The 60,948-nt window shown below is 29.5% G+C and overlaps 5 protein-coding genes and 2 non-coding genes across 8 annotated transcripts; 4 read left to right on the top strand and 3 right to left on the bottom strand.

Moving 5' to 3' along the window:
- Nucleotides 1–1,719: 1,719 nt before the first annotated feature.
- LOC126660467 (putative ABC1 protein At2g40090) lies at nt 1,720–7,376 on the bottom strand. Its single transcript, XM_050353996.2, has 12 exons — nt 7,149–7,376; nt 6,761–6,915; nt 5,736–5,861; nt 5,526–5,621; nt 5,327–5,427; nt 4,921–4,957; nt 4,491–4,709; nt 3,932–4,043; nt 3,255–3,346; nt 2,967–3,146; nt 2,716–2,829; nt 1,720–2,218 (listed from the first exon to the last, which is right to left on the bottom strand). The coding sequence occupies exons 1-12, from the start codon at nt 7,321–7,323 to the stop codon at nt 2,012–2,014; spliced, it is 1,614 nt and encodes a 537-aa protein (XP_050209953.1). The 5' UTR covers nt 7,324–7,376; the 3' UTR covers nt 1,720–2,011.
- A 199-nt stretch (nt 7,377–7,575) lies between these two features.
- Nucleotides 7,576–11,733, bottom strand: LOC126660468 (elongator complex protein 4). 2 transcript variants are annotated; one of them, XM_050353997.2, is made up of 9 exons: nt 11,568–11,733; nt 11,120–11,302; nt 10,370–10,596; nt 10,215–10,290; nt 9,931–10,087; nt 9,246–9,324; nt 8,930–9,089; nt 8,746–8,837; nt 7,576–8,200 (listed from the first exon to the last, which is right to left on the bottom strand). In XM_050353997.2, the coding sequence occupies exons 2-9, from the start codon at nt 11,247–11,249 to the stop codon at nt 8,033–8,035; spliced, it is 1,089 nt and encodes a 362-aa protein (XP_050209954.1). In that variant the 5' UTR covers nt 11,250–11,302; nt 11,568–11,733; the 3' UTR covers nt 7,576–8,032. The 2 variants fall into 2 exon arrangements, with proteins under 2 accessions (XP_050209954.1, XP_050209955.1); XM_050353998.2 differs by having other exon boundaries at nt 11,120–11,281.
- A 13,319-nt stretch (nt 11,734–25,052) lies between these two features.
- Nucleotides 25,053–29,143, top strand: LOC126659477 (uncharacterized). The gene is made up of 4 exons (XM_050352768.2): nt 25,053–25,418; nt 25,875–26,143; nt 28,213–28,367; nt 28,902–29,143. Exons 1-3 carry the CDS (start codon nt 25,133–25,135, stop codon nt 28,276–28,278), a joined length of 621 nt encoding a protein of 206 aa, XP_050208725.1. The 5' UTR covers nt 25,053–25,132; the 3' UTR covers nt 28,279–28,367; nt 28,902–29,143.
- A 1,199-nt stretch (nt 29,144–30,342) lies between these two features.
- On the top strand, nt 30,343–30,516 carry LOC126662396 (small nucleolar RNA U3). Its single transcript, XR_007635773.1, has one exon. It is a non-coding gene; the product is annotated as a small nucleolar RNA U3 (small nucleolar RNA).
- A 4,087-nt stretch (nt 30,517–34,603) lies between these two features.
- Nucleotides 34,604–34,813, top strand: LOC126662395 (small nucleolar RNA U3). The gene has a single exon (XR_007635772.1). It is a non-coding gene; the product is annotated as a small nucleolar RNA U3 (small nucleolar RNA).
- A 721-nt stretch (nt 34,814–35,534) lies between these two features.
- On the top strand, nt 35,535–41,385 carry LOC126660213 (nuclear pore complex protein NUP88). The gene is made up of 9 exons (XM_050353576.2): nt 35,535–35,902; nt 36,013–36,167; nt 36,550–36,672; nt 37,168–37,312; nt 37,734–37,795; nt 37,982–38,198; nt 39,042–39,959; nt 40,150–40,399; nt 40,616–41,385. The coding sequence occupies exons 1-9, from the start codon at nt 35,621–35,623 to the stop codon at nt 40,873–40,875; spliced, it is 2,412 nt and encodes an 803-aa protein (XP_050209533.1). The 5' UTR covers nt 35,535–35,620; the 3' UTR covers nt 40,876–41,385.
- Nucleotides 41,386–42,100: 715 nt separating this feature from the next.
- LOC126660214 (3beta,22alpha-dihydroxysteroid 3-dehydrogenase) lies at nt 42,101–49,198 on the bottom strand. Its single transcript, XM_050353577.2, has 8 exons — nt 48,414–49,198; nt 47,654–47,803; nt 46,725–46,970; nt 43,783–43,869; nt 43,297–43,375; nt 43,067–43,173; nt 42,652–42,782; nt 42,101–42,361 (listed from the first exon to the last, which is right to left on the bottom strand). Exons 1-8 carry the CDS (start codon nt 48,933–48,935, stop codon nt 42,256–42,258), a joined length of 1,428 nt encoding a protein of 475 aa, XP_050209534.1. The 5' UTR covers nt 48,936–49,198; the 3' UTR covers nt 42,101–42,255.
- Nucleotides 49,199–60,948: the final 11,750 nt, after the last annotated feature.

Here is a 60,948-nt window from a genome sequence, read left to right as displayed (position 1 = left end):
TAATACTTCTCCGGTTCATAATATTTGTCGTTTTTGAAAAAAAAATTGGTCTATAATATTTGTCACATAAAAATCTTAAAAAAACATTAATTGATATTTTTCTAAATTTATTCTTAGTAATAAATAGCTTAGTAAGGTGAAAAGGTCAAATGCAACAAATATTATGGAATAGAGAGACTATGTGATATTGATTATGTAATGAGAGAAATGACGATCCTCTTTTATATTCTAGTTATGAGTAAAGAAAGATTCTGGTTATTAAATTTATGAATTATATTCAAATAAATAAAACTTGAATCAGTTTAACAATTCAATTCATAATTCTTCAAAATAAAAATAAAATTACGTACACCTATTTTTCTATTTTCAAAGCTGGATTGGAAATAGAGATAAAAATGATTGTGATATACTTATTCGCGAAAATATTAAACAAAACAAATATTTTTGAAGAAAAACGAAAAACAAACAAAGAAATCCATCCGAAAAAAGGCTAGTATCTAACTATCTATTTGGCTTAGCCAAAATTATTGATAGTGATGGAAATATTTAAGTTAGTGAACAAGAAAATACTTCTCTTGCAATCATTGAAAAAACAATGCACAGACTTGAAGATATTTCATAATATATTTATAACTCCTTTGAGAATTACGATCTCTTTTGATGACTTATAAGATGGCGGATTAAAAAATAAAACGCATAAACCGCAAATGTAAAAAAACTTAACGTTCGTGAAAGAAATTTATCCAACAATTTTAACAGAATATTGTCCGACGCGCAATACCATTTAAACTATTCATTCTTATATGCATCTATGGAAGAGGATGTAGTTCGTGTGTCAGTGTGTAACTATGTTACCTAACTTGTTATACTATATTAAATACCTCAATAAATAACAAGCTATGTTTGGTGTAAGTCAAATTTTTAAAATGTGCAGATTGTACATGTGTTCAATCAAGGTCCACCTTATTTTATTTGCTATTCAAAGCTGTCCATTTTTTTAATCTAGGTAGGTACTCCTAATATCTACCATGTATAGAAAAAAAAACCCTATATTAACATTCTTTCAAGAAAATATATATTTACTCCAAAGAATGTTGATCCAACTCACTGAGATATTTGATTTTCTTGTCTAAATTTCGAATTAAAAGAAAAAAATGTATACATTGCTTCTGGTTTGGTATGATTCTGAGTTTTCGACCTCAAATGACTTCTTTCTTATTCCCGACTATTCTTAACTCGGGTAGCTATGTTTTTGTTGTTGAACCGATATAGTTATATCTCGATCTTATAGACTTGTATGTTGTCGATTAATTCTCTCGTATTGACTAGACTTGTTGAACTTGGTACGTGGACCTGTTAAATAACAATTTTTTAAGAGGCATCAAATAATTCAAAAGTATATGAAACTTTTGTCATTCCTGCATGGAAATTATTCATCATGTCATATATGATGCTGTAAATAATTTTTTTATTTAACTGCCACTGGGTAACACACTCGTAGAAAAATCCATTAAATAGAAAACGAATAATACAGAGACATAACAAATTTTGAGAAAAAATCAAATAAACAAAAATTAAAAAGTTTATGAGTTAAGCCTTGTTTTCCTTACAAGAAAAGAAAAATTGCCATAAACACTAAAATTCCAGCAAAAAGGAAAAAAAAAAAAAGAGGAAAATATCCAAGCTAAATTGAACAGCTGCTAGTAATCAGAAAATAAATTAAAAAAAATACTAAGTTCCATTTTATTATTTTCATAATAGAGTGTATTCCTGTGGTTCTATCTGTCCCAATTAATGGGATTCAGGGGCTTAAATTAACCCCAACAAAATAATTTAATGTTTAGATATTTAACCAAAGAATAGAATGGATACAACATGTATCAGTTCTTCAGTAAAAGAAAACAATCAATGTGTCAATTTTGCAATCTACTGCATTATATATGAAGAAATTTCAGAAGGTGAGTATGGTCCGTGACGAAATTGAATCTCTGTAAAGCATTTGAAACGAATTCTACCCTAAACCAGGCAAAGCTCTTCTGAATTGTAAGAGCCACAACGCAATCCGCATTCCCCAGAGTCGAGCCTCCAATAAAAGTTCCTCTACCCATATATCTATCTTACTTATGAAAGATCTCCTTTGCAACTTCTTTGCCTCCACCACCGCCTTCGAGGAAACTTTTCCGATGATGAAAAATGTCTCGGCAGAAGACTTCTGCATCTGTATGTCATGCATTATCAAAGAAAATAAGTTAAAACAGTCCAGCACCATTGATGTCGAATCGAATGAAGTAATTTAAACACGAGTTTGTCCTAACTTTGCGCATCAAATGCACTTATTCCATCAAATACACGGAAACCTTGAGGAAGCTCTGTTTCCGCATTCCTGAAATGTTTCCGTGTCAGAAACAAAAAACGCTTCAGGGCCATTTCAGTATATAACAAAAATAGAAAAACTGTTTCCCAATAGGTAATGCATTTCAACATTAGTTGATAAATATTTTACTGTATTTAAATTCCCCATGTTGTAAAAGCCTACATCCTAACCCGACTAGCAAAAACACAACATTTAATGGGTAAGAAAAGACAGTTCATAATTGCGCGAAACAAATTTTGGTCAACTTCCTTGGATAATTTTCAAAAAGAATACTAGATTTCAGGATCATATGGAAGTCGCTAGCAAGTGATAACAATGAGGTCAGGGGCAATATAGAATACCAGAGAATTATTTACTGCCCGTAAACAGTCATTTGTCTTCAGCATTAGCAAAATGACACGTGGTAACCTCCTTAAAAGCTCCGAGATTTGAGGAAAATATTGAGATGCGTACATCTGCAAGAAGTAGCCATTGTAAAGCATACAGTAAGGATATAGATTCCACTAATATTACCAACATAATAAGAAATTGTCTATAACAAGCCCAAAGTCTTTTTCTGAAAGAAATTCTTTAACTAATTGATCAACTATACCTGTAGTTCTGAACGCTCAGAGTCATTGCCGTGTATAACCAAATGATCTACAGCTGGGTCAACAACCCTATTCCAAGGTCGCATGGTAAGAATCCCAGCAAATAATGCATATAGATCCTCTCCAGCACCCAATTTAATGCTATTTTCTTTTATTGAATTAGCATCAGAAAATATCAATGCCTATGACAAACATTAAAGATTAAAAATTAGCGTTTAGTCAAAGACATTGAAAACGGAAGTCCATGAATGATGAAAAGAAAGGTTTTCCAAAAGGCAAGATTATTTTACCTTCCAAAGAGCAGCATAATTGAATCTAGTAGCAAAGTCAAGTTCTTTATACAGTCCATGGTCTAAAAGAATTAACTGTGGTTTCTGCTTGCCTGTTCAAAAGGAAAACCATAAAAAATCAATATTTCATAGACCGACTTAAAATGATAAAAGTTATTAATCTGAAAAAGAATCTCAAAGCATGAAGATAATGCTGGGTTTAAAAATCCAAAGACAGCATGCCATTATGCTTGTCATTCAATTGCCACAACATTTCTCTAGGTTCATCAAGCTACTTGACTAAGTGGTGCACTAACTGTCAGGTTAATTTTCAAACTCAATATCAGAAGCTTCAAAACCTAAACAGTTACTGCAAAATGACAGCTGGTCAATGAAGTCAACTGCCAGCAGAGTAACTTGCTTACCAGTTTAACTCGTATAATTGTGACAAAAAAAAAAGGTAAAGCAAAAATTAAAAAGGGTGGGTCTAACTATACGAGATCATCACTGGGGAGGAGTGAGATGGACAAAGCCTTCTCCAAATCACGCCTAAGCCTCTAAATTCAACGAAGAAGCCTTGCTAACGCAGCAATATGCTCACTCTCCCAACAATAGTAAGAATACAAGTTTGGATGGCATTGTTTATTGGAACCATACAATAGATACTCGGTCGTGATTCAGCTTAAAATTGTCCTCACCTAAGATGCTTCTTTTACCAGAAGGCAAAGTGCGAACTAGCAAGTTAGCAGCATGTGGATCACAGTGCACAAATCCATGTTTGAACATCATCTCAGCAAAAGCTTGACTAACCTGAAAAGGAATTGGATGTAAACAATAATATTATCTCAAAATAATTAGTGTCAGAATTTTCCTGGACAAATATCAGCAGCTTTGCAGTACACATACTTGAATCAAAAGCTATTGCTTGGGGAATAATTGGCTGTTCCTGTACAAGCCTCAAATGCAACATGTCAGGTTCTTACTGTACCCGTTACTCTAATTCACCCAAGTCAAAATTAACAGGCACCACATCATACATAAAATATAAAAATAGTTTAACGTATTGGCTGCTAAATACAATCAAGGCAGTTTGAATCTCATTATTGGCTGTGGCACTGCAAAATGCTTGAACGGTTGAACCACACCTAGAATACCCATCCAATATCCTGCTACATTTTTTGTTGCAAGTGATAAAATCTCTTAAGGAAGCTGTTACTATCAGATATTAATAATCCACAGTGAAAGTCTTGAACTTACTAATTTTGCAACTTCATTAGGTTGAATTCCAAGTCTTTGAATAGCCTTCACATCGTTCACTTGCACAGCATCCATAAATTCCATGGTTAACAATTTCGAGGTACTCAAGTTCCAATAGACCTTTGGTACATGGATATAGTCTGCAATATGAGGAGATAGCTTCCGAAAATTGTCCAAACACTTCTCGCTATTTTTTGCCTCTAACAAAAAATCAAGTTCCTGGTAGTCACAGGTAAAGACAAAAGTTTACTTGAAAAATCATTATAGATATAAGAAGACAGAAATGAGGAGTGCAGTGGGGGTTTTAAACATATTGTGACAGATAAAGAAAATCATAAGCACCTTGGAAAGTTTGTTTCACAAATGTTGTCAAGATAATTGTGGACAAATAAAAAATCATGAACTTTCAAAAAATGCAGAACCTACTTGCCTTGGGTATACTTTCACGCATTTCGGCAACCAACCATCTACACACAGGGAAAAAACAAGTTTCAATTAGCTGTTCGGGGACATATATACTGACTTGTAGTCAAATAAGAGAGAGGCATATTCAATAATGTTAAAGTAAAAAAGCTGTACATCCTGATATAATAGCATTTTTGAGTGCATAATATATCATTTTTATGCATTCTTCAAATGACCACAGCATTAACAAAGAGAAGACTGCATTAATAAGTGGTGGCATATAAAGCCAAATTCTGTACCACATGTTTTCAAAGAGAAGACTGTATGAATGACTGGTGGCCTAGAACCATCAATAATAAACCCAACTCCCATGAACTCAGCCTATATCCCAATCAAATGATGACAGGCTGTTAGAATTCAAAATGTAATACCTGTAATCAAAAGAAGGGAAAATCCATTGGAGAGTGTTCACAATGAATTCAACGGAGGCATTATCTGCAGCCGCGGTATCTGTCATATGAGTGTGTTGTACCTGGATACATCATACACATAAATACACATAATTCTTAGGAAATTTGATTTTAACCTAAAACATGAAACTTAATTTGAATAAAGTGACAAAAATGAAACCTTCACAGCAACTTTTTGGCCATCAGCTGTCCGAGCAACATGGACTTGAGCAAGGGATGCACTTGCTACGGGAACAGGATCAAACTCGACAAAAACCTACAGATGATAGAAAGATCAATTGCTTAAAATTAAACAGATGCAAGCTACAAGCTTAAAAATGAACAGCATTTTTTTACATGTTAGTATGCCATGGTCTCAAATGATGCCTACTTTATCAGGGGTTTCCCCAAGCTCTTTCTTGAAAACTTCACACACTTGATCATATGAAGAGACTGGGCATTTGTTGAGCATTGACTCCCTCATTGTCTTGACATACTCCTCAGGGATTAAATACTCCTAAAGAAAGAAAAAAATAACAGATTTGATTATCCAAAGCTTTTCATCAAGTAATAGCCTATGAAGCACCGACACTCCTCCGGAGTGCCGTATTTAGGGGGACACTTCAGGGACACGGGGACACGCCGGGGACACGGCGGGGATACGTACCCGACACGCCACGTGGCGTGTCCCCGTACCTTTGACTGGTCAAAGAGGGGGACACGCCGGGGACACTTTGGGGACACGCCGGGGACACTTCGGGGGGACACTTCTAGTGGTATTTAGTTGATTTTAAGTCTTTTTTTAGTATGAGTTTTTTAATAAGAAATTTAACTAAATGGGCCCAAACCCAAATACAATTAGATAGTAAGTGAAACTAAACCCTATTTTTAATTTAAAAAAAAAACACAGCGGTAACCTCCTTTTAATTATTCAACTAATTTACATATTAATTATGCATCTTATAACATAAGATTCATTGTTTTTGCATCTTGAAAGCTTATATATGACTAAATATATATTTTAAAAAAAATAAAAAAATTGCCGTGTCCCCGCCGTACCCGTATCCTATTTTTTTCTAAAATGCCGTTCCCCGTACCCGTACCAGTGTCCGTACCCGTACCCGTATCGGTGCTTCATAGGTAATAGCATAATTACCAACAATCCATCTGAAATAGAGTGGCCACAGTAATACCTCCGGAAATGGATGCTTGAAACCAAAATTCCTACTTCAAAAACATTTTCGAGATAATTGGAGAAAATTTGATTATGTTCTTAAAAATTATACACATAAATAGATGTTTCAACTGAATTATGAAGCATATAGACTTTTTGTCCTAAGTTAATACATAAAGGCAATAATACAAAATTGAATTTATTTAAAACTTAATGAAGCATAAATAGAAGCAAATACTAACAAGCTGTGCAATGTGTTGACCAAGCTTGATATAAATTCCTCCATTTTTGAAACACAGTTCCTGAAGCTTATGCGCCGACCGCAAATGAACGTCATGTTTGATCTTAGACCTCTCATCACTTCCTTCTGGTAGTCCCCATAGTGAATATTCATAATCTAGTCACAGTAACACACAAAATAAACAAACCACAAACAAAAAAAACTCGCAGATTCTTAAATTTTCATTTTCCTTCCATAATACTTTACATGAAATTAACTAATTAGTAATTTACATAAACAATTGATAGATAGAAGCAGACGACTGAAAAATAATTGATGAAATTAATTCATAATTGACATTTAAAAGTGATAATTAAATAGAAAATGAAAATAACATTATAAGTATATACCAAAGGCGATAGATGCGGCAGTAGCTGTATCACGTGCAAGGCGGACAGGTACGGCGGTGCAGAGTTTCAGCGTCATTGCTGGATCGTCGGAGGTAGCGATGGTGGCTGTCGCACCTCCGGCGAGCAGCGTCGCCGCGAGCTTAGAGCCGGTGCGCCACAGAGAACGCTTGGCCATATTTGGAACTCAGCGGTGATTTTCAAGCTGAGCTAGAATGAATAGAACATGCTCGACAGGAGTTTAGTAATACGATTATACGACGAGCCGTTTAGAGCTGATTGACCGTATTAGTTGTTTAGTTAGATAGAGTATGGGTCAAGTTTTTTAACATTTATTGCTTTGTACATAAGTTAGGTTAAGTGAGAGTGGCCTTCAATCCCATAACTCTCCACATCATGTTTTTGAAAGAAAAAAGAAATAAATACAAAATAAGAAAAATAAATTATTTAATCTGATTTTATTGCATCATCACTCTATGGAATTGAATAAATTCCAAACTATATATTATATTCCTATTGGATAAATATAAAATATCGAGTGTCTTTTATCATATAGTGATACAAAAAAATCGATATAGATAAAAAAAAATCCCCTTAAAATTCGTCTTCAGAAAAACTTTCCGAAACCATATACTTATAGCTTGGTTTCACACTTCGGCCTCTCCATAAGGAATAGCGGCTTTCACTGACTAATCGATGTTATAATCCGCCAATAAATTTGGAAATGGCAGCAGGGCGGCTGATTCTGTTCCGGACGTTGAAGATGAGTTAGAACTCGGATGCTAGAAGATATTATAGTAGGAATCTAGATGGAGACTTGTGTTCAAGATCAGCTCTTGGTGTAAATTTTACAAGGTGATAAGCTCGAACGCAACATTGCAGTCTTACTAAAAATCGAGGCTTCCAGTTTTGGTGGACGAGGAACAACTGCCGGAGGTTCCATATGAACTCCCACTTGAACCATCAATAGGAGCTTGATTTAGACATTCTAAAACCAAGTATCTGCGCTTGTGTAATTTTATTGAGAATGTTGTTGCCTCGAGAATCAGAGGTACCTGTTGTCAAGTTGATATCAGTAAGATTAAGAACTTGAAGTACAGATAACGTAAAAAATATTAAAGAGGTCTATTTGCATTTTAGCATAACACAGTTTTAGGTCCATGCATCTCTATTTGTCAACATTGGGTCCTTGCACTTTTAATTTGTAGAAATTGGATCCCTCCGTCACAAAAGGTGTTAACGGTGTCAATTCAGACCGGGGAAAATCAATTTAAGGACTTCGTGTTTTTATAGTAAAAGTGTCAGGACTAAATTTTAATAAAGTCAAAGTAAAAAAATGAATAGATAACCTATCCTAGTCGCACAAAATGGTGCATGGAGTACACGCATTTCATTTCTATGACGGATTGACCTAATGTCTACAAAATTAAAAGTGTAGAAGTGTAGAGACTCAACGTTGACAAATAAAAGTATAGGAATTTAATGCCAAAAAGTGGACAAGTGCAGGACCCAAATATGTGTTTTGCATGACATATTCAAAGCTCTCAGTAAAGAAGCATAAATGTTGATATGATTACAACAAAGCACACTAAAACAGTACCTGAGAATTCATCCGCGCTACTTTGTGTACGTTAAGGAAGCCAACCATGTCCTGGTATCCAGTAAGAAGTTTTGCCAGTTCTTTGTCATCATCTGAGAGAAACCAAGAAAGCATTTCGTGGAAGTTTGAGAAACAATTGAAGTGAACAAAACAACAGCACGTATGAAAGCGAATAAATGAAAACCTGGGATTGCTTTGACAGAAAATAAAATGTCCGCCATATGCTGCCATCTTTTACAGAAGGATTCTGAAAGAAGAGAAGGTGGAAAGGTAATAACAGCAACTGCATTTGCAGACCGTAGCATGCTTTTCAGAGATCTAATAAAGATAAGCACGTCCCATTCCTGCAACAATATCATTTATGAAAATCTAAAGTGGGTGATGCCAGCTGAAAAATGTGGTCAGAGGGATTTGCTTTCAGTTCCCTATATACATCCTCATACTAAAAATTAGTCTCTTGAGATGATTAAACATAAGAGAAAAGTTTGATCACTACATACCAAATTAGAATATTCACATTGTGGATCACAAAATGACTGAATAGCAATACGGCCAATGGAAGACATGCTGCCATCGTTTCTGGAGATAATAACCAATAGATAATAAGAAAATTACGTGAGCAACTAGAGGTAAAACAATTCATAAAGCACATGGCTAAAGAACAAACAAGCCAATGCAAAAGAAGGCGAGCACTATAATTGTAAAAATGGAAATTTGAAAATTAGATGAAAGAAACAGGAAAAAATTTAAGTTTTTTATGTAATATTGCTCAGTAATATATTTGTTCACTTTTGCCTTAAAACAGGTATCTAGCCCCAGCTTTTTGTTTTGGTTTAGGAGCAACATTGGGGAAACATCTAATCTAACGGTAGATTCCAGTTCAGGTCAAAATGATTAACAACAGCAAGCTTTGCTCATTTTATAGAGATGTATTCTAGCACACAGTCAAGCATGTGCTTGAACCAACATTATGCAACAAGTCTATTAAGAACCCGAGCTCAAAAAACGCAGTTGTTAAGGTTTGAAGGGCTACTGACATGTATGTACTTATGAAATTAGAGTCTGTTTAACAAAGTCTTAAGTTAAGGCTATCAAGAAAGAAAACATATCTCGGCAACTCACTTGAGTCACTTAAGATGTATGCTACATATTATATTTGGATAATCAAAAGGAATTTGATTTTACCGAGGAAATTGAGCTAAAAATTTGGAACAACGGTCGTGAAGAGCAGCAAGGTTAGGAGAATCTTTGACACTAACACAGTCCACTCGTTGCGTGCTGAAAAAATGCCTCTCTAATGGCTTCCGCAAATCAAAGTCATTGCAGAACTCTTGCTTACTATCTGCACTAAAATAAAATAAGATTGCCCATATAGTATTGCACCATTCAATCATAGAAATGAGATGATGTCCAACAAAATTATTAGGAAACAATAACAGAATGCAAAAAGGAATTGCTTATGGTCTTACCGCTGCGACCGTCAAAACTCTGCTGATTTTCACCAAAATACTTCTTATACTGCCAAGCAATTCTCAAACCCTTTTCCTGCAATTTATTAAGAATCAATTTTAGACTCTAAACTAGCCGAAACAGAAAATGAAAAGGTTAATGAACAAGAGAACACCTCTTCTGGATTATGTTTATGCATTTTATCATCTTTTGACGAGGAAAGGCCAGGCAATGTACCCAAAAATCCTCTTGGGTCTTTCGATGGACTAGAATAAAGAAGAGGTTGATTCTGAACAAGTCCTTGAGACATAAAATTCCTCAAAAGAAGCATGTGATGAGGTGCTTCAGCATCCTCCATTACAACAACTAAGCTCCCAAGAGGAAGCCCGCCACCAAGTATCTCTAAATATTGGAAACATAAATATAAGTTACCATACAAGATAATTGGTAAACCACTGGAGACACAGGGATAATTAGTTGGTCTTTGTTCTTTGTATATTTGTTTACTTGTTGTACATTAGTATCTGTCATTTCAGTACCTAATGTGTCCATGAAGTAATCAACTTTTTTGTGTGTGAGTTTGTTGGGAAAAAAATACTACCAAGCTTTGCTTTAAAAATGATGCTCTCTAACAATTCTATCTACAATGGCCTATTTAGGAAGCAATCATGTACGAGGACCGCAACCCTTACAAACTCATGTTATTTTTAGGCAAGTAGCATGATATTGCTTCACTTTTTTTTTCAAAATTCCTTATTTTTGATAGTTGGAGAATTGAATTATAGTAATAAACATTCCACTCCAGACATGAGAAGGCTGGACAAATAGAATTCATCTGAATTGAACTCATTCCATTTCTATATTTTCTAAACATATGAATAAGTCTAAGAAAGTAAATGAAAAACAACGGCAGAAGATCAATTACTGTCAAGATCAGATATCCCGGAAGAAACAAAAAATGTTCCATTAGGACCACACTTGATTCCAGGGTTTTGAGTAGACGATACAGCCACATTGCGAGTAAAGCTACTAGTCCGTGTCTTAGTTGCAGCCATTAGTACATAACCAATTTAAACTCTCTCTTCTCCTGAGTTGCACAAGGAAGCAGCTACCAAAATGAATACCCAATTGGCAAATTATTAAAAAGAACATTTAATTAGTTTAAATAGCTCAAAGAACATAAAATTTGAAAGGGCATTTCATCGAACAGTTCAAGTGCAATACAAAGTAAGCAATTATATGATAATTACTCATTAAGATTAATAATTAGGAAACTAATTATATGATAACTATGAATTTAGTAGAGTAATTGCACTAAGAGATTATTGTTAATAATAATGTGCAGAGAATTTAGATAGGGTTTAGGGTTTTACAGCTAACGGAGCAGTCCCAAGCAGAAAGACCACAGCTAAGTCGTTTCGACTCTGTTTCTTAATATATTTGAACGACCAAGTTTCCGGCGTCGGCGGTCGGCGATGATGGGTGGTGGTTTCGTAGGAGCTCTCTCTGTATTTTTTAGTGTTAGGTTTTCTCCATTCCCGCGGACAATTTTAAATGGAGAGGATAATTATTAAAGAACAAAGGATCAATTAACCCCCTCAACTTCAAATTACTATGTGATCCTTACATTTATCATAATTCATATTCTAGTCCTTTTTATTTGAAAATTAAACTATATGGAGGATTTGGTACTTCCGTCTATTTTTGGTGTTAGCCAGCCGAGTCAACGAAACTCCTTTTACTTTTATATTATGTCCCTCACTTTTATTTTTGTCAACGGTTTCGTATCTTGTGTTTGAAAATTAATATATCCTCAATTGACTAATACGAGAAATGGATAGATGGATTAAACTGTCGATGAAAATAAAAATGAGGAATTATGTCGTTTGATTTTTAAATAAAAGAGATTAAAATATAAATTATGACAAATATATGTATAGTAATTTGCTAAATATAAAAGAACTCATTTGTTAAAAAAAATAGTCAAAAAACCTTAATGATTTGCAATTTCATATTATTTTCGCTCCTTTGCTAGAGAGTGTATTTCAATGGAATCCTAAAACTCTAATATAATACTTTAAAGCAAATTATTTTGAGATTTCTAAGATATATCATAATTAGCAGTTTGGTATCTTTTATTTTAAAAGTCTATTTAATGGGTTTTCAATTTCAATTTTATTAACTGTTAGGCCCCTCTGTTAATTTTAACATTTACTTACAAACAATTTGGTACCTCATTTTTTAATTTCGTGAACGGTTTGGTCTCTCATTTTTAATTTTATTAAACGATTTGGTACCTCATTTTTAAACGATTTGGCCTCTCATTTTTAGTTTCGTTAAACGATTTAGTCCCTCAAATTAATGGAAGGGTCTCTCATTTAACGGAATTAAAACCGAATGACCATCGAGTACACTTTTGAAATAAGAGATATCAAACTGTTAATTATACTATATCTCAGAGACTTCAACGTAATTTGCTCTAAATTTTAAAGAAAACATCTAATAAAACTCTAATTATATGTCATATTAGTGTTAAAATATTAGTATGAAATTTTAAAAAAATGATGTCAAGATATAAAACTTTAAAAGGTTTAAACATCGCTTGTGTAATTCATCCAAAAGAAATTAGAATATATATAGTTGCTCAATATTATGAAGATATTCATAAACTTGCATTAAAATAATGAATTGTAGAAATATGACATGAAACGTAGGCATGAATGTCACTTAACTCCTCTCAGTCGACATTTAGAAACATGTCCCATCACTCGTGAGTCATGACTCAGATAGTGACCCGATTGGGTAGTCAATTTTGTATCAAATTCACAAGTCACTGCATCATCATATATCCATTCATGAATCAAACCAAACCAACCATAATAAAAAAAAAATCAATAAAAGAAACCTGCACAACTAATGAAAAATATATGAATTGTGACATAACTATAAACTCATGCTATAAATTAATATATATCATATACAGTTTTTTTATTTAAACCAAATTTACATCAATTTATTTTTAATAATAGTCAAGAATTCAGTACAATATGAACGAGTAACGAGTATGGGCATGGAAAAAGTTCGAGAAAGAAAAATAAGAGAATCGAACTATTTCTTCTGACTCTGTTTCAAATTCGATAAATATTTGTTGATCGTATATTTTATTATAGTTCAGTGGGAGGCCATTCTCTGTACTTGCCAGGAGCCTAAAGCATCATTTGAATTTAGAAATTTTGGATAGAAATTATGTACAATTCATGAATTCAAGTATCGCTTGATAAAACAAGTAGTTTTAAATTTTTTAAAATTCATCATTCTGTAACAATTTTGATTTAAATATCCATCTTTTTAGGTGAGAAAGTCATCCACCATTTAAAAAAAAAATTGTGTTTGAATTTTATTATTTTAAAAATATTTTTATAAGTTTATAACTTTTATGTTTAATTTAAACGTTGATATTTACAAGTCCTACATTTTGTATTCCATAAATTTAGTAAAATACGGAGATTGCTAAATTATTCAATCCAAACGGTATTTTATAAATAATTTGATTATATTATTTATTCTATATGTTTTTTCTGGTTTCTACTACAACTAATAATTTCTTTTATCATGTTTTCTGGTTTCCGAAGAATTAATGAAATAACAATAGTGTGATTTCATAAAAACTTGATAAAAAATAATTTTACCTATTCGAATAAAGACCCCCTACTGAATATGTTCATTGAAACCTATTTAAATAATATATAGTAATACATATATATGTGGATTCATTTATAGAATCATGGTATTTTTGTTGTATAACAAAAGCATCACAGTCATATAAAAAATCTAAGTTTCTCCGTGTGAAGTTCGTGTATACACACACCTGTGCTTTATCCCTTTCAGTGCCTTCACTAACAAGAAAAGGGCCACAACGGTCGAATTTATATTTCATCACCAATGTTTTTTTTTTATGTTATTTGTTTGTTCTATAAAATATTTATTAATTTATCTGTCACATTGATTATATATACATGCATTAATTGCAAAATAAAAATATTCAATCATGGAAGTATCTCTACAAAATTGACACCCGCAACATAGAAACAATCATAACCAAACTGATAGAAATAGTCACAAAAAACTAATTTAGACAGTTTAAATTGTCAATTGTATAAGTCGTGATAAATAAATTAAAAAAAAAACAATAGAGATTATCACTTATAAAAATAAATTATTTTTCAAGCTATTAAAATAATAAATTTAATTACTTCATAATTGAATAAATTGTGTGGTGGTATTTTAATGATAATACATAAAATTAGATAGATAATATCATTAAATATTTTACTTTTTTTATCAATCATATCCTTCATCTTTTTCAATTTTCTGTTTGATGCTATTGTCCGATTTTATAATATTTGACGGACAATAAAGCTCCAAATTATTTTCTAAAGATATTTTTATTGATTTTATTATAATTATAGATAGATGAAATCATTTTGTCTTTTACTAATTATATGAATTAAAGAATTAAGGACCACATTTTTGAGTCATTAGGCCACCAAGCAAGGACATAAAATCTTGTAAATAACGTGGTTTATTATGATAGGAAGTGTAAATTAAGGGCCAACAATGTGTAGGGTGTATTAAATCAATCCTTATTTGCAAATTTTGGCTACATGTGGAAGCTTCTACATAGTTTCTTATAATTAGACAAGTGGATGAATAATATTATTTTGGCACATTATTTTTCTTAATTATTCCATTTGGTTCCTTGATTAAGAATAATGATATACATGTACTTCCAATTCTTGCTCAATAAGTAAAAGGAAACTTGAATTTTATTGAGGTGTAAGGTCAAGCCAAATTAACTTAAAGTTTGTTTTTTTTAATCAGAGATACATTGTGGGTGAAGCTATTTCTCTATTCTAATTTTATAGGATGACAAGCACAAGAGAGTATTTTTACATTTTAATCCTTATATAAATTTAACTTTATCTATATTTATATACATGAAAGGTTTTTCTATTTTCTACTGAAAATTAAATAATTATATTAAAGATAATTGAAGTACATCCAAATAGATCAAATGGGAAAAAAATATAAAATAACAATTTAAACGTTTGATCTATCTAAAATAATATAAATCTAATATCATAAATGGGTGACAATTATATATAATAAAATTTATAGTGAAGTTGGGATTAGAGGAAGATTAAATCTAGGCTAGCGAAAAGCTAAAAATAGACTAAATAATTCACATGTCATTTAATCCGAGCAGAAAAGAGGATATATAATTCTGCTAGGATTCCTAAGTATAGGGACTTATTCATACCTTTTGCCAAAAATAACTCATGACAAAGTAAAATTGCTAGCACATGTTTGTCATATCATTACAAACTGAAATTTAGTCAAGAATCACATGACCCACAATGTAATTCATATGGTCCAAATACATAATTTGGCTGCTATAGAACCATATTCAGAAAATTCAACAGCCAAACAATTTGCCCATTTTGACTTATACTTAGCCTTCCACAAGGCGGCTATTTTTCTTTCCATCCGGATTCCGAGACTTCGTCTTAACTAATCCGGATACAATTGGCGTCGCGTACCTAACATGGTAAGTGAGTCTGTCAGTAAAAAAATTCTACATTCACAAAATTCGAACCCGAAATCTTATTTAAGCGGTACCGACCGTTTACCACTTGAACCAACTCCGTTCGTAATTAATTATTTAGTTACACTGGAACACACCTACAGCCAATTATGGTATCAATGATATTAGATTCATTGGCAATAATAATAATCTAGAAGCTGAAAATATTTCACAGGAAACCTTAAATGTGAATCTTGGACCAACATTTACATAATGTGAAATAAATCCTTAATGATATTTTGACTTATAATAATAATAATAAAAGCTTAACTACTTCACCAAGGGAGATATTTCTTTGAAAATAATTAAAAGTATACAATTTGTATAAGATAATGATTTTTGTGTTATGCTTATCTTGTTTTAGGTTGCTTTAGTTAATGCCAAAGGCAATGACATAATATGGGATTTTGCTCACTTAATTATTCTTTCATATGATTTATGTGATAGCTAAGAAGGTTGTATATGTATGTCATCTTTTGTGGTAATATCTAATTGATATTAAATGCATTGATATGTATAATAAAATAATACATTTGTATTTAAATGGATTAATATAATTTTTAGATATTTGGATTTGATATGAATTATAAATTTTCATGCTATAATAGTACCAATCAGATTGTTATGTAATTAGTTGATAGAGATGATATTTACTAATTAAAATATTTTTTATACATAAATTAGAATGAAAGGTGATAGATGACTTAATGAGAAATTAAAAGTAGTTTTTTTCATCTTTGGAGACGAAATTATTTTTTGCAGTGCAAACGACTTAAATCTCTGAAACAATTGTAGGCAGCATCTTACGACAGATTTCATCAAGTACAGGTATGTTTTGCGTCAATATCGATGTTGTTTTTAATCTTCAAGAGAACAGATGTATCACAAAAGATGTGATCAGTCGTGCATTCGAAGTTAGACTTCCTTACAACGTTCAATAAATCTAGATTTTATTATTAGATCTAGTTTTAGTCTACAAATTTGGGTGACCCTTGATGGTTAGTTTAGCGCTAATCGATGACTGTATTTTTACAGCTCTCATCATCTTTTCTAAAATAGTTGACTCTGTATGCTGAGAAACCGTTCATATAATTTTCGTTATTATTAATGGAAATTTTAGCCTTTCTTTAAAAAACATCAAATTCTAATCAGATGCTATTTTTTATTAAACAATGAATAATACGAAAACGAGCTTTCTATTCAGCAATGGAGGATCGTTCTTCTATTGGTTTGATAGTCGAAGAGTGCCAGGATTTTTTTAAGGACATAATTTATTGTGTTTTAGAAGATCAAAGAATATAATTACTCATACTCTTACTCGGTCTTCCAATTCTATATATGTCTGATATTTCAGTTTGGGGTTCAGATATGTCAGACTTTTTATCTTTTCATTTGTATTATGATATTTCTAATTAATTTAGTTTTTATTCCCTAAAAAAAGTACGAAAATATATATTTTTTAAAATAATAGAGAGTATATTTTCCTCATTTTAAATAAGTCATTTGATCTCTCTAAACTCTCTCTTTTTTTAAAAAAAAACCCTAGCCGCAATAAGAGAGAGGTGATTTTGGCCATTTTTTGGTTCAAAATCACCTCCCTACCTTCTCGTTTTCTGTTCAAATCTCGTATTTAGTTTATTTTGCATCAATAATCACAGATCTGAGATCTGTTGGTATTTTTATTTCTTTCTTTATGGATGTTTTGTCTTCCTTTGTGGAGTTTTGGTTCTTACCCTTTATGGGTTTTGCTATTTCCTTGATGGAATTATCTACGGAGTGTAGATCTGAAGTGCAATCAGTAGAAATCTTATTTTTAATATTCTCTTAATCGGACTCATTCAAAAATCAAAGAGTCGATTTGTGGTTTAAAATAACCTTCGAGTGGAGCAGACGAATCGCCGAGTTGCATATTCAAAGAGCTCCGTCAATGCGATTGAAGAAATTAGATATGATTTTCTGTTATTTTACTGATATTCTCTTATTGTACTGTTTGAATGTATTGATTTATTCAATATATGATCAAGTTGTATTTTTATTTTTCTATTAATGAAATTCTCATTATTTTCAAAAAAAAATAAAAAAAAATAAGTCATTTGATAAAACCTAGTATCTTCTATACGTTTGGAACCATCCATAAATCTTGCATGAAGCATCATACTATATATATAAATCAATTGCAAGAAACATCAACTAATTCATAAGACATTACTATAATGTAACTTTGGACCAAATGCATTTTAAAATACAGATCTTTTCCATTCATTATTTTCGACCATTCAAATTTTTCATTTTTATAATTATATCTCAATCTTTCAAATTTATTGTAATTATGCTTTAATTTAAATTTAAAATTAACTTATGTTGCATTTATTTAGGTGTCTAATTGGGTTATAATATATTATATTTGACCTTTTTAAAATACATTAAAGACGTTAAAGGCTAACTTAATTTCAGTGGATAAGTATATTTTAAAAAACGGTTTAATTAGAATGAATAAATAATTTGATGTGTTTACAATGTAGTTCAGCTAGGCACATATGTATTTTGGTATACACATCAATATTGAATTTGAGCTAAAATTAGAATATAATTACAATAAATTTAAAAGTTGTGATATAAATATAAAATAAAAAAAATGAAATGATGATTATAAAAAGTCTAGATTTAAATAGTATTTAGGCATTTAACTTTCATATGTCGGACATGACGTGTCCAAATTATGATATACAAAGTCGTTTGGCAGTTAAAGTTGGAATTTTCTTAAACTTCAAAATTTCAAATTAAACAATATAATTTCAGTGTTTTTCTTATCAAATGTGTGTGAAAAAAAGGAACAAATCAGTTAATTTAATCATTGAAAGAAAAGTGGAGATGACCATTGCTGAACCTCCTTTTCCTTTTAATGATAACTACTCCTTCTCTAAATTAATAGGCAATATAGGACAAACATAAAAAATTTAAATTTTTAAAATAAAATGAATTAATATATTAAAAAATATTATATTTGCCCTTATTTAATATAGTAGTATTTTTTTATATTTCTTCAAATTTTATTATTTTTTTTAAAATATTCTCTATAATTAATGAGGGTATATAGAACGGAGGAAATATTTATCAGTATGGCACAAAATTGAAAAAATTGGCAATATTAATTAAATATAACAAGATAAAATATATGTCTGGATCCATGTATAATTATATTATTTTAAACAAGATCCATTTACTATCATCTGTATATGTTGAATTCTTATACTTTTAATTTTATAAATATTAAAATTCTTTCGTACAAAAATTATCAATGTTAAATCAAATCGAGAAAAATAACTAATTATGAGACTTATTTAATAATAATAGAAGCGTAAGACCTCAAATAAAAAAATTAATATTACATACAAAAAAATTAATGTATTCTTTTAGGAATACTAACAAATCCAGTTAAAATAATAGATAAATTTGTTTTTTCGGTGACACAAACAACATGTAGAGTATAACCACTTTATATTCGTGACCAAAGGACTTAACTGAAATTGTATACACTCAATTTCGATAAATTAAAATGAAAAATTTATTTAAAAATATAATAATATGGAAATCTACATATACATCTCCGACTATATACAGTTGATATAAGACTTAATCACCAAAAAATGCCAAACCTTTGCGTCTTGTGTCAGATTTAGCCAAAACTTTAAAAACCACCAGATTTAGCCAAACCTTATATGTCATGTGTCAGTTATAGCCATTTTTGAATCGAACCAAAATTGTTGCTCACATGTCATCCATGTCACCTCCAACTCAGCAAAATTTGCTAACATGGCATATTTCAAACCAACCTAAAAAATTAAATCCAACCAAATATTAATTACTAAACAATATTATAATATATAAATAAAATTCATAAATAAATATTACTTTATTTTATTTAATAATTTGATATATATATGATTAATTTTAAATTTTTACTAAATAAATAAAAAATTGCATCATTCAAACGGACATCGTAAAGTTTAATATTTTTATATTTAATTAAGACTAATTCCCAATCCGTCCAGTTTTTTTATGGATCCAAAAAAAATCTACCTCCGGTCGCTACCGATTCTCTCAAATGATTTTCCAATGGACGTAAAAAAAATTAATTTTCAACAACAAAATATATTTTATTTATCCAAAAAATTTGAAGCAAAAAAAATTTCCGATTTTTTTTATCGGTTCAAGAACAGATCCTCGTCGGAATCTGTCCTTGAACAGGTCCGGCGAGGATCTGTTCAGTCTGTTTTTGAACAGCCCCTCGCCGGAGCTGTTCTTGAACAGACCCGGCGAGGATCTGTTCTTATGAACAGACCCGCCGAGGTCTGTTCATAGCAACAGATCCTCGCCGGATCTGTTACAGATCCGGCGAGGATGTATTATGAAACAGATCGTCGAACTGATTCTCAAACGAGGATATATGGCAGATCCTCGTTTAAGGATCTGTCATCTGTTCTTGAACAGATTCCGACGGGAATCTGTTCAAGAACAGATCTATGTTCGTCTGAGAAGACGAACGGGAACCATTCGTCTTCTCAGACGAAAAAAAATTAAAAAAAAAATTTTTGTCGGAAATAAATTTTAATTAAAAAAATAATTTAAATTGAATACAATTAATTAAAATTTTGCGTGATGTTAATTTATTAATTATAAATAATTAATTATTTTAAACATATATCGGAGTCGGGAAAAAATGGCGAGGTCGAAGTAGTGTGGCGGTGAATTGTTTTTAATATTATAATGTTGAGATAATTAAAATATGAATTTTAATAATTAATTAATAATTAATTTGATTTAGTTGGATTTGATTTTTTTTGGTTTATTATTTGGTTTGATTAAGTTGGGTTAGTGGTTTGAAATGTGCCATGTCAGCAAATTTTGTTGAGTTGGAGGTGACATGGATGACATGTGGGCAACAATTTCGGTTCGATTCAAAAATGGCTACAATTGACACATAACATATAAGATTTGGCTAAATCTGGTGGTTTTTAAAGGTTTGGCTAAATATAACTCGAGACGCAAAGGTTTGGCGTTTTTTGGTGAATAAGCCTTGATATAAATATATTTTAAAAATTTATTTTTTTCTTTAAATCCTTTAAAAACTTACTTATTTCCTTGGATAGGATCCAACCACTTTAGAGCTGTTTGGAATTGTTGTTCTGGTGTTATTTTTAGTTTTTTTTAATAATTAGGAAAAGGGGGCGTTTTGGAAGGAATTGAACCTAAAATTTTAATAGTTTGATATTTAGCGGCTTATATTATTTGAGTTAGAATTTGTTAATAAAAATATTTTTTAATTAATTTTTGAAAAAAGCATATATTTATCTATACTTAAAATACAAATCTAAAGATTCAATAAGATAACCAAAATTTATTTAATTTAAAAAGTATGTTTTTTTCCAACCAATTGAGGCGCTGTAAAGTTTCAGCTAAGACTAACACCCTGTAACTTAACATTTTATTCTCTAATTCATATTAAAGCAGTCCCGCATAAACATCATCACTACCGAATTCCACCTGCCACGTATAATATTTATGCATATTGAACTTATCGAATGTACTTTATTTATTTTACACTTTATTTTTCCCATCTTAACTTTAGTAATTATAAAAAAGTAAAATTACATAGCACTATTTTTATATGAACAAGGATCATTTTACCCCCTGAACTTCGCACAAAATATCAAGAACGTCTAAATTAACAAAATCGGATCATTTTTACTCTGAACTTGGCAAAACCAGCTCAAAAACACCCCTATACTAACGTGGCAACTTAATTGGAGAGTGAGTTTCTAATTACTCATAATTTACTCTAATTAATTATATTTAAACACTTATTACGTCTGTTATTCACAGATCCGTGATAGAATTTAGACTACAATTTGTAAAAATTGAAAAGGTTAGGATTTGTTTCGTAAAATTTTAAACGTTAGGTTTAAATCGCTAAATTAGTGTAACGTTGGAATTTGTTTTGCCAATACCCCATAAAAAATGTGGGGTATTTTTTAATAACTAAGACACAAATGAAAAAGATAACTTAAATTGAATAAGGTTTAATTTGACATTAATTAGTATGTCCTCCATCCCATTAAATGTTATTTTATATAAAATCTATTAGTAAGATATTAAATAAATTTTTCTACTTAATTTTTATCATCCCAATTAATATCATAAATATCTAATAGCATGCTATGTAAAAGTATAAATTATTAAGTATGTAAATTAATTAGGCTCAATTGCACCAAAAATCACCAATTTTTGTGTGTTTTTGGTATTTAACATGATTTTTTTTTTGGCATAAAAAATCATTAATTTTTATTTTTTAGCATATTCGTCCACGTGACCGTTTTCTTTGAAAAATTAAGTGCAAAACGACGCCGTTTTAGTGCAAAACGGCGCCATTTTACATTCAAAACTGCGTCATTTCACAACTCGTGGATTAATATGCCAAAAAATGAAAGTTGGTGATTTTTTATGAGAAAAAAAATATGTTAAATACCAAAAATACGCAAAAGTTGGTGATTTTTTTAATGCAATTAAGCTAATTAATTATTACTACATATTTTAAAATTAGAATGACAGAAGGAATCTATCAATCAATCCATAGAGGCATGCCATTATACATCGTGATTAGGGAATTAACAAAGAGTAACTACCAACTACCAACAGAAGAAATTAATCTAATAAATTAATTAATCATATTTTTATAAAGAATAAAATCCAAAATACCCATCAATTGAAAACATATAAACAACAAATTAAGTTTCTCAAGATTCGTAAAAACAAAGTTTTGCATGTGATCACATGTTCGTCAATCGGTCGGTTCCACCATACCCGCTTATTAATTAAGTACCGTTTGATTAATTTAAGTTGTTTTTGTGATTATATTTCAATATACAATTAACGAACCAATAAAAAAAATGAAATTCTTATGTTCTTACAACATTAACTATTTTTTGGATTGCTAATACTATTGATTCAAGAAGCAAAGGTATTACAATCAATGATCTAGAATTTGGTCGTTGATTTGGAAAGATAAAATAATTTAAATATAAATAAAGGACAATTTTGTCCCTAAATTTATATTTTAAGACCAAATTACTCATTTTTATTTATTTTAATCAATTAAGGACATTGTTTTATTTTTAGAAATATTCATTTTCTACTTGTATAAAATGTTATAATTCATGGACTGTGGTGACCAAATTTAGGCATTAATTCATATTATAATAAGAGTAATGTAAAAATAAAAAAAATATTATCATTGAATGATTTTTTTTAGTAGAGATAGATATTACTGGATGATAAAAATAGTTAGATGCGAGTTAATTGATCATGATGTTCAAATTTTGGAAGGTTTAGACGTCAAGTTCAATAATTTAACTCATAAACTATGTCACATTATTAACAGTCCTTAACTTTTATTTTTTCTTGTCGCACTTTTAAATTTTTATATTTTACCGACTTAATCTCTCAACTGTAATTATAATTTATTTTTATCCAACGTGGGGAAATGCGTTAAAGCGCAAGAAACATAACTAAAAATGCATAGTTGGATCTCTATACTATATCATTTTGACCTATAACACTTTTTGATTATTATTTTTATTACACATTTATTTTATTTTATTTTACCGATTTAATCTTTCACCAACGTCATTTGTTCAGTTAAATAGTGATTCTCCTCATATATGTAGTCTAGCGACAGAGATATTATAATTCAATTTGAACTATCAGATTCAAATCTATTTTTTCTCGTTTTATAAAAAGAAAAACACATGTTTGGATATTACTTCTAAAATGTTTATGCCATAACGTAAGTAATTGAATGTAAAATTAAATTGTAGATAAAGTTTTAAATGCATCTTCAACTTGACTTTATGTTCTTCATGATTTACGTTTTCATACTAATTTCTTAATATAAATGGTAATCTTTAATTTTGAAGTTAGCTCTGTATTATTTTTAACAGAAATACGTCTGTATTTTCAAAAGAAAAAACAATTTCGGGTAGATTATTCAAAAAAGCATTTGAGTTCTCTCAATAATCTTTAACAATGCAATTAACCATAAACAATGATGTAGCTGCCTTAACAATAATAAAAAATTAATTAATCCTTTTAATTATTAATATTTTCTAATCAGTGATCCCTTGATAAATTGTAAAAGATGTTATTTATTTCTCATTTTTCTTATTTTAAATTTTTGAATACGCCATCAACTATAATATACAGCTTAAATAGTATTAACTTATGAATATTTTCATTATTTTATGTATATTCATTTACTTATTTATTAATCATGAAATCATAATGACTCAAGGAAATGTAATTAATTCAAATACTCAGATACTGCCTTTTACATGTTGTCAATCAGTATCAAATCTTTGGCAAAATAAATTGAGTATAAAACACTACAAATTCATTTTTAAAAATTTTACATAGAAACAATAATAAAATTCAAATCAAATATTTCTGAAATCTAATTTAATAACAGAAATTAGTTTAAAATTAAATCCTTTTACTTTAATTTCTCTTTCTAGTATGTAGACTGTATAAAATTCAAATCAAAAAGTATGTAGATTGTAGAAAATATACGGAAAAACACAACCTATAAAAATTACTTAATATTTAGGAATACATTTTAAGCTTAAAAAAAGTAACTAAACAAATTCTTTTCACTTTACGTTTTATGTTAACCTACAAAAAAATATAATAAATACACTTAAAATACATCTCTGATATGGAACGGAGCATATTTGCTAGATACAAAGTGAAATTTTAGGTACTTATAATTTTTTAAATTAGTATATTTTCTAAAAAAAATAACCTATTTCATAACATTGTTTTTCAAAATATATTAGTGTTAATTAATTAATTAATTTCCAAAAAAGATATACTTACAATTAGGTATTGCAGTTAATCTGAGTATAAAAAAGATTAACAATAAATTTGACTAATTTAATTTACGCGTGTAAAGTTCAATGTCTTTGTCATCTTTCTCTCTCTATCTCCTATACCACTAGACAAGTCTTCTAGTTCTAGTCAACAAACCATCAGCCTGCACCTTCCATGGCTTTTTTCATTAAATTAATTAAACTAATTAAATCAATTTTATATTTTAAATGATCAATTTTTTTAATTATTTCTCATTTCATTCACTATATATATAAAAAAACTCTCTCCCCCTCTCAACTTGCTCAAAATTATATCACTCTTCTTGTACATAATTCAAGAATCTAGAGCGAGAAAAAAACAAGTAATTCAAGAATGGGATTTGTGAAAGAAGAGAGATCAATTACAAGAATATTAAGGATAATTAAGACAGTTTTTTTCTTAATTACTATGTTAATTTCATTTTTATTATTTTCTGCTCCAATTCTTCTTGTTTTAGCTGATACTCTTCTTCCATTTTCTCTTCTTTCTGCTTCTCTTTCACCTTCTGCTTCCTTTTTGTCCTTTCAAACCCTTTCTTCCCATTTTTATAACTATGATTTTAGGTATTCTCTCATTGATATTCCCCTCATCTCCGTCGTCCGATCAGCCGTCATCATCTGTAAGTATATACGGTTTTTTTTAGGATTTACGACGTATTTTTTGAGAATTTATGACGGGTTTTTAAGAATTTACGACGGGTTTTTAAGAATTTATGACGGAAATGGCGGAAAATGATGTCACAATTTACGACGGATTTTTTAAGGTGGAAGTCACGAAAAGTATGTCATAATTTGTGACGGATTTTTGACAATTTCCGACAAAATTCTTAGAATATTTGACGGAAATAGTGGAAAGTACTGTCACAAAGACGGACGGAATTGTGAAGTATTCATGACTGACTTCTAAGAATTGGTTACAATTTTGTGACAGAAAGTATTAAGATGTCACTAATAGTCATTAACTTGTGATGGGATTATCTGCCGTCGCGAAAGATATATCTTTAAGTTTATAATTGATGCTTTTTTTAGATTTTTATGATTAGTCTGCTGATTTGTAATTTTTTGTTTATTTGTAGGTGTGTATTGTTTGTGTGATGGACCAAGATTATCAAGAGGGCCGTATTTGGCGATTACAGCAATATGTTCAATTTCGTCGCTAATTTTTGTGTCGTTAAAAGCACCATATGTGTTTAGTGTTGCAAGAAATAGTGACGATGATGATGCTATGGAGATTGCTTTATTTGTTTGTTCAATGGTGTTAGCAATTGGACATATTGTTGTTGCTTATAGAACAAGTTGTCGTGAAAGAAGAAAGCTTTTGGTTTTCAAAATTGACATTGAAGCTGTAAGTAATTTCCTCTTCGTCCTCCTTATTTCAATCCGTTTATAACTCGTCACTAATTGTATAAAATAGTAACGGAATATAGCACATCATTAAAATCCGTCTTTAGTCTGTTGATTGCTTATAATGTTAATCATAACTTTACGGTCAGTTTGAGTAATTATGTCACATGTCACTGTAAAAAAAATTTATATTAAGCTCATGAAAGATTTTTCCGGTCTGAAATTGTAACTATGTCTTTTTCTCAAAATATCTTGATCTAGGGACGGATTAAAATTTAATTTAGATATTGAACAATTTGGAAACCGATCGAGTTGTTATTAATTTTAAAATTTTATTTAAGAGTTTTAAAATATTCAAAACAAAATCAAGTGAGCTAAATAAACTATTAATACTTAATTAATGAAATGAATGAATTAGAAAGTGTCAAATTGGTAGGAACAATAAATGATGCTTACAATTAACTGGAAGAATATGAATCTTGAGTTGTCATTATCCAACTTAATTTGCTAAAATTCCATAGCTAGCAATTTTAGAGGCCTACACAACTTCATTTGTCAAATTAATCCAATTGTCTAAAGTTTGAAATTTTTGTTATTCTCGAAGGTCAATATTTTAAAAGAAATTGAATTAGTCTTTTTTTGAATTTTGATTTTCTTGGCAACAAATAAAACAAAAAGGAGTTATTTTCACTATGCAAATTGTTAAATCAAACTTCAAAGTATATGTTGTCATATCAAAATTTTAAAAAATTAGTTTCTTAATCATTAATCATTATATGTTGCACTTACCTATATGATTTAAAATATAATCTAATTAATAAAAAATTGTTGACTTTTTAATAATTAGTTATACATATAAATAAGATTATTATTTTCAATTTTTTTAAATATTATTATGACTTAAATTAGATTTGCCCTTCTATTCAGTGGTGTAGCCACATGGTGAATAAGAGAGACATTTGCCCCTTTTAATTTCAATTTCTGATTATGCCGCCATTGTTTGTATTTTTTATTTTTTTTATTATGTAGCAGATTTTATGAATTTAAACTATTTATGCTAGAAAAATAAATTTAAATATCTCCAGAAACATTTTTCTTCTTTTTAAATATTTCATTGTTCTCTTAGGATTAATTATATTCCAGGCATAAACTTAATTATTCTTGAGATCCACTCATCAAATCCTTCACCAAATCTCTTTGTGACAGCCTCAGATGAGTAATATTAAATATTTTTCTATACTATAAACTGTCAGAATATGCAAAATTAGATGTTGGTCAGCTGGCATGTGATCAACAAAAATAAAATGAATATTATATTTAATAATTTTTGAAATCAAATTTTATTTTAATAGTAATACATGTTTCTGGAAGCCATGTTCTTCACCTGAACATTAATCCAAATCCAATATCTATTTGGTCAAACCAATACATCTGTTTTATTTTTCATGTCTAAAATAATCTATAATGGGCAGCCTCCATGGCATATGGGCAGGCTGCAATTTTTGACCTAATTCTTTTTTAACGGTTTCAGATTTCTAATAAAATAATTTTTTTTTCAAAAATTATATAAAAATAATGATAGAAATTATAAAAAAAACATATATATAATATTTTTATTGTATTAAAACAGAATTGATAGATGGAGATAGAAATAATGTAACTAGGGATGGGGAAAAATCAATTCAAACAAAATAATCGAACCAAACAAATAATTTTGGTTCAGTTCGGTTTGGTATAATAAAAAGATCGGTTTTGTTTTGTTTCTAGACAAAAAGATTTAGACACAAGACGACCTAAATAACTAAAACGAACCGAAAAAATCAAAATAACTGACTAGTTTTGTTTGGTTTGAATTTTTTTATTTCTTTAAAAGGTTGGTACGGTTGGTTTTGCAAAAGTCTAGTTAAGTCTTTTTCGATTTGATTTTTTTTTAATTTATAAAAATTTGGTGCGGTTCGGTTTATAAAAAAATGAGTTGGTTTGGTTTGAACTATGATTTAGTATGAATTTTATGTTATTTTGGTATTTTAAGCTTGAAGATGACCTTATATAATTTCCTAACATTTTCAGGTTTCTGCTTGCAAGAATGGATTTCCAGGATACAAAAAAATTCCAAAAGAAGAAAGGATTAAATAATAACAATGAAGAACCAATTAACAACATCATCATTACAAATATTTATTTTTTCTATTTGCTAGTCAGAATTCTTCATCACCCAGTTGCAGGTACTGTTCAAAATCTGAAATCTCTATTTTTTTCATTTAAATTAAGGGTGAACAAATTATAACGGGAACCGAATTAAGAAATTAATCGATCTATTTAAATTCAGTTAAATATTTTCGATTAATACGGCAATTCGTTCAGTTTTGTTTATGATTTTTTAGTTTGGAAACAACTCATAGTTTTACAATGTTGGATAACTGAATTAACCGAATACTTGTATATTTATTATATTTTTGTTTATTAATTATAATTAATAAATTTAATTTTATCGATTTAAATAAGTTAGCCGATTAATTTGGTCGGTTTGGTATTTTAATTTTTTAGATTTTGACAATTTGCTTACTTCGGTTTTGGTTAATTTAATTAATTTTCTCAGCTCAATTAAAGAGTTAAAATAATTTGGTTAAACCCGTTATCTATAATTTGGTTCGGTAAAAACCGAACCGACAAATGCTCACCTCTAATTAAAATAATTCATCAACTCATCATAATCAACTGATTTAACTAATTAAATATGTTTCAATTTTGGCTCACAGGTTAATCCTAAAGGCAAATCTGCAAATTAGAGGTTATTGAAGGAGCAAAACTAACTACAGGCTAGGGACTAACAAGCAATTAGTATGAATATGTATCAATTTAGAGATTGTGGCAATACATATATACATAATTGATTTTCTTTTTTCTTTCTATTTTATTTATTGGGTGTTAACTCATCATGTACAGTCTTTGTATTTACCTTGAACAAATTTATTAGATACATAAATCAGATTTTAATGTACTTTTACATATATAGAAAAATAAAAAAAATCAGATTAGTCTGAGATCAATGATGATAGAGTTTATGAACAGTATGATTTAATATACAATTATCATCAATTTGTAAAATTATAATTAGAGATGACAATTTGTCTCTTCGGGCCATAATTAAGTTGATAATATCATTGATATGTCGACCTATAAACGAAACACACTATAATTAATAATCGTATTTAATATATAAAACTCAAACACAACATGTCCATAATACGGAGTATATGACACAATACATTTAAACATGTTCAACTACGCGTATTATTAATCACCATGTTTAAAATAAAACATTTTAAATGACTTAATTATCTAGATAATATATAAAATTATTATATATAGAAAATAAAAATATATAAAATTATTAGTTAATGATTTAAATATAATAGAGAAGCTGTCACAAATTCATTTTTTTTAAAATATTCAGTTTCTTACTTAAAAGATTAGTGTTCAAATATACTTCTTAGTAATAATATATTTAAAAGAAGGCCTAATATCTTAAAAACCCCCGACCTTTTAGCCCCTTTTCAATCATACCCTGACGTTGAAAATTTGTCAATTTTACCCTATTTTGCATTTTTGTGTTTCAATTGTACCCTGAAAAATTAAATTAACGTCTTTTGCGTTTAGAAATTTGTTTAAAACATTCTCCATGTCTCGCATATATTAATTGTATATTTTTAAAATTTATTTAAATTTAGTTAAATTAATTAAGAATTTAAATTAGTGTTAATTTGATTATGGTTTTTAGTTAGTTTTTAAAAATAAAGGACTTATTTGTACTTTTTTGAATAAAAAAGAATTTAATTTCATGTTTAGACTTAATTAATTGAATGATTTCATCATTTAAGTAAAAAAATTAACAAAAATTAAAATATTGGGGTACAATTGAAAACGGAAAATTCAAAAGTAGGTAAAATTGACAAATTTTCAACGTCGGAGTGGAATTGAAAAAAAGTTTAAAGGTGAGGGGTTTCTGAGTGATTAGGTCTTAAAAGAAAATTGTAACTTTGTTAAATATTATAAATCTAACAACATATAGAGAAGTGTTCAATGTAAAATAACAAGGCACCAGATATAGAAGAGCCTTGATTGAGCAACAAAATCCCACATCGTTTAAACATTGGGCTTTAAAAGACTTTATAATTGAATAGCCAAGCAGCGCTGGTCACGACCTTACTTGAACAGGATCTGTTCTATAGGCTCGTACTTCTGAATCCTTAGCACTAAGGAGACAGGAACCCATGTCTGGTGGATGAATTATGACCGTTTGATCAGAGCGTGATTAACATCGTTCTCAGCTGGTTCGCTTGTTGGGTTGGTCTTACGGTTGTCTGACAGATTAATACTTTTTTTCTTCAAAACTCAATTAAACATTAATATTGCAGGAATAGTCTAATTTATAACTTTTATAATTTGGCATGAGCATTAGCAATTTTTTATTTTTTGTTAAAAAAGTATATTTAGAGTTGAAAGAAAATAATTTTTAAAAATAATTTTTCTAAAATTAAAGTTATTAATATTATTTCAAAAAATTGTAAATATTTAGTTTGAGCCTATATTTTACTAATAAAATTCCATATTATATCATTTTTTGAATTCAACTTCTAACCACGCATATTGAGTATTGTTTTTCTTTCTCTATATCAATATAAAATATTTATAATTTAATTAAACTTGAATTTTAATAACTATATTTAAATACAAATTATATATTTTATTTATTTAATAAATTATTAATAAGTAAATAAAATAAATTATTTAAATTAAAATACCATTCTCACTATAATATTAACTAAAATAAAATTTCCTCAATCGTTCTTATGTTGAACGAACATCGGTATAGTTAAAATCTGATTGATTTAACTAAATTTAATTTATGAAAAGAAAAAGGGTTGGTTCGGTTTGAATCAAAAAAATTAGGCTTAATATCTTAAAAAATCCGACCTTATAACCCTCTTCGATCCTGACGTTGAAAACTTGTCAATTTTACCCTAATTTGTATTTTATCATTTTAATTGTACCTAAAATATTAAATTGGCATTTTTTTCATTTGAAAAAAATTCAGAACGTAGTCCATGTACAGCATAGTTTAATTGTACATGTTTAAAATTTATTTAAATTTAGTTAAATTAATTAAAAATTTAAATTATTTTTAATTTGATTATGATTTTTAGTTAGTTTTTAAAAATAAAGGACTTGTATGTACTTTTTAAAATGTGAAATAGGATAATATTGACAAATTTTTAACGTCAGGATAGGATCGAAAATGGGCTATACGGTTGAGATTTTTTAAAGCATTAAACCAAAATTTTATGTTCTTTTAGATATTTTAAACTTGAAGGCCACCTTATATAAATTCTGTAATATATTAAAGTCTCTGCTTGCAAGAATGGAGTTCCAATATACAAAATTTCAAAAAAAAAAGGATGAAATAATACTACAATGAAGAACTAATTAACAACATGGGTTAATTTTATAAAAAATCACGAACTTTACATTAAATTTTATTTTAATCACGACTTTTAAAATTGTCATATAAAACCATGATCTTTTTTTTTTTCTAATTTATTACCCGATTATTTTCCGGTGTATTTTCATCTTTCATTTTTTTTTTTCAAATCAACCGGATTTCGATTGCCACGTCAGCAAAAATACACTGAAAATTAATTTGGTGATAAATTTGAAAAAAAAAAAAAATTCCATGCTTTTATATAACAAGTTTTAAAAATCGTGATTAAAATGAAATTTCGTGTAAAGATGATTTTTTATGAAATCAACCCTAACAACATCATCTTAACAAATATGAATTTTTTTATATTGCTAGTCATAATTTTTTTATCACCCAGTTGTAGATATAGTTCAAAATCTCCAATTTTTTCAATAATTGTTTTCAATTAATTAATCGATTAATCAAAATCAATTGATTTACCAAATTACATTTATCTTATTAGAAAAAAAAAACTAATTAAGAATTACTATTTGGCGCACAGGTTTATCCTAAAGGAAAATCTGCAAATTAGATGTTTTTGAAGAAGCAAAACTAACAACCTCTAGGGACTAACAACTAAGTACTGGGTGTTAACTAGATTAGACATATCATATGTGTTTAGATATAGAATAAAATTAAGGGTGTCATAAATTATTAACTTATAACACAGACATGTTTATATCAAATTTAAGCACACTTCACTTTTTATTGTGTCATTCAACTTTACCATGCAATTATGATTATGGGATAATTATGTATTAAGTCATTCAACTAAAAATAAATAATTCTATAGTGTTTGCCCTCATTATAAATTATATATTAACAATAATATTATTGACCGTCATATTATCCACGTAAAGTAGTGAAACTAATTAATACGAATGCATGTAATTTTGAATATAATTTATATTTAAAATTGTCATTAATATTAGAGAAAATTAGAATAAATACTCTATTTTTAAAAATAATTTGATTTTCTATCTCAACAAGGAAAAGATAAAGAAAATACCTCACCATCTTAATATTTTTATTTTTTTTACTCTAAAACATGTTTATATTATAATTATACCTACTATTTATTAATTTTTTATTCTAATTATATTTTTCTTGCTCTCATGTTATAGTTGTCATTTTTTTTAATATTTCCCTCTCTTTTCTCTCTCCTCTCTCCTCTCTTCTTCTTCTTCTTCTCCTCTGCTTCTTTTTTCTTTTTCTTAATTTCTTCTTTGCTTCTTTATTTTTTTCTTTGCTCCGCCTCCGTCGCTGTTCCTTCATCGCTCCGCCGCCGTTCTTTCATCGCTCCGCCGCCATTCTTTCATCGCTCCGCCGTTTTTTATATTTAAGTTTGGCAATTTTTCCTCAACTCGTGGTGATTAATATGATTTGCTTTAATTTTCAGATCTAAATAAATTACTCTCGAATTTTCTCATTTTTAGATCTAAAAATTTGCATTAAAAACGATTTTATACATAAAAATTAATTTTCTGCAAAAAAAACAGCTTTTGATTATCATATGAGTATCATCACTGCATTATCATGTAAGTATCATAACACTGCAGAGAAAATCGTTTTTTTTTTATTAAAAACAGCCTCTGATTATCATGTTATTATCACTATATTATCATTTCGTTATCATAACACTGCAGAAAAAAACCCTCTGATTATCAAGTTATTATCATAACATTATCATATAACACTACAGAGTGATAACTAGATGATAATGAAGTATGATAAGGTTATGATAATTGGATGATAATGTACGTGAAAGTATCATCACAATATCATCTAATAATCTATTACATACGATACTGATAATGACATGATAATAAGATGCCAATGCAATATGTTACATGTTAAGGTGAAGCTGTGATAATCATATGATAAGGTGATATAGTGATAATCATATGACAATGTGATTTTGTCTTATATTATCCAGCAGTATCATCACATTATCATATAATAATCTGCTACATACGATACTGATAATAATATGATAATAAGATGTCAATGCAATATGATACACTGATAATAACATGCTAAGGTGAAGCTGTGATAATCATATGACAATGTGATACTATGATTTTTTATTTAGTTCATATAATTTTTGAATATGCTATTAATATAATAAGATATTTAAATAAAAACGTATATTTTTAAATTAAAATATATTTGATAATACTGAAATAAAGGAAAAGAAAATATTTAATTTATTGGTAATGTGTAATCTGCATTTTTGTTAATTTAATAATGAAAAAAAAAGGAATAAAAAAATATTGAAGAACAAAAAAGAAAGAAAAAATATTGAGGAACAAAAAAAGAATAAAGAAAAAAAATGATCAAAAGATTGATAAAAAGAGAACAAAAGAAATGTTGTCAGTATAAAACAAATGAGGCATGTGCAATTTGTCGGGAGAGAGAAAGAAAAAAAGGGAGAGAGAAAAAGAGAGAGGAAAGAGATAGAGAGAGAAAAAAAAAGAGTTAACGGTGTTAAATTATCAGAGTAAAATCCTAACTATTAAAATACTGGGAGTATAATTCTAAAAGAGTAAAAATTATGATGTATTTTTATTAACTTTTTCTTATTGAGATATAAAGTCCTATTATTTTTATATTTTAGGTAAATTCCTAAATCTCTCTTAATATTAATAATGCATGTGTCCAATTTCAAAGTCTTACTTAAAATCTGAGTACAAATAATTCTGAGTATTTTATTATTTAAAAACAAATTTTAAACCATTTAATTATTAAAGTTAACCACTCCACATTTATAACAAATATATAATAGATGAGTTTAATACCGTAATACATGACTCCATATAAAAGCTTTCATTGTAAAATAAGAAGGCGCAAGAATAGCTTTGCTAGAGTAACAAAGTCCCACATCGCTTAAACATTCGTTTTTTAAAGACTTTATAATTGAATAGCCAAGCAGCGCTGGTCACGACCTTACTTGAACAGGATCTGTTCTATAGGCTCGTACTTCTGAATCCTTAGCACTAAGGAGACAGGAACCTATGTCTGGTGGATGAATTATGACCGTAGGATCAGAGCGTGATTAACGGCTGGATCGTCCTTGGATGATCAGGGCCGTAGAGGATCGTTCTCAGCTGGCTCGCTGGCTGGGTTGGTCTCACGGTTGTCTGACAGATTTATATTTTTTTTATTTTCAACCGATTACTGTTTTATTTATTTATCCAATATTGCAAGAATTTTCTATTTTATAACTTCTATATATTTGGCATTAGTATTTGTAATTTTATTTTAAATAAAAAAATTATGATTATCATATATTTAGAGTTACAATAAAAACATTAAAAATCTGGTCTCTAAATTAATTTTTAAATACGTACATCGACTATTGTTTTTTTGTCTCGATATAAATTATTTATAATTTATTAAACTTGAATTTTATAATTATATTAATTTAAATAGAAATTTTACATGCTTATGTAATAAATTTTTTAAAATTATCCGAATTGAAATATAAGTTTGATAATTATAGGATTTACTAGTAATATTTTCACCATGATCTTATCTAAAATTAAATTTCCTCAATCGTTCTTACGCTAAGTAAACAATCCGTTTAATTAAAATTCAATCAAAATCAAATTAATTATATTGCTACATTTTTTTAATTGAACTGAATAGATTAATTAAAATTAAATTAACTAAGATTTTAGAAATATAAAGTCTAAACGACCTAATTTGTCCTTCAACTGGACTAAACCGAAACTCTTAAGAGTAACTAACCAAACACAATTTTCATATTAATCAAACCAAATCGATCGAACCGGTTAACATAACCACAAATAATTAAAATAGATCGATTAAATTGTTAAGAAAAAGAAAAGAAGAAACGATGTCGTTTAAACGTTCATAGAAAACCACCGTCGTTTCAATCTTCAAAACTGGCCAAAAACAATTCTTCACTGCTCCCGCTCTTCTGCAAACGCAACCATGAAATTCAATTTTGATTTCACCGATTCAAAACCAGACTCTCCTTCTCCGCACAAATCTCCAACTCCTCAACAAGACACTCACTGGATTCCGCTCACTTCCCACCCGCTCTTCACCGCCACCACCACCGCCGACGCTCCACCGCCGCGGAGTGACCTATTAGCATATGACACCTCATCTAGGTTATACTACTGGGATTCAACCAAGAAATGCCTCCACCGTATCTCTATACGCCTCGGCGATCCCGAACCTACCTCAGTACTCGCTGCTACTCCCTCTAAGGTATTATTATACGATTACAAATTAATAACACGTGCGAATTTGTATTAAGTTCAGCTAATTAGTTACTGATTACTGATTAGTGTTGTAATGTGTGTTTAATTAATAACTAGGTATTGCAAACTGATGTGGAGGTTGATTTTTCGGTTAGCAAAATTTCTATTAATCGAAATGGCACCGCTTTAGTTCTTGCTGGTTCGGATGGTTTGTGTGTTATGTTTCTGTACGGTAAAAATTCTTCTAGAAAAGAAAATGTAACCGTATGCAGGTACATTTATTTTAAGATTATTTTAATCTTTGTTTTAAGGGTTATTTGCATATTAAATACGAACATTTCAGGTTGTAGTGATTTAATCTCATTATTTAAAACGTCGCATTGCATATTCCAACCTTTCGCGCTTTTGCATTGTGTAGTCTATGGTCGTTTTTCACCAAAAATAGGGTCGTTTTCTATAAAATGGCGCCACAAAACGGAAATATGCTACACAATGCAAGAAATGGAAAGGTTAGGAAGTGCGATTTAACATTTTTAAATAATGTGATGAAATCGTTACAAACGTGAAATGTCGGGATGTGATATGGAAATAGTCCTTGTTCTAACTAAGACATGTGTGAGAGCTATATGTGTATCTTATTTTGGTTGTATCCAGGACTGTTTCAGTTGGTTCTCAAATCTATTTCAGCGATAGTAGCTCGATACGTACACTTCAAGTCTTATGGCATCCGTATAGCGACATTCATTTAGGCGTGATTTCTTCGGATTCTGTTTTCAGGTATTGTGAATTATTTGGTTGGAATTGCTTGGAGTCTTTTATGTAGAGAAATGTTGGTTCTTCTTAATTGCTTTTGACCCGTGACGGAGCTAGAAAATCTACATTAGGAGGGCCGTGGAGATAATTTTTGAAAGTTGGAGGGGCCAAATCGTAACGCGATTTAGTTTTTCTATACTATTTCTTAAACAATTTTGAGGAAAATTTGGCAGGAAATGTTAGTGAATTTAGACGTCTGCTTGCTTTGATAATTAATTTAACAATGCAAACAAGGTTGGCCTTTTCATAAAAGTAAGCTATATGAAGGATAACAAGTGTAACACAGTTTACATTTGTAATGCAATGCCAAATTTAATGTGGTTAACTGGTTATCCAAATATGTCAACCTGAAATTTTCTTATAAATGTAGTTTGTTTGTTTTTCAATGTCTTTTGGTTTCGATGCGATTGAACTAGATTTTTATCATTTTGACTTGTCCCTTTTTTTCTTCTTTGCTAGGCTTTTTGATTTGTCTTCGGATTTCCTGCAACCAGAGCAGGAGTATTATCTACAGCCAACTGGACCGGGTAGATCCAAAAATGCCTCATCAATCTGTCCTGTAGACTTTTCATTCGGAGGTGACCACATGTGGGACAGGTTTACGGTAAGTTTTCTGTACTTCGTAGAATGCATATTTAATGAAGTTTGTTTAGTGTTTTGTCCATGTCCATGTTCTTGTTATAATGTGGTTATTGCAGTCTTCCGGTCTGAAATTTCTCTGTGCTGAACATTCGAAGTAGAATTTTTTCATCCTGAAATTTCACTTTTTCCATTGGTGCATGGAATTGCTGTTTTTTCTGGATGATTTTTGAGGAATTATAAGATCACTCAAAGTGTCTTGATGCCGTTGCCTTTGTTTTTTATCATTTTATTTAATGGAGATTTTTTCAAATACTTCTGCAATCTGGTCTGGTCAATCTTTGAAATGTTGCAGTTAATCGAGTTAGTTTTTTACTTTTTAATATGCAGCAGCTTCATCAATTATGTAGTCATCCGTTGATTAATTTTCTTTTGTCCACTCTCAGGTTTTTGTATTATTCAGCGATGGGTCGATTTACATCCTTTGTCCAGTTATTCCTTTTGGAAGGTGATTTCTTCAAATCAATTTTTTTCTTCAAATGTTTGTTAAATCTTGTTGCATGCCTTTTTCTTTTCCGTTCCTGGAAATGATGATACTTAAGAGATAGTAACCATTCTTTTATAATATCACGGTCCACTTGTGGGCGACTGTGTATTTGTTGCTAACCAAATTGAGTGCTATATTTTCTGACAGTGCTCACAAATTTGACTCAATATTGGAGATATATACTGATGCTCAGTCATTTAGAAGTAAATCAGCAAATCAGGCAGCTGTTAAAAATTCTAGTCTTGCAATTTCATGGTTAGAAGCAACATTCCCCGAGTTAAAGGACGAAGCGGTGGAATGGGAAGATTCATTGATATTAAAAGCTCAACCCTATGCTTTATTTGACGCATCACTGTGTTTACAGGTACATTTACTCATTGCTGATATATGCATTGTCGCAATTACATGGGATTAAAGTTTTGGAACAGTAAGTACTTGCGTCAAATCAGTTTTATGGGTCTGGACACATGACATTTCCGACACGCTTTTTTCGAACACTATCAAAATGCCTGTTTAAGAAAAAGTGAGCTTTTATACTACTAGCTGTTTTGTGAATAGAGTACTAAGTGTACTGTTGGAAAGGTCTTCTTCTGACAATGCTTCAGAATAGACTTTGAATCTACACATACTAAAATAAAACCATGTTAACGTGACTTGACATCTCACGAACAAATCATTGTTCCACTGCTTGCTGTCATATTTCAAGTATTCACTTGAACATGGAATTGTCAATTTATGTCTTTAGTGAAATTATATTCATTTTAGGTTGTCTGCATTCATTTTCTTTAACTTTCTCTTTAGGTTTTTGAGGAAATATGCTTTATAATGCTTAATTTCACAAACGCTTTTCTTTATGCTCCATTTGTCATATTTTTCCTCCTTTCTTTTCTTAAAATCTGAAGCATAGACCAAGTGTACTCTAATACGGCGTTCAATCAGTTTTAAGGCCAATGCGTCTTGATACTGGGTATGCTATTTTTTCAAGTGCTTGTCGTATTATCAAGGTTGGAAATGCTCCAAAGTGTGGGCTTTCAACATTTTTCAGTATCTTCTTCCTTGCTTTTGCTGAGTAGTTAAGATTATGCTATTCTTTTGTGAAGCTAGCTTTTGCTTTTATCTGAATGCCTAAATTTGCACTCAATGGAATTTCTTGTGTCAGCTTTGATGCATTCCAGAAATAACATACATCTATATCTTTTTTATCTAGGGCTCTCTAAGGAAAGTACATCATGGTGGGGAAGATGAATATGCAACTGTTCGGGGTACAGAATGTGAAGGTTGTGCTGTCAGTTTTCTTTATAATGTGGTCAGCAAAGACTCGATTCTGGTAACTGCATGGAGTGGGGGGCAATTGCAAATAGATGCCCTAGCTGATGAAATACAGCCAGTCTGGATAGCTGGCAGTCTACCTCGTCTTCGTGTTGATTCACATGATCATATTGTTGCTATTGCTATGATTTGCGAGTCGACCTCAGGTGAGATACCTGTTGTGAAGCTTGATCATACTCTGGATCATACTGTTTGGTTAGGTCATCCACCGCCTTTGCTGAGACTTGCTATTGTGGATTTGGCTTTGCCAAAGAAATCACAAAGTGGGTCTAATATAAGAATGTTTGCTGATCCTCTTTTACCTGAAAGAATCTTTTCTGTCCATGATTGTGGCGTTGATTCAATATTGTTGCACTTTCTTCCATTTACAAGCCAATCATGTGGCAAGGATGAGACTGTAAGAACTCCATCTGTGCATCCTGTGCTTAGTACATGCCAGGCAGATAACTCCTCCCCTCTATGTGGTTTCATCACATTGTCAGATTCATTTGGATATTCATGGGTCATAGGAATCACCTCTATGCAAGAATGTGTTGTGCTAGAGATGAAAACTTGGGATTTGTTGCTTCCCGTTCATGTTGATGTGGAAAAAAATTTCCCAGGCAATGAAGGATGGAAGGAGGGAAATACTCCAGACATTATTAGCAAAGAACTTCTCAGTGGTCCCAAGGTGGTCTTTCTTCCTCAGGCCTCACCAAATCTTAGATCTATTGCTGCCGACTCTATTGAAGGCCGATCAGCTTTGCATCAGTATTTCAAGCTTTTTCATGAAAACTATGTTGAATATGCTCATAAGGTGAGAATTTACATCCCATACATACTTTATAATGACCCTTAATCATTCCACTTTTTTAAAACTTGGCAATGAAGCCCAACTTTCACATTGGGTTACTTGGCAAGCTCTTTAATGAATCTTTTTTACAATACATTTCTCAGTCAATGGATTTTTGGCAAGTTATGATCATGCCCTTCTCCACTTGTTTCAGGTGTATTTTGAGCTTAAGCACCATGAGCCTCAATTGAAAAGAATAATTGATGAACAAAATGCTCGGCTGACTGAGGCAGAAGAGAAATTGTTGAAAGTGGAGGAAAAACAGTCTGGGTTGGATGACAGGATCGATCATGCAATCAATGTACACAATCTTCTCGAAGAACGGTTGCAACGTTTAAGGAATTTGCCTGGAGCCCATAAGAAACCTTTGTCTAAAGCCGAGCGTGAATTTAAGTCTGAGCTTGGTAGTAAATCTTATATTTGTTTGTTGATTGCTTTATTTAGACTATTCTCTAATTTATCTATCAAAAACCATGTGACCTTTAACATTTTTGTTTATCTTTCAACGTTATCAAAATGTCCATTCTGTTTTTTGTTAGTCTTTGATTTCTGGATCATAATGTCTGTAGTATGGCAAACCACTACCTAACATTATTTTATTTACCGTTTGATTTATGCAGACCACTTCACAGGAGTTGAGTTGGATGCTTTGCGTACTTCAATTGACACTTTAAGAGCAAGGTTAAAAAGGTCGGCACAAACTTCAAAAGCTAATGCATCAAACCAGCAAAGGCAAATTTCAATGAAGCATCATGTTCGAGATGTTCAAATGTCGCAGCTGAAATCTTCACTTGCAAAACTCTCACTTGTTAATAGTGAAAACACGAAAAAAGTTAAGATTCTTGAATCTGCATTAAAAAGTAAGGAAATTAGCAAATGATATTGTTGAATCTGGCCTTTTGGTTCTCAGCCTGAGACATTGCAGACTCATGAAGATCCTTATTGCAAGATTTGTTTCATTTCTTATGGTACTTTAAGATTTGACCCAAATATCAGACCAGACATTGAAATCTATCATAATGCTTTTGGGTGCTCTGCTGCACGGTTCAAAGTAGGCGCTATCTATTTTGCAATGCTTTATCGGAGATGCTCTGTTCAACTTGTAGTTCCTCAGAAAAACGTATACAGGTCAGAATTCCTCTTCAGATCTGTACCCATTTTAATCTCTTATATCCTTACTGTTTTTGCTCTTTAGTTAAGCAAAGGTGATTGAAAGTGTTAGGAATGTTATTATCTTTTATTTTTTTGCATAGGAATAGGTGACTAATTATGTTGTATTTGAGGGAAGTAATTTTCCTATTCATGATTGAGTAATTATGTTGTATTTGAGGGAAGTAATTATAATGTGCTTTATTCTCAAAATTAGGTGCATTATTTTTTTAGTTGTTCCTATTGAGAGGATTATTTTGTTTTCAGTTATTAATTTTTTGATAATGCAAAAATAGTTGTCAATACATATGAAAGTGTTGTTATCTTGAGCAAAGTGTCATCCCCATCCTTAAACTTGTGGGATGAGTTCATGTGAATCAAACTTGGCATATCTTGACAAATTTAGTCCGCAACTCTCTCAATAAATTTTATAACATCCACCATTGTGTTTTCAAAGTGCATAAAAAGCAACCATGGAGATATTAAATATAAAAATGGCGGAATTAATATAAGATAATAAATACAAAATTCAAATCTATGTTAAAACTAATAAGATGTTATGTCCCCGAAAGATACATTGTTCAAAAAATATATTGGCCTTATTTTGAAGAGTTATGGACTAGTCAAAATAGAACGAGTTTGATTTATACGAGCCCGACCCATAAGTTCGAGGGCCTTAATGATAATTTATATAGTAGAGAGAGATTCATGAACTTGTATTCTCAAACTCTCTTGTTCTTACATTTGGGGATTAGGCAGCTCATACAAGTTATATTCTTCTAATGAGTGAATTTACAATTGAATTGTGGTTCCCACTTTACTGATTAAGCAGCTCATAGAACTTAAAAAGTCATTTATTTTCTATTTCATTGCACTAATTAGAATAAAAATGATTGCTGCACATTTCTTTTGTGGAAAGAAAATGATGTTTAGTTACCCCCTTACTGTACTAATCATTGATTCAACCTCTTAAACCAGATATTAAATTAAATAATTTACATATGCTAACTCTATTACTATTAGTTTTATTTTAGGATTTAATATCAAAATGATTACAGACTGTTCTACATTCTTTTAATAATTTCCTTCTCCCTTTTCCTCTGTCTGTGGTCTAACACTTTACTACCTTGTTTCTCCGCTGCACATAGATCGGATATCGCTTCTGTGTTCTGGTTGTCGGAAAGAAAACCAACTTATCTTCCTCCGCAGGAACCCAACTGTCAGGGATTAGAGGTGGTGATATTTGTTAATTATCATATTTCGACTTGGAGATGATATTTATGCATACATATGCAATGTGAGTGTATCGAAAGTAGGAGTGCATTTGGTTCGTATTAAAAAAAGAATTCAAACTGAACTCAACGAGCCGGTTTGTTTGTTTTTTTCGATCCGGTTTCTAGTGAAATGCTGCTAAGTTTTGTTACTTTCAAAACCAAACCGAACAAAAAAACATGATTTTTTAAAATGTGAAACCAAACTAAATTTTTCGGTTTGATTTGGGTTTTACCTGAAACGGGTGACTAGATGATGCAGGAAAACAGAGAGTTCTACTCTAGCAAGTTCATAGCCTGGGCAGAGTCTCGGCCCTCCTCCAAATGGAGTGAACAAATTTCCTGGACTTGTTTTTTCTGAATTGCTCTGTTTATTTCATACACAAAGTCATTATTAGTTTATATGTACAAAATGACATTAATACTTAAAATTTCTTTATGTTCTAATGCAAAAAAAATAATGAATTCATTTTTTGCAATTTCAATATGAATTTTCATTTCTTTCATAATTCGAATCACAGACTGAAAATCAGATTAATGTTGGATCGAATTTTCACTCATTGACTTGAATTGTAAAAAAATAGAAATTCATATTGAAATTGTAAAATACGCTATAGTTTATGATTTTACTTGTATTCAACTCTCTATTACCTGCCATCTCCATGGATTGAAAGTCCGAGCGTCTTTGAAATTATCACGATCTAAATGTACCGCTCGAAATGAGGCGAAAACCTTCCATCCCTTAGGGATTGTGTACCCTGTAGCAAGTTGACATAAATTCAAGTGTTATAACAGTGTTATGCAAGTCTTCAAAACACAACACTAGAGTTGAATATGATTGTATTAGTGAAACATTAAGTAGTGTGGTACCACTTTCAGACCTTTTATATTAATATCTGTCATTGTTCTTCTAAACACTCCACTAATTATGTTTGCTACTCTCAAAGTCTCATTAACAACCTGAAAAAAGAGCTCCAACCATTAGAAAAGGGAAAAGCACATAAACATCAAGCTTTTAAATATCCATTAATGGGTTTCGAGTTAGGCGCGTGCAAAAATAAAATCAAAATTAAATAATTAAATTTAACGGATAAATTCGGATTCAGTTTGACGTTGTAATTGAATTCAATTGTTTTAGTTCGACTTTATTTGATTTGTATCTACAGTTTAGTTTTAGTGCAACCAAATCAAAGTGAATAAAAAACTAAACCGACTAGTTCATTACGGTTTGATATTTTTAACTTTTCTATATATTCAATTTGATTCAATTTGGAAAATAAATTAAAATTTTAGTTTGATTCGGTTTGAATTGTATGCACTCATATTTTAAGTATTCATCAATTAACCATTTTGAAAAGTGTACTTACACATTGAGTGAAAGGCATTGACTTGTAATCACTCCAATCTAGTGCTTCTTCTTCCCTTTTCTTTGCTCTAATGCCTTCATGTTCCTCCTGCAAATATAATATGTAGTTATTAGTACTTTATAAGAAGAATAATAAAGGAAAACATAATAAAAAAAATTAGGTAGCCTTTATTCATCATGTTATTGGTGAATTTATATAATCTAATATTAAATAATAGCAATATCATATAATTTTATTCATTAAAATGTGTTGTAATTTGTTTATAAATAACACAATGGATAAAGTCTACGTAAGAATCTCTCCACTAGACACTAGGATCCTGTCTATCATGGGCCCAGATATGGTGGCTGTAGTCACTGCCCAACATGGGCTGGTCATGACTGTGGGCTCTCATATGGACCCCAACCCATGTCCATGAACACTTGGGGATTGGACAGCCTTATCATCCTCACTCATACTCATATAAATATTATTGCTACCCCTAACAATAGTGCATGCATAATTTTAACAAATGGGTCCAATTCATTTCACCTAATCATGTTTAAAAGTATACACTTGTTTAAGGAATATTAAACAATGTGCTTCTATCAATGATGGTCATGAAAAAAATATTAAATAATTAAAAATGTTTACTTAAAGTAAAAGTACAAAGGTATTTTTTTAAAATATAGAAAAATAATAAATGTAAGCTAATTTTTGGAGGAGGCGATATAGATTTTTTAAAAATTTAATATAACCCCAAATTGCATGTGAAGGCTTGGTGTAATGGCCAAATCCTTCCATTGCAAGAGGTTGGAGACTCGAACTTTCGATTTTTTTCAGTCCGTGATTTGTTTAGTTTAATTTGAAAAATGCCTACTAATTTTTATTAGTTTTTGTTAACAATTAATTTAAAATAGGTCTATAAAAATAGAATATAACCCCAAATTGTTGATACCCTTATCAACAAAAGGAAAGGCAAGGAAGTAAAATGGTCCCATGATCATGTGGTGAGCCCCAAACTTCAACCCTAATAAAAACCCAATCCAATGGTCAATATTTACCCAAAAACAAAAATCAATCTAACACCATAACCGTTGGATTACTCTTCTCTTGAAATCAGCACCACACATTTCCCAATAAATAGAAATGTTACATAAAGACTAGATTAGGACCAAACTACCCTCAGTAGACCTAGTTTATTTAAGGGTGTTAAATGGGAAGACAAAATGGTCAAAAAGGTCAGAATGTGCAGAGAGATATAAAGAAAGGCGTGCAGTTCTGAGGAAGGTATGAAATTGTGCAGTTTCACGAATGTTTGGCTTCAAATCAAATCTGACATTTTGCAAGTCTTTTTTAGTACTTTTTGCCTCTTCTTTTGACCAATACTATACTACAACCTCCACTTTCTTCCCATGTCTCAAACACCAAATTTGACACGTATTTTTCGTGTTTCTAATCGAACTGAACCAAATCAAATTTAAATAAATAAACTATAAAATTTAATTTAATTTATTGTTTAATTTGGAATAGAGTTAAATGTAAACTGAATCACGAATGTTAATGTCATTTGTAAATAAAACCGATATTATAAAATTTCACAAAATATGTTTTGAATTTTCATATTTTAAAAAATTAGGACACCAAATCTTATATTGTTTCGACAACTATATTAATGTTTTTTCAGCATAAAGTAATTTTGTATATCAAATTGTTAAAATATAAATGATTGAATTTGTAAATAATAAAGCCCGTGTTGTATTGCGAATCATGCTAAAATACATTCTTTTTAATTAATCTTTTAAAATAACATGTAAATTTTTTAATATATGAAATTTTATTAATTATATAATATCCAAGAAATTTGTGAAAACAAATCATTAGCTATATACATTCTTTAAGTAAAATAAAATATTGAAATTTTTATAGTGGTCAGCATATAAAATAAAATTATATAAATTATGTTTATAAGTTTTAAATTAACTATAGATTAATTAATAAGTACAATTTAGTAATTAAAAATTAGCTTTCTTTTGCTAACAACATAATGACATCATGTCTGATCAAGAAAGCACACAGTGATGCATTAACAGTAACTCACGGGCAAGAAATTATGCACTGTCTTGCTTTTCATTTACGTGAAATGAAAAAAAAAATCACTAATTTTGAATCAACTCAATTTTCCATATAGAATTATAAATATTATACTAATATCGGTATGTTTAAATTAAAGACTTAATGATATTTGAGATAAATTAAATTAAATGTTTAAATGTTTTATTTTTAAAAATATGAAGATTTTTTTAAATTTCTTGTATAAATTTATAATTTTACGTGGCGAACTGGATTTACGGTCGGAATTAGGTTTTCATAGATTTAGAATGTGAAATGGGTTTTGGTACGTGCACATGATATGATAGATCATTTGTAAAAAACACCAAAACAACCAACAATTAAATTTCATCATTTTGTAATGTTCTCTCTTTATCCCACCATCCAATGTGAATGGTCTAATGAAGCATCTACCAATTCCTACATCATTATGGAACACTTGAGCCTTCTTTTATTCTCTACTTTATAACTCTACCTATTGGGTCCACTCTAATCAAATTAAATTCCTCATTTTCACACTACCATTTTAAGAACCCTATCGGTCGGCTCGATCGTAGATTAAAAATCAAATCGGTTTAGTTTTGCTTTTGGATAAGAATACAATTCAATCGAAGAAATCCTAATAAAAATACGTTAGATTATTTAAGCAGTAAAAAACATTTTTTTTCTTTCTCATATGATTAAAATGTGATTCGTTGATTAATTTTTAATCTATCTGTTAGCTAAAATTTTATGTATGGGTAATATATTAACTGGTTGAACCGATTGAATTGTAAACCGATGATCATGTTGGTTCATGACTTCCACACGTAAAACTAGGAAATGATAGCTTGATAGAGTAAAAAACATACCTTGAGTTGAGCCAAGGCAAGAGGGGTCTCCGTGAGGAATTTAACGGCAAGAGTCATGATTGTGGAGGTGGTTTCATAACCGGCAACTAGTAGCGCCACCAAGAAATCTACTATTTCCTCGTCGGAAAACTCATTATCCGCCGCGAGTAAGGCTCCTAACATGTCATTCTTCCTTTCTCCGGCCTCACTTTCTTTTCTTCTCTTCATTACTATCAAACTCAATGCCTCTGCCACCTTAGTCCTTGCCTACAATTTTTGGACCAAAAATTTTACATTTACTTTTGTACAAAAAAATAAATAATTAAATAAAAAAAATCGGAAAAATAAATTTTTTAAAAATAAAGTTTTTGTTTTGAAAATGAATAAGATAAATAATTTTGAAAAGTTTTGATGCAATATACATTTATATTAATATGAAAAACAAGAAGTAATTGCAAAATAATTTATAAATTTTAACACGAATTTTCAACATTGTCAATTTAAAACACGAATTATTAATTTTTATAATTTGAAACACCGAATTATTTTCTAATAAAAAATTATGATGTGAACACAAACCACCATAATAATTCTATATCTACGTCGACATTTTTTTTATCGGAGGTGTCCCGAATTGTAGAAAACAAACAGTTCGTGTCTTAATTGACCAAAGTCGAAAATTCATGTTAAAATTACAAAACACGCTAAAATTTATAATTTTTTTACAATTAACAAAAAAAAATATTTTTAGTTTTGTAGGAATATCCAGGGAGCAAAATGACAGAATAAAGGACATAAACTTTACAATAGAATGTTTTACTATCTCCATATATTTCACGTAAAGAGTGAAGACGAATATGTCATTTTCAATGTATAATTTTCTTTCTCGATTTTCTCAGCAAACAAACAAAAAAGGGAAAATTAAGTAAAAGAAAAGAAAATTAATTTACTTGGATAGCTCTTCTATATGTGGTGGAGAAAATAGGCAAAGGGACAGTGAAAAATCCTTCAATAACAAGAACATATTCTTTTCTTAAACTTTCACTCCATTCTCCTGGATCAAAGCTCATTAGCTGCTTCACTGTTAATTCAAATGTTATCTGCAAAATTAATTAATTCATTAATTAATTAATGAACCTTCTAACTATAATAAAAACAAATACTATATAAACAACAAATAAATTATATACATAGAAAATGACATTTTACTGGTTTTTATTATTTTATTTTTATTATGCTAAACATGGAACTTAATTAATCATGTTTGTCATCCACAAACTATGGAAATCCGAGTCATCACATAAATAATCGATTAATATAACTAGTAACAATTGATTAATGCCACTATCTTAACAAAAAAATGGAATTAATTAGTATTAAAAGTCAAAACCGAATTATCATTCCTCGTTTCTTCTTTTTACCAATGAGTTATAAATCAAATGGTATAAACGCTCGACAAGCAAATTGCTAGGTTGTGGGTTCGATTCCTCCCACAAACGCCCCCCTCCCCAATTATCAATTTGAAAAAATCAATATGAAATGAAATAATATTTTTTTTAAATATTAGAAAACAATAGTTTGTATCTGAATTAACGGGATAATGGTAATTAACCTGAAAATTAATCACCCTACTTGAATATTTTTTGATTAGAACCTAAAAATGTTATTTTTAATAAATAAAAAAGTAACTATAAATATTTTAGAGCGTACCTTCTTGGCTTCCTCCATAAGAAATACCCGGTCCGACCAGGAATCCAAGTTGAGCCGAACCAACCGGTCAATATCAACCAAAAGATGATCTCTAATAATAGAAGAATTAGCAAAACTCATAGTTAAAGAATGCATTCTTTTATGCAAACTCCCCTTCATCAACAACAAAGAATGCTTCCCAAGCAAATTCGATATCGAACCGGGATAACTCGACTCGAACAATTTCCCTTCGTTCTGAAGAATAAACCGGTTAGTCTCCGGGTCAGCCGAGAAAACCGTCGGTTCACCAAAAACATGAGTAGTAAACAATGACCCAAACCGGTTCACTCTCTCATCAATGAACGGCTCAGGGTTCTCAGTCTTGTATGCCGATATAAGCTGCAAAGTTTCTCCAAGAAATGGTAAACCTAAGTTCCCCGGCGGTAACCGGAGCCGCCGGGGAAGAGAATTCCGCCGGAAAATCAAGATTGTAGAGGATAAGAAAATCAAGAAAATAAACAAGAAAAAAAGTGCCATGATCATGTGAATAAAAACTATGTATTAAAACAAGAATAAAAGTTCAAGAAATAGGTATTTAAGAGTGTGTATAATACAAGAATTTAAAGAATATTTATAGAGAGAGAGTGAAGAGTGTATTAATGGAGGAGAGAGAAGCGCACGAGGGGTATCTTTATTAAGAAGGGGAAGATTGAAGAAGAAGAAGATAGATTTTTTGCTCTCTTTAATTTTTTTTTTCTTTTTAAGAAACTAATCTTGTTTTTTAAAGAATTTAAAGAAAGATAATTATGAATATTTTTTCTTTCTATTTGTAAAGGATTGGAGTTGGATATGAAAAGTTGTTTTGTATAATTTCTTTTTTTGCCCCAAGGAACTTGTTGTTAGTTGATGTATGTAGTAAATGTACTTTCTGATTATGACTGGTTCTTTTTATAATTGTTAGGCAAAATAAACTATCCACAATTTTAACATACTACGATTTTTAAATTTTAGCAGTTTGATCTATTATATTTTAAATTTTATCAAATATATGCACGATTTATTTGGAGCTAACATGGCGCGAGGTTATATATACCATGCCAGATAAATTTTATACATGTAAAACAAACAATTTATGCTGCAGCATCCCAAAACGAGCCATGAGCATATTTGCAAATATGAAAAAGATGATTCGTCAAACTGTTAAGATTTTAAAAACGAAGTGTATTCGTCAAGACATTGAAATTGTGTAATAGACAATTATTTATTATATTATTGCTTATATATCAACTAATGATAATTTACAATTTTACAATTTATACTAAATTTATAATTTTGAAAATTTATTTTGTAAAACAATTTAACTGTAAAATTAAGTAGCAAAGTAAATGATATCCAAATGCATTTTGTATGTAGGGCTGCACCCATCGCTTAATGGGCCAGACTATTCATTCTCAATTATGTGGACTTCTATAGTTGTAATAAATCCAATAATTATCTCCTTATAAAACCGTCGATTCGATTGAAAATTTGTTAATTTAATTTAAATGAGATTAATTGAATTATTTTATAATTAGTTCGATCAAATTAATTATGTAATTTTATAACTGGATCAAATAAATTACTTAGTCTAGATCATATTAATTGAATTAATTAAAATTGCAAGAACATAAAATCGAACTGATAAAAATAATTGATTAATTCAGTTGAAAATTAAAATGAATAAATAATAAAAAGAATCTTTGTTCAATTTGGAAACCTAATTTTTTAACAATTTTACCTATAACGAATCCAAAATACAGTATTTTTATTAGCCGGATTGAACTGAACTTTCCAAATTAACTAATATCTTATTAAAATGAATTGAAATAGGTTATTTAGTCGACCTTTTGCTCACTCTACCTTCCTCTCATGCAATACAATCATGTTATGTTTTTTTCTAATTTAATTGTACTTTTCATTAACAAGAAGAAAAAATATCAAAAACTTGATCTTTTATTTTTAATAATTTTGTTTAAAAGGTCACTCTCATCCCCTAAAAATCACTAAAAACCTTTCCTTTCTTATGTCATTATTATTGACTCAAATTGCAAATGAAAACTAAGTTCATTATCATCCATCTCTCTTAGCTAGCAAACATATGGGTGTGTGAGTTCCCACAAATGAAACTTCTAAAAGAATAATGGCCAAGCAAGTTTAAATAGATATTATAATCAAGACAAGTATGATGCAATTATAGGGTTTGATTAATTTTAGTTCACTCTTTTTTATATTTAGGTTATGATCCCATGTTCATCCACATGGTCCCCATAAAAGAACATTAAGCTCTCAACCCACTAGCAACCCATAAAAATAATGATCCATATAAGAAGTACCCACATTCACCTTTTCTTTTTATTTATTAGAGCAATTCAAGCTTTTTTTTAATGGAAGAAAGAATCATATCATGTGATTTTGCCCTATCTTTTTCTCTCATAATCCTTGCTTAAATTCTCTTCTTAATTCCCTTATTAAAAAAACATCCTTAATTCCCACAATTCCCAATTATTGATTCTAATTCACAAACATTCTCTCTTAGCATATCCTTAATTAATTTATGTCTTATTAATTGAAAGAAACTTGTCATCAATCATCATCATCATTATCCATTTACTCAAAAGGGTATTCATATTTTTTTCTCAAATCGAGGGGTAGACTTGATATTTATACACGATACAATACGATTAAATACAACAATAAACAAAGATAAATGTGTTAGAATTTAATGTAAACACATTAATGTTATGAAAATCAACCCATTTATGACATCATGTTTTTTTTGTATATAATTAAGGAGGGGGCAATGAAACTCGGCTATATGTATAACTAATTTTCAAATATAATAAGTTCTTAATTATTTGTATATTTTTGTACTCCGTACTATACACAATTTTGATATTAGTATGTATTTTAGTAGATAATTTAGGTCTATGGATAGAGATACATTTGTTTGAAGGTTCCTTGGTAGGTAATTAGATGTTATGAAACAAAGGTTAATGTAAACTAGAGTTTGATTAAGACATTTTCTAGTACCTAGTGTTTGTTGGATTTTGGTATATCTAACACCATATTTTAAGTTATAATTAGATGTAATGGACAAAAAAAATTAAATCCTCATTATTTTTTACAATTTAGTAAATTCAAGACTTTTAAAGATTAACGTTAATTCTAGTTCAAAATTAAAATTCCTCAATTAACATGTGACATGGTAATATTAGAAGGACAAAATATGTTAGAAAAGCATCTATCTTTTAACTCCTTTTCAATTATAATATGATTTTGTAAAATCGCAAATTTTATCCAAATTTCCACTTTTTACTTTTAGTGTACCCAATTTTATAAAATGAACGATTTTTCACTAATTTTTTTTTTAAAAATAATCGTTATCAATGACTTGTTTGAACTTTTTATACAGAAAATTTAAAATGAATGACTTCGTTGGATTTTTCTCCACTCCACTTTAAACAAAATGTTGTAATTGAAACTGAAAAACTAAAAATGGATTAAAGTTGAAGATTTTGAAAGGTAAGTCTATAAACGAGAAAGATCGAAAAGATAGGATATTTTTAAATGATTAAACCTATTTTAATTATACTCAACCATGCATACATGAGCGGACATAATCATTTATTTTATAAAGTAAAATTAACAAATAATATTAGTGAAACTTAATCACTTAAAAATATTTAAATTTTTATTTTTTTTATTTTTTTTATTTATATATCAATTTGAAAAAACAAAATTAATCTTGGCTCAACGTTGATAAAAAATTCATATGTAGCCATTTAGATATATTTATCAAAATGTTTGTTTTTAATCCTTTTAATCGAAATATAAATATTAAAATTGAGGTGTAATTAATGAAATTTAAAAAATTTAATTTTTTAAAAAATTAATAAATAATTGTCTATAATTGAAATATACTTACCAAAAGTATATCAAAATTAATATTTTTAAAAGGTTAAAATATTTAAAAATTGAAAATATGAAGTAATTAATATAAAATTTAAGAACATAATTTAATCTTTTTATTTTATTTATTACTATAAAAATTATAATAAAATATATTATATTTTATTATAACTTTCTGAATATTATATAAAGCCTCACCAATAATTTAGTTTATATCATGAGTATGTGCTGTCTATCTAGAGTGTTTATCCCATGCAACCGTTGCGCCACGTCATTTTTACATCAAGCTAATGAGCATTTGCGATAGGGAATCTTTTAATCATTACTTATTTTTTTTATCATTCAATTTTACACATGGCTAACGCACAATTGGTTTGTTGCACGAATGACATGGCGCAACGGTTGTGTGCAATAATTTTTCGTCTATCTAACCTAATGTAGTCCCACACCAATATATTGAGAATCCAATTTTGGTACCATGTCCGTGCATGCTTTATCATCTAAATATGTCAACTAAAAAATTAATATTTCAGAGGGAATTTTATTTTTATTAAGATAGAGGGGTTTTTAACCAAAATTTTAGTGGGCGATATGAGATGATCTTAAATTTGTTTTAATTTTTCAGAATAAATTGCTATATTGTGAAAATTTATGTGTGATTTTAGTGTATTTTAAAGATGGATTTCTATGTTTTAAAATGTTAATTCTTAATGAAATCAAAACTGCTAAATGTTTATTCGAATTTCATATTTAAATTCCTTAGCGAGTCGGAGTTCATTTATTGAAGACAGTTTTACAATGTAACAATTTTAAAGTGCTAATTCTGAAGATTGAAAACGGTACTCTAAAAATTTGGCAAGTATATGTTTTTTGAAATATTTTGTGCCACTCAAATTTTTTATCTTAAATTTATATTGATTTATTTTATTTTCTTAAGTAATCAGATGTTAAGTTTTATTGTTCTGTTAATTTTTGTAACCTCGGTACAGTGTAGTGTTCTTCAATTTATCTTCAATCTGATATACTTTTTAAAAAATAATAATTAAATTACAAATATTTATTATGAATATAAAATTATGTATTTTCTTGATTTTTTTTTTGGGAATTTTTTTTTTGATTGGCTAGTGTAATTTTTATTTTAAAAAAAGGATTGGCTAGTGTAATTTTCTATGCCCTATATTTGTAGGGCTTTAAATTAGAAATTGATGATTAATTGGCTAGGTTTGCACGTCTCTTCTACCGACATAAATTTGGTCTAAAATATAAAAGCAAATTAGTTAGACAATTCAACTTATATATGATGATTGCATGAAGAATTTATTTAAATTTGATATTCTGTACATTTCATATTTTCAGCTTTGTTTTCTTTTTATACGATGATTCAGGACTAAAATTAAATTTTGTGTGGTTTACATATATAAAAACTCTTTAAATCTACCAAATTATTTATTTAATTGCTCTCACTTTATTGTTTGAAATCTCTCTTTTAGCAATTAAAAGGCGCTATGATAAAAAAAAAACCTCAACTTTTATTAAAATTTAGATAAAATAATTTTATATACTTATAAATTTAACCATTTAAATTTTTATATTTTTAAAAATATTTCGAACAGTTTGATATGTTGATTTAACAAATTGAGATAAACTATATTTAGACCAGAATTTAATTAAACTTATAAAGTCTATGTTCCTATCTGGACTAATAGAAAATTCATGTACGTAATCTAAATTGGATCACACATGTTTTCAATATAGTTAATTAAATTTCAAAAATTGACAACATACTATCTTATATTTACGGATATATTTGTTATAACGGTCAAAGTTATGGATTTCTAAATTTCTTTTTTTTTTATAAATTTTTACAATTTAACTTAATCTTAAATATTGATATTAGGTGAATTATTATAAATTTATTAAAATTAAATTATAATTAAATTTGTAAAATAAAAGAAAATATATTTTGATGAATCATTAGACCTATAATGTATAGGAAAGATAGGGATATAAGAAAAGGGCGGACAAGCTCATAATTGGAGCACGAGGGTGCATGAGATGATCACAATCACAAAGTTTGTGGTGCATAAAACAAGTCATTGTACCAGCTATGCCTCTAAATTGAAATCTAAATAAAGTGTAAATTAATTATAAATGGACCACATAATCTCATCAAATCTTTCAATCCATTTATTTTTTCTGCAATTTGTGGACACAATTATTAATTTCTCTTCTTTTCAACCTCACAACTCCATATCATCATGTTTAATTATACTTCTTGTATGTTTTTATTAGAGTAATTTAATATGAATTGCCTCACATTTAACATAATTCATACTTTAGTTCCTTCTGTTTAAAAATTAAGCTATATAGTCTCTTATTTTTTATTTCCGTCAACAATTTAGTCTCTCCGTCTATTTTTAGTGTTAGTCAGTGAAATCAAAGAACTTAGCGGTAAATTAATTTCAAATTTTAGGGACGAAATAGTTAACAAAAACAAGAGTGAGGGATGGAATCGTTGAGAAAAATAAAAGTGGAGGACTATATAGTTTAGTTGACCTCGTTGACTAAAATCCAAAATGGATGGAAGGACTAAATCGTTGACAACAAAAATGAGGGATTATATCATTTGATTTTCAAATAAAAGAGATTAAAGTGTAAATTATATCAAATATGAAGAGTGTTATAGTATTTTGCTCTTTTTATTATCTAAAATTTGTGAATGGATAGTACTGAATTTTGGAGGTTTGATCACTCAAAATTATTCATTTATTTTGTTTTATTTATAAAATCATTAGATTTTCTCCACTCTTCGATTTCCAATTTCGATTGTAACCATTTTCAAACTACATTGAAAAAGTTCGTTATATTTTTTACATTATTTTATATTGTTTCAATTTATCTTTTTAACATAAAAATTACAAACATAAGGAACTTATTTAAACTTTTTTCCGATTCAGTGTAGATAAATGACTACTATTAAAATTGAAAATTAAAAAATAAATTAACATTGATCTCGATCAGCCATGTAGAGTTTATCTTGCTTAGTCAGCCATGCATACGCTTCTGGGCTTCTAATCTCGATCGCTGCCATGTAGCGTTTATACTTGTGCTTCTGATATGCTCGGCCTATGAGGCAAACCATAATATTAGCGCATAATAATAACCTATGTAGCGTTTATAATGACTCGTAAAAAATCATTACCTGCTTTATCCGCCAGCTTCTTCAAAACCTTGTTCCTAAACTTGGTCTGAAAATTACTATAGAAATGTCTGATGCAAAACTTGTGAGCGACACCGGCCCATTCAGGACGCTTCAGAACCGACAATATTCCAGCGTGCCGATCAGATATAATGGCCACCTTCCTTTCGCAAATCACGTGCTCACGCAAATGTTCAAAAAATTACTCATAACTGGCAGTACTTTCAGATTCAACAAGTGCAAATGCCAGTGGCATGATGTGACTGTTCCCATCGATTGCCGACACGATCAACAAGGTCATTTTGTATTTGCCATACAAATGGGTACAAATGAGTATCATTGAATGTTAAAAAAATTTAGACTTTAACTAAAAATAAATCAAAAAATAAGGTAGTTTTCAATGATTAAGCAAATTCATAATAATAACTAATAGAGATAAAAAAATTCGACAATTTTTTTCACTAATTTGAATCTTGTTTTCTAATAATTGCGACCATTTTGTCAAAATACTAAATTTTTCTATGTTCTTGTTAATTGTTATTATAAAAGTAGTATCACTGTTTATAAATTCTTTCTATCCAGTTAAAAAGTTTCTTTGTTTCTTTCTTTTTACATTCAGAAGATATAAAAATATATTTTTGTTTTATGCTTATTAATTATGCTTTAAAATTATATTAATTAATTGTCGTATATAAATATTTAAACATTGAAATAAAATAAAAGATAAAAATTTATGCTAAAAGAATACAATAATACTTTTTAAATGAAAAACGTAAAATAATACAATTACACTTTCTAAATGAGACGAATTGAGCAATAAATATAGAGTTTATTATATGAATTGTACCTTTAAGGGCATCTCCAAACCAACTTAAAAAAAATAAGGTCCTCCCATTAGTTAGAGAATAATATTTACTGTAAATCTATTACTTTTGTTTACATAAATCTTTAAAGATGTTTATTTGAAATTTCTTTTGATCTAAATTTTATTAAGTTTTGTTATAGTGTTTGTTCGTTTTTTGTTTTGAAGATCGAAGGTATATTTGAAGATGAAAGTTTATCTTTTCAGAATCTCTTTGAAGATGAAGATCGGAAAACATGAAATTTAAACGGATCTAACGATCTAAAAATAACTTTTGGATCTATATTAAAGATGAGACTTGAAAAGTTTGAAACTTCAAGAATCAAGCGGTTTCAAGATTCTAATCTCAATATTTGATCCATTTATGTATTTGGATAACCTTCTAATGGTTGAAAAGCTCTATTCGATGACTGTGTTAAAACAGCTCTCATTATTATTTTAGAATAGTTTCTTTCAAGTTGATAAAGAACTATTCATTTGTGTAATTTTCCTTATTATTAATGAAAATTTTATCTTTTAACAAAAAAGAAAAATTTAGGTCCCACCATTAGTTACACTAGAGAGGAGACCTTGTTATTACTGTTGAAACTCACTTAAAATTGTAGAGTTAATTGATTTTTTTATTTTTTTAGCGTGAGTAGATTAAGATTAAAAATTAAAAAACCATATGTTACCGAGTCATATTATTAGGAATAACAAGTGTGTCTCTATACGTTTAACTTGATTAAAGGTAAAAGGTAATTGATGTTGAAAAGGTAATTTATAAAAAGTTAATATTTAAAAAAATTATATTTCATATTGATTAGAAAAAAATGATTTAATTTGATTTTTTATATAAACAATAAAGAAAGATAACAAAACCAAAGAAAGATCCAACATAACTTTAAATATATTTAAGTGAAAAATTAACATTTTGAGCTAGATTGTAAGCCTCTAAATTTTCCGAACGTCGAATAAACTGGATCAGAGAAATATTGAAGGAATGCTAAAGATGCCAAATATATTTTCTGATATCCCAGCAAAAAAAGAAATAAAAAAACATTTGAAGTTAATAGCAATGGACATTTATAGGGCGTCACCTGCGAAAATTGATTTTTTTTCTATCTTTTAAATTTTATGACAATTTTATCTCACTTGTTAAGATGTTATTACAATATTTTATCGATTTATATAGAATTAAAAAAAAAATAGAATAGAATTTCATGCCATACCATATACAAATATATAATATATTGATTCTTTTTTCTTTTGTTTTCTCTATATTTTTATTTTTCTACGATATGATTCAAACATATTTTAGTTTATTAATAGAGAGCATTATTTTATTAATGTTGTGATTTATTTTATCTAAATGACAGTTAGTTGTGTTTCATACACATATAATGATATATTTATTTGTAAGACATAATATGATGCATAGATTTGAATCAATCTTCATTTTGTAATTTTTTTTTGTGACGAGAAAATCTCCGCGGAGTCCAATCATCAGGGTAAATCCTTGGAGAGGCTAGTTTCGACATCATACCGCCCAAACCTCCTACTTAATACGAGCATTTTAATGATTTATCCATAAATATTTTCAATAAGTCTCATTTTATGAAATATAGAATTTAAATCTAAATTTTTTAAAGTGTCAAGTTTACTATTCACACTTGTGACCAATTGTAAATTTATCATCATTTATTTTTTATTTTTTGAGAGAAAAACTGAGCTTTATTAACTTAAATTAGCGAAAAAGTTACAAGCTCATTAACTGGATAAGGAGCATATCCATCAAAACAACAATCTTTGCCGAAAAAAATACCCCATTTCGCTAACGAGTGGGCTACCTGATTAATCGACCTAGGAATATAACAAAAAGTAACCTCAAAATCCACGGCAGCAATGCAATCTTCAACAACCAGTTGGACTTGATCCAAAGATTTGTCTGGGTTGTTTAATCTGCCAATGATAGCTAGAGAATCGGCTTCAAAACACACACTTTGCGCACCCAGATCTCTGGCCATACTAATCCCAAGACGGATGGCTGAAGCTTCAGCACACTCGGCATCAATAATTCCAGGAAGCACAGACACACAACATCTTACCACTTTGCCTGAGGAGTCTCTACCTATTGCACTTGCAACAGACAGATTACGCGCTAAAGATACTGCTGCGTCCGTATTAATTTTGAGAACCTGTGGAGGTGGAGGCAACCAGGTCCTACCAGCAGTGATAGACCTCACCTGAGCAAGGGGAACATCTTCCAACGCACACCTCAGTAAGCTTGTCATCGCATAGAATAACCTGGTTGGAGGCATTCTCGGATTGCCAAATACCAAGTTATTTCTATCGTTCCAGATAGTCCATAAACTTAACACAAATATCTGAACGTCTGCACTCTTTAGCTGTTTAAACATATCAGAAATCCAATCCTTCACAGTCATGCACGTCGACGAGTCAGTACGCAACCCCAAAGGTGATAACAGCCATAGTCCACGAACCTCTTCACACTCCTTAAGCGTGTGGATTGCTGTCTCTTCGGTCATAGAGCATCTAGGGCACAACGGTGAAATAGGGACTCTCTTATGAACAAGATTCACATTGCAAGGAAGGGAGTCATGGAGAATGCGCCATAGGAAATGTTTAACTTTAGGTGGAATTTTGCAGGACCAGACCTTACACCAAATATTTGAATCCGACGCCTGAGTTGAGGTGCTAGGGCTAGCACTATTGAGCTGCTCACAAGCCTTGTAATAACCAGACTTAACGGTATAGAAACCATTCTTCGCGAGGGGCCAATAAACCTTATCAGGGGGCAGCCTATTACTAAGCGGAATCTGGAGAATTTTACTCACCTCATCCTCTTGGAAATGCTGGTTCAGCTTGTCTCTGTCCCAACAACAAGCCTCATGATTAATAAAGAAGTCCACATGACAGCTTACAGGCAGGTTTTGAGGACCGACAGGTTTGCGATTATGGCTAAATGGAATCCACGGATCATTCTTGGCATCAATGGACTTACCATCTCCAACTCTCCACAATATTCCCGAGTCCAAGATCTCTTTTCCTTTCAAAATGCTTTGCCAAGCGTAGCTAGATTGACGAGTTCATATATTATAGCTAGTGTTACTAGATATTTGGAACTTTGGCAAATTATTTACAGGATGTTTATATGGTAGATCACCTACAAATAAAAACATAATTGTTGGTTATACAAATTTTAAGAAGTAAAAATATAGTTATTGGTTGTAACCACCTTTGTATATATAGTTCACCATCTAGTATTACTATTCCTCCCGTAGCCTTAGGTAGAGCTGTTTTTGGTATCTGGTACTCACCCGACCCGACTCATTTTGGGTCGGATGTATATATGAATGTCCATTTATTAAAATTTTAATTTGAATTTAAATATATATTGTTCTTTTTTTATACTATGGAATTTAATATTTTGTATTTTATAAAGGCTTAATTCCTTAAAAAAACCCCACCTTGCATTTTTTTTTCGTTTATACCCTGACCTTGTAAAAACACCATTTGTACCCAATTTTGAGTTTTTATGTTTCATCTCTACCCAAAAGCATTAAATTGTACTCTTTTTATTTGGAAAAGAGTTTAAAACAATCCTTCATTTTTAACTTATATACTAATTAGATATTAATGTTATTAATAGTACAAAAATACCATCTTTTTCAAAAAAATAAAAATAATATTAATTTTTTTTAATTTTTTTCAAAAGTATTTCCGAATTTTTTATATTTTTTATATTTTTTTTAATTTTTTTAAAAAATATTTCCGAAAAAATTTAAAAATAATAATAATTTTATTATTATTTTATAAAATTAAAAAATTAATTAATAATTTGGATGTATTTGATAATTTTTTAAGTTTAAGGATTTATTTGTATTTTTTAAAATAAAAAAAGTATGTTTTAAACTCTTTTCCAAATGAAAAAAGTACAATTTAATGCTTTTGGGTAGGGATGAAACATAAAAACCCAAAATTGGGTACAAATGGTGTTTTTACAAGGTCAGGGTATAAACGAAGAAAAAGTACAAGGTGGGGTTTTTTTAAGGAATTAAGCCTTTTATAAATGACATGTTCCGAGTATTCATGAATTATGTTTGAATAGTAATGTTTAATCCAAATTTATTCGGACCTAATTTAAAGCTTTATATAAAAAAATCTAAATCGGTCTGAATTCGACCAAACTTGATCCATAATTAGATATAGTCTTATTGTATGACGGTTTATTGTTTTGGATATTTTCATATATTTTTCTTTCTACCATTAAATTATCGAACTTTGAAACGTTATAAATTGGTGATCACTCTGGTAGGTTTTTTTAAATAGAAATGACTAATTTACGCTTATGTTGCTGTCTGATTTCAATATGAGATCTCGAATTTTAGAGAATGAAAAAAAATGGTATGGTAAAGAGGTATGACGTGTTTCTATTTGTATGATTGATGTAGTGATGCAATTTTTTTGGGAAACTATAGTTATATCGGCCTAAACCGATTTTTTTTAAAAATTTGCTAAAATCACTGAAACCATAAAATGGTATC

The sequence above is a fragment of the Mercurialis annua genome, linkage group LG8, assembly GCF_937616625.2.
Source record: "Mercurialis annua linkage group LG8, ddMerAnnu1.2, whole genome shotgun sequence".
Lineage (NCBI taxonomy): Eukaryota > Viridiplantae > Streptophyta > Magnoliopsida > Malpighiales > Euphorbiaceae > Mercurialis > Mercurialis annua.
Note: the sequence above shows the minus strand (reverse complement) of the source record. Positions and strands in the feature narration are given on the sequence as shown.

Excerpts from the sequence above, each read along its gene's own strand:
- LOC126660467 (XM_050353996.2), bottom strand. The coding sequence starts at position 7,323 with ATGGCCAAGCGTTCTCTGTGGCGCACCGGCTCTAAGCTCGCGGCGACG. Across the intron at positions 6,916-7,148 it reads TGCCGCATCTATCGCCTTTG|ATTATGAATATTCACTATGG; the intron begins GTATATACTTAT and ends TACTGTGACTAG. Across the intron at positions 5,862-6,760 it reads GTCAACACATTGCACAGCTT|GAGTATTTAATCCCTGAGGA; the intron begins GTTAGTATTTGC and ends TTCTTTCTTTAG.
- LOC126660214 (XM_050353577.2), bottom strand. The coding sequence starts at position 48,935 with ATGATCATGGCACTTTTTTTCTTGTTTATTTTCTTGATTTTCTTATCC. Across the intron at positions 47,804-48,413 it reads TTATGGAGGAAGCCAAGAAG|ATAACATTTGAATTAACAGT; the intron begins GTACGCTCTAAA and ends TTAATTTTGCAG. Across the intron at positions 42,783-43,066 it reads TCAATCCATGGAGATGGCAG|AGCAATTCAGAAAAAACAAG; the intron begins GTAATAGAGAGT and ends TGAAATAAACAG.
- LOC126660213 (XM_050353576.2), top strand. The coding sequence starts at position 35,621 with ATGAAATTCAATTTTGATTTCACCGATTCAAAACCAGACTCTCCTTCT. Across the intron at positions 38,199-39,041 it reads ACGCATCACTGTGTTTACAG|GGCTCTCTAAGGAAAGTACA; the intron begins GTACATTTACTC and ends TTTTTTATCTAG. Across the intron at positions 40,400-40,615 it reads TGAATTTAAGTCTGAGCTTG|ACCACTTCACAGGAGTTGAG; the intron begins GTAGTAAATCTT and ends TGATTTATGCAG.
- LOC126659477 (XM_050352768.2), top strand. The coding sequence starts at position 25,133 with ATGGGATTTGTGAAAGAAGAGAGATCAATTACAAGAATATTAAGGATA. Across the intron at positions 25,419-25,874 it reads CCGATCAGCCGTCATCATCT|GTGTGTATTGTTTGTGTGAT; the intron begins GTAAGTATATAC and ends GTTTATTTGTAG. Across the intron at positions 26,144-28,212 it reads TCAAAATTGACATTGAAGCT|GTTTCTGCTTGCAAGAATGG; the intron begins GTAAGTAATTTC and ends TAACATTTTCAG.
- LOC126660468 (XM_050353997.2), bottom strand. The coding sequence starts at position 11,249 with ATGGCTGCAACTAAGACACGGACTAGTAGCTTTACTCGCAATGTGGCT. Across the intron at positions 10,291-10,369 it reads ATAAACATAATCCAGAAGAG|GAAAAGGGTTTGAGAATTGC; the intron begins GTGTTCTCTTGT and ends AATAAATTGCAG. Across the intron at positions 8,838-8,929 it reads TTCTGTCAAAGCAATCCCAG|ATGATGACAAAGAACTGGCA; the intron begins GTTTTCATTTAT and ends GGTTTCTCTCAG.